Raw genomic sequence first — 60332 nt, forward strand, 5'->3', positions numbered from 1 at the left:
CCCAAGTGACCTGTTTACATGTGAAGATATGAGTGTGTTACCTTAAGCCACCCCAAGATTGGATTCTAATGAGTAAAACTGTAGACCTCGTGTTTTTGTTTTAAAAGCTCTCTGTTCCACAGACACAGTGCTCTCCCAGGCTCATCTCCAAGCTCTGGTTTGCATATTTCCTCCCTCAGTAGTTGGGATCCAGTTTACTGGTGCTGCTTTCTGTTAGAAAGGACTGTCCTCAGCACATGGAGGAGATGGGTGCTGTGTCTCCTGCAGCATGGGTGTGTGTGTGTTGTGGGAAAACTGAATCTCTGCTTTGTCTCATGCATAGCTTCATAATGGAACAAATATACTCTTAGTAACTTTTTTTGATCTTCGTTAAATTTGTTGGTCTTTTATTATGGTTTCCTTTCTTCCAGTGCTAGATTTTCAAAAAATTAAGTAGAAGGCATCCCCTGGAGTGTGGGAAAGATTCAATTAATATCCACTCTTTTCTGTGTAGAGTGAATCCCTGGATTTCATTGCTTTCTAACTGGATTTTTCCATTTCCAGATAATTCCTCCACCCCCTCCCATATCTCCAGGTTGTCTGGATGACACTGATGCTCTGGGCAGTATGCTAATCTCTTGGTACATGAGCGGTTATCATACTGGCTACTATATGGTAAGGATTCCCTGGGAATGTCCTGACATGTTCTGTGAAGGTGTACACTGCTGAGCTTTGCACCTAAAGCCAGCTCTTGAATGACTACAAATGTGGCTTGTTCTATGGAACCTAAAAATTTAAGGCAGCTTTTAAGACTACCTTAAAGTTTAAAAATTGACAGGTTTCATCAGCCCTCCTGAATATGATTGTAGTTAATTTCAAAGGTCTGGTTTTGTTGTTTGTTTGTTTGTTTGTGTTTTTCAAGACGTGGTTTATCTGTGGGTATTGGGATCACATCCTTGGCCTTGCGCATGCTTCCCAAGCTCTATCACTGAGCTGTACCTCAGCCTGGCCATTTTTTTGCAGTTCAGTGTTTAAATCTTGTGTGTAGGTGTAGCTCTTACCTTCCATTGTATATAAATACATAAGTGTTCTGTTCTCCATTCTACAACAACAACAGTTGTTTTGTCTTGGTTTTTGTTTTGTTTTTGAGACAGTTTCTCTTTCTAGCCTTGGCTGTCCTGGTCTTTGAAGACCTCAAACTCACAGTGATCCACCAGCCTCTGCCTCCCTGAGTAAAGACATGTGCCACCACACCTGGCTACTCTAGTCTACTATTAATGACTATCTTGTCAATTTGGGGCTGTAAAAATGTTTCTGGGATAGAGAAATGTCATTGCAATCAAGAGCATTGGCTGCTTTTCTAGAAGACCCAATTTCGATTCCTGGTACCCACATGGCTGCTCCTAATGTGTATAACTCAAGTTTTGCTAGATCTCATGTCCTCTTCTAGCCTGTACAGGTACTCTGTGTATGCAAGCAAAATACCCATACATATAAAATAAAAATTTTTTAAATTTAAAAAATATGTTGCTATGAATATGCTATTTCTAGCACTAAACTGTTCCCAGTCTCCTGGGTTTTTGTTGTTGTTTGTTTGTCTTTGCATAGCGTCTTTCTGTATATTGCAGCTTTTGTACTAGCCTAGACTGGCTTTCATATCACAGTCCTCTTGCTTTGTCTACTAAGCAATCACTAAGTTGAGCTTAAGGGTTATTTTTTTGCTTCATTCTGTTCTTTTTTTTTTTTTTTTTTTTTTTTTTTAACGAGAGACCAGGCTAGTCTTGGACTTACAGAGATCTGCCTGCTTCTATCTCCTGGTGCCGGAATTAAAGGCATGGGCTACCACTCCCTACATGAGGCAGGGTTTACTGTAGCCCAGGCTGTCTTTGGACTCACTGTGTAGCTGAAGATGACTTTGAACTCCCAGTCCTACTTCCTCAGCCTCCTGATGCTGGCTCACAAAGCTGCATCACCAGGCTGGGCATCAAACTTGGCTTGAAATGTTTATGCACACTTTTATCTAGTGTGTTCCTTGTTCTTTTAACTTTTTATTTGCATTCTTTACAGGGTTTCAGACAAAATAAAAAGGAAGGATAGAGCTCACCCACAAATTAAGCAGTAAGTCTGTTATTTTCTTGTATAACTCTTAAAGTTTGTGGGAAATGAGTGTTTTGAACATTTACAAATTAATGTTTATGTAAACTATAGGAAAAGTTTTTGTTTTTTGTTTTCTTGGGTTTTTTGGATTTTCACATGTGCGTGTGTCCCTGTGTGTTGGGGTGGGGTTGGTTCATGCCGACATAAGTGGGTGTTGAATCCCCTGGAACTTGAGTTACATGTGGTTGTCAGCTGCTTGTCATGGTGCTGGAATGGAACTCATAGTCTAGAGGAACAGTGAGTGCTCTTAACTGCTGTGTCCTCTCCATCCCCACAAAAGTCTGCCAAAAGTTAGATTAAATATTGAATTATCCCCACATGATCAAATTCTCATGGTGTCAAAGTGTCATCTTCCAAATACTTGCTGGATGGTTTGGTTATGTTGACAAAACAAAGAGTCTTAGGCTGTCCTTGAACTCCAAGCTGCCTGCTTCAGTATCCATAGTGCAAGGATTATACTTTGCACCACTGTACTTGGCTTACCATCTGGTGTAGAGTGTGAAGATAATTGCAGTATCATTGCCCAGTCAGGCTTGGGTGCTTGTGTGTGGGTGTTGGGTGAGGGGTGTGATAGGGATTAAAATGAGGTCCTCACATAAAAGTAGTAAGCAAATATTCTGCCACCAGATCCACATGTACTTTTTAGGTTAAACTTTTTGTGTGTGTGGTGGTTTTGTGTACATGAATGTTTATGTTCCATGTGCATGGCTGGTGCCCTTGAGGCTAGAAGAGGGCATTGGATCCTATGAAACTTGTTCTAAATGGGTGGTTATAACTGCCTGGATCTTCCAAGAATAAGAGTAAATGCTGTTAACCACTGAGCCATCTCTCCAGACCCACATGCTCTTTTGATAAGTAATGCAGTGTGCAGTAGACTGTATTATCTGTTGTCTTAGTTACTGTTCTATTGCTGGGAAGACACACCATGACCAAGGCAACTCATAAAAGAAACCATTTAATTGGGGGCTTGCTTACCATTTTAGAGGATTAGTCCATGATCATCATGGCAGAAAGAAGACAGGTAGGTTTTGTTTTTTTTCTTGTTTTTTGTTTCGGTTTGTTTGTCCTTCTTTGTTTTTGTTTTTTGTTCTTTGAGACAGTGTTTCTCTGTGTGTAGCTGTGGTTGTCCTGGAACTCGATTTGTAGACCTTGAACTCCCAGAGATTTGCCTGCCTCTACCTCCCAACAGGTGTTTTTAACAAAATCTCCATCGTTTGGTTTTACCAATGAAGGCTTGGGAGCCAGATGTTGTGGTGAAAGCCTGCTAGATCAGAAAGAGAAAACACCCAGCTGATTTTCCTTCTCAGCAGACATCACTCAAGGGTCTCAAACAACCTCCTTTAAACTAAATGTCCTTCCATTCTACTTCCTGTGCATCTCTATCCATCCACCTGACTACCTCTTACTTTCTGGGATTTTTTCTTAATAATCCTATGATCACTTCCTATCAACTGGTTGCTTGCTCCACCTCTTTACTGTGGTTGACCTTATTTAATTCTATTCACAGTGTTCAAGCAGAAAGCTCTTGGATTAAAGTTGTGTGGCAAGGCTAAGCCACACCACACCACTAGAAACAGGTTTTTCTAGTAAATAACAGAATTTCGGGGTTCACAGTGTAAGCAATTATCCTGCAACAAACAGGCATGGCCCTGGAATGGTAGCTGTTTATATATATATATAATTCTTGTAACTTTCTGGAGGCCCTAAACATTTTAATTCATTTTTAACTTTAGAGACACTTAACATTATAATCCAAGTAACTAATTTCTAGCTTTACTACATGGAAATACATAGTCATAAAAAAGTATTCACCAAAAAATCTGAGCACAGGAGTCTTTCCTGAGACTGATACTCCAACCAAGAACCATGCATGGAGATAAGCTAGAACCCCTGCACAGATGTAGCCCCTGACAGTTCAGTATCCAAGTGGGTTCCATAGTAATAGGAACAGGGACTGTCTCTGACATGAACTGATTGGCCTGCTCTTTAATTACCTCTCCCTGAGGGGGGAGTAACCTTACCACGCCACAGAAGAAGACAGTGCGGCCACTCCTGATGAGACTTAATTGACTCGGACCAGAAGGAAGGAGAGGAAGACCTCCCCTATCAGTGGATTTGGGAAAGGGCATGCGTGCAGAGGGGGGAACAAAGGAGGGATTGGTATGGGAGGGAACCACAGGGGGGATACAAAGTAAATAAAGTATAATTAATGAAGAATTAAATAATATATATATATATCAAATTAGAAGTAACTTAAATTACAAAATTCATCATTTTCCTGTACTTTCATTTACTCTGACAGCAACATGGTTTGGAAAATTAAAAAACAAAACAAACAAACAAACAAAAAACCAGTTATATAAGTATTACCTAAAGCTTTTATGTTATTTTTAACATCACTGGGAATTGTTATTCATTGATCTCACACTTCAAGAAACCTGCCAAGATTAACCACAAAATGTGTCAGTTGAAGCTGATATTAAAAGAAGAAAAAATACTCATTATGCTGTTGCAGTCACTGTTTTTAGTTTGTTTGCTTGTTTTTTTTTTTTTTTTGTTTTTTTCCTGGTTTTATGACACAGGGTTTCTCTGTGTAGTCTTGGCTGTCCTGGAACTCACTTTGTTGGCCAGGCTAGCCTCAAACTCACAGAGATCTGCCTGCCTCTGTCTCCCAAGTGCTGGGAGTAAAGGCCTGTGCCATCATGCCTGGCTCAGTCACTACTTTTTAATGAGGAAAAATAAAAAAGATTTGATAATTTGTAGTATGTTTAAATTCTAGTAGTAAAGATCAAATATAGTACTTCTTAATTTTTAAATCAATATTATGTTTATATTAGCATATTTTATTCTTTGCCTTCTTTTTAAAAATATGATCTGGGACTGACAAGATTGTTTTGGAGGGCAAAGGCCTGATGGTCTGAATTCAGTCCCCAGGGTGGAAGAAAAGAACCAGCTCTTACTGGTTGTCTCTGACTTCCACACTTGTATACATAAGTGCCCATGCAGTTTCTTTTTCTGTATTTTATAACTGATTAGACTTTTCTTTCAAATTCAGGTTCAGCTCTCTCCCTAGGAGATGGTACGTTGGTGTCCCTGGTCCATAAGAACAGAAGTGTCACTGTCATCTTTGTGGACTCTTGTTTGAGTGACGTCATCAGCATTTTCCATTCTGGGGTCCATGCCTGAATCACCAGTGGAGCGTGTTTAGAGCATAAGTGGATTGAGGATCAAACGGGGAGATGTAATGCACGGAAGCCAGTCTGCCGAAACTGTCTGAGCACAGCTGTAGACTGTAACTTTCCTAGTGTGTCAATATTTTTATTAATGCCTTTAAAAACAAATAAAAGTCCTTTTTAAAAAAGTCTTGACTTTATAACTATTTTCCTTTGGGATATATACAGTGAAATTGAGTCTATTTAAAGATACAGAAAGAAAACTATCCAGACTTATTATTTGGGTAAAAGGTAATTGCAGAAAGTAGAACAAATTGGTATTCCAAGATAAGGGGACAAAAGCTAACTCAAGTCGCAGGGGCTATCCTGACCAGGCAGGAACAAGGGTGTGTTTTGGTTGTGTGTGTGTGTGTTTGTGTGTGTTTTCTGTGGCCCAAATATAAGGTCAGAGAACTACTTGTGAAGTCTTCTCTTTTTCTATGTAGGTGCTAGGGATTAAACTGAGGTCATCTGGTGCCTGGTGTGTTGGAGGTTGGTCTGATGCTTGTGTTTTGATGCTAATTACTGGCCCTCAAGATTTGGATAAACCTATCCTTGTTGTGTAAAGCTGCCTAAGACATTATACCTGATTGGTTGACTAAAGGCCTAAAACCTGGACAGGGCAGAATGGGGTAGCTATGGCTAAGGTTCCCAGGCTTTGGGAAGAGGAAAATCATGGGAAGAACACAGAAAGACAGGAAGAGAGGAGGAAGGAGGATACCAGTATGGGTTAGGGTGGAGAAGGAACCATGTCGGCCAGGAGGAAGGACTCCGGATGATCGGATGGAGAAAACACCAAGATCAAAAATATAAGCCATGTATTTATAAGATTATGGGTGGAAGGTAGCTCAGATAGAAATGGTTAAGGCAGATGGCATTTGATGGGGGCTGGGAAGTGGATTGTGAGGATATTGAGACAGCGTAGGTGAAATATCTGCCTGGCCCAATGTGAGGAAATTATAAAATCTGACAGGTGCCTGTGTCTTATTAATTGTGGTAATGGGTTAAATAATACTGCCTCGATAAATATAGGGCTAATAATAAACATCATGTGGCCCAAACCCTATTTTAGTTACTACAACACAGGCGCCCTTACCTGCTGAGCCACCTTGCCAGCTCTGTTCTTCATTGAAACAGTCTTGTTTTCAGCCTGGCTTGCTTGTGATTCACAAGCCTCCCAAACGCTGGCTTCCCAGGCAGGTGTTACCACACCCTAACTGAGTTCTGTCTTGTAGAAGCCATGCTGTTCTCTCTGCACCTCCCTTTCTCTGTCTGTCCTTCTAGTGTCCCTCTCTCTCCATGATGTTCCTTAATCATGTCTACTTCCTGACCCAGTTGCCCATGCCATTCTCTTCCCATCATGGCCTTGCTGTTCCAGGTACCACCTCCATTATATTCTTATGGTAAGGATTAATGTTTAAGCACTCAGGCTTCTCCCTGGTTTACTCACTTTTGGAGGTTAAATATGATGAGCATTTTATGCTGAAGATGGAGCCCATTGGTAGAGCACACATGCAAGGCACTGCATGTGATCTCCACTACTTTAAAAACAGAATATGGCAAATGCTATCCTTTGCTAAGTCTTGGCTAGGTACACTAAATTAACTAAGCTCCCTCTGTGCCTAGCATGTTAGCTGTCAAGTCAGCATGATTAACTTAATGAATTGTCAATACCTAGTAAGTAGCTTTGCAAAATATGTTCTGTGACTTGAGGTTGTAGAAGAGAACATTACCTTTCTTAACTACTAGCTATTATAGATTCAGCATAACTTAGTTAATTGGGAGTTTAAATTTAATTATTAACATTTCCATTAAACCTAACCAGACGTTGGATATTAACACTAATTTTAACTCCCTTTAGCACCTAATACATTTATTTGAACTGAGGTCATTCATTCAAGCAAATACTCAACATTGTTTAAATGCTGGGAGTTGCTCTTGGTGAAGGATGCATTGAATGTTGGTGTAATGTAGTTCCAGCTACTTGGAAAGCTGAGGTAGAATTTGTCATTTGGGACCAGCCTGGCCAACATAGCGAGATCACATCTCATACAGTAAAGCAGAGAGAGCAAGGCAGTGGAGATGCTCAGGTGAGTAAAAGCATGGATAATGGTTAGGTAATGGCAGGAGGATCACCAGTGTACTGGCCATCAGCCTAACTCCACACCCAGGCTCTTGAGCGAGTAATACAGGACAAAGACAAAGGGCACGTGGAAATGGCCATATGTGTGCCCATATGTACATGTGCGGTCTAGCCTCTCACAAAGTGGAAAGTAGCCTATTGAGGAGTAGTTAGATGTGTTTTGGCTCACAGTTCTGGAGCTTCAGGGGTGATGGTTTTGTCTAGTGTGCTGAGCTTGAATCAGGCATAATATTGCAGGAGGCAACAAGCATGATTAGTGCATACATTGTGTGTATGTGTTCATATTTGGATTCTCAGAAAACCACCAGGATTCAGCGGGAGCTTCATATGTTTTCATTTGTTTATATGTCATGTGCATCAGTGTTTTACCTGCATGTCTGCCTGTGTGAGGGTGTCAGGTTCCCTGGAACAGGAGTTACAGACAGTTACGAGCAACCAACTGGGAATGAACCCCAGTCCTCCGAAGGAGCAGCTAGTGCTCCCAACCGCTGGAGTGTCATCTTGATGACTTTATCCTAAATACCTTCAATACCTAAATACCTCCAGCTGCAAACACAGTAGGTTAAGTTCCCACTCCGAGTAGTTCACAGTGGGGGGTTGCATTTTAACACATGAACATTTGAGGAATACTCAAAACATTTCTAACCCATGGCATGAGAGAACATCCCAGGAAAAGAAAAAGACAACAAACGGCAAAGGCCCTTGTATAAAAAATGCACACACCTTGAGTCCCAGCACTGGGGAGGCAGAGGCAGACAGATCTCTGTGAGTTAGAGGCCAGCCTGGTCTATGGAGCAGGTTCCAGGCCAGCCAGGGCTACACAGAAAAACCCTGTCTCAAAAAAATAAGAATGTGTGTGGAATATTCAAGGACCAGTAAGGAGTGGAAGGAAGGCGAGATTAAGGAGATGGGAATAAGCAGGGCCCAAAGGTCAGGCTATTGTGAAGACAGTTCCACAGCATTTTCCTTGAACTGTGAGCCCCGTGGAGAAGAGTGAGTCAGAGGCAGTACATGATCTGACCTCCACGAGGAACCTCTGGCTGCATGATGATGCACCACAGACTTCACGGAAGTGGGCTACTCATGTGGAACCCACAGTATTTTGTAAGTGAATTGTCAGGATTTGTCAGATTATATGTGGCGTAAGAGAAGAGCTAAGGATAACTTCATGGGTTTCACAAAGCAACTGGAGAAATAAAGCGGGAGTTTTAAGAGATGAAAATGTGCAATAAGAGTACTTTGGTGAAGGGGAGTTAGCTTTGGAGATGTGATATTTCAATGCCTTTTGGAGTCATATCAATAGAGTCTCAGGCTAGAGGTGGAGATGGAGGAGACAGTGTAGACCTGGAACTCAAAGCCATTCAGCTGGATGAGGTGGTCCAGGAAGTGCACTTAACAGAGACAAAGTCAGAAGAACTCAGACCCCCACTTTCCCTGTGGTCAGAGAGGGGAAACAGCAGAGGGCTCAGCTGCAGCTCTCTGAGGAGGAAAGCAGGAGTGATGCCTCAGGGAAGGTGGAGCAGGTGCTTCCTGAGGTCAGTGAGGAACCCCAATAGTAGCTCAGCTGCTAGTAACAGGATAAGATTCGGACTGCAACGAATGTATCAGTGTGTAGGTCTGTGTGATGCTAAAACAGCTGTTGTGGTGGACTGGGAGTTAAAAGCTTGGGGGAGAGGACATAACTGTAGTGGAAGTTTTGGTTTCTTTCAAAACTCAGTTATATAAACATGATTTTGTTTTAACCCCAGGTGTGGGATACCGGGCTGCTTTAGTTTGTCCACAGCTGTTAACTATGATTGTCTCATGCTCTAAGAAGGGTGTCATCTTTGCCAGCTGCAGATAGTTTAATTCTGAGGACTCTGAGAGGGTATAAATGCCAGAGCCCAGAGAGGGATGGGGCTTTGAGAAAGAAGCGGGCAGCTGCTGCCCACTGATGCTCCTGGTTTGTCCTGCTGCTGCATTTGCTGCACTGCTGGATATTCTGACTACAGATATTGGACTTGCCCCAACAAGCTAAGTCTAAAGAGGTCTACCTCCTCTTTCCCCTCTAACATTTCTCTCTTACCTAGTGCTGGGGAGTTTGAAGGAAGGTAGAGGTATAAGAACCCAAATAAAGTAGATAGCATGAAAACAAAACAAAAACAAAAACAAAAACAACCCACCACTGCTTGTGAAGTACCCTTCCAGAGAAAGCTGTTTTCTAGACTTGTTTTCTTTGGTGCTTAATAAAATATTTAATATCTATTTTCATGACTTCACAGTTATTTCTTGTTACTTGTTTCACTTGCGCTCGATGTAAACTATGCTTTGATGTAAAATTGATTTTCTGGTTTTTTTTTATTAACTTAAAAATAAAGCAGATGTTCTAAGAAGATACAGTGTTCAGAAAGGCAGCCCATTGGATGGGTTCAGGGAGTTGGTATATGGAGTATGTGATCAGAAACACACATTTCAGTAGCTTTGTTCTTTCCTTGTAAGTGCTGAGGAATAAACCAGAACCATTGAATTCTTATTAGAAATCTTTCTTTAAAGGCCTTTGTTTTTGTTTTATGGCTATGGGTGTTTCTCTCTCTCTCTCTCTCTCTCTCTCTCTCTCTCTCTCTCTCTCTCTCTCTCTGTGTGTGTGTGTGTGTGTGTGTGTGTGTGTGTGTGTGTGTGTGTGTGTATACCATGTGCATATGTTTGCTTGGTATTCAGAGAGGCCAGAAAAGAACATTGGATGCCCTGGAACTGGAGTTACAGATGACTGTGAGCTGCCATGTGGGTGCTGGAAATTGAGCCTGGGTCCTCTGCAAGAACCATCTTCCTAGCCCCTGTTTCTTTTGACTTTGCAGTACTATGGGCCTTAGGAACGCCAGACCACAGAGCAGCATCCCTAGCACTTCCTCAATTTTGTTTTGAGACAGTGTCTCTCTAGATGGCCCAGGCTGGCCTGGAACCTCTGCCTCAGCCTACAGAGTAGCTGCGTTACACTCGTGTGCTACTGTACACAGCTTACCTAGGTTTTCCCCATCTGTGCTACTGCATATAATGAGTTCAAGCAGTTACCATGTCATTGCCTATTTCCCACTTCAGCATTCCTGCAGTACAGGCTTCCTGATCTGGACACTGGTCCTGTCAAAGCTGCATGCAGTGTTGTCAGCAGAGGGTGCTGCTGAGACACCGAGGGAGCCAGGGCTTCTGCTAGTTCTGGAGAGGTAGGGAGGACTTTCTTACACTAGTACATTCAGTGACTGCTTTGCAGTCCGCATCTTAAGCGTCCTGTTACCAGCAGCTGAGCTACTAACGGGGTTCCTCACTGGCCTCAGGAAACACCTGCTCTGTCTTCCCTGCGCCGGCTCCATCCTCAGACATCCGGGGCAGCACACATGGCTGGCTGTGCATTGTGAGGCCTCTTGCACCAAATACAGCCCAGCAGATCCCAGGCTGCAGCTCCAGGGTCCCAGTAAGTTCTGGTGTCATGGCTTTGTCCTACAAGGCATTGCTCTAAACACCAGGGTTTCTCACCCGACGGTGAAGAGCTTGAGTGTGGTCAGAGTTACTCCTTTCAAGCCAGTTTCTGTTCATCCCAGTCCTCAAAGCTCACGACTGCATCGCACTTTCCTCAGACTTCCCTATGGTAATGGCGTCATGATTTCGGTCTTCAGTGGACTCTGATATAACATGTAAAACCTTTCTGATTACAAAAGTCTTGACATATCAGATAAGCAGAGAGATCACATCCCCCAGAGGGAGGGTGTGCTATTGTTTTGATGACAAGATACTTTATTTAATTATAAAAATTATGTATGTGAATGGGTGTTTTGTCTGTATGTACATCAATGTGGAGCCTCCATGAGACTGCTGAGAATTGAACCTGAGTTTTCTGGGAGATCTGCCAGTGCTCCTAACTGCTGAGCCTCCAGCCCTAGCTTACTTAAGTTTTATAGTTATTTTCTTATGTTCTCTTTGGCAGTTCTGGAGATTGTGCTTAGGGTCTCAAACATACTCTGTAGGCACTTTGAACTACACCCCAACCCTAAAGTTTTACTTTAAGTATTAAAGTAACAAGCAATTATAAAACAAAAAAAATACAAAAAGGAGAAAAATAATAATCAAGAATGCCACCTTCCTCAGTCCTCAGAGATAACCAATGCTAATTATTTTTTATGTTCAACCTTTCCAAACCTTATTTCAGAACGCAAAAATAAAAAGCATATATATTTAAGGTGTTTAGGTGTTTTTATATACATTATGTGTTGGAATATGGTCTAAGGATGGGAGTCGTGTGAGAATTCTTGAGTGCTTATGAGAACACTCCAAGAAAACAAGTGTCTTGTGACGTCAGTGTCTTCAAAAGATGGAATTGTTCTTGGAATGTGTTTTTGTGCCCCTCCCAGATGTAGTGAATAGGAGCAGGTTTCCATCAGATTACGCATTGTTTGCTGCTATTCTATTACATGTTTTAAGTATCCTTTGTATGCCTCTCTACCAGCAGTTCTCAACCTTCCCAGTGCTGTGACCCTTCAGTACAGTTCCTCATGTTGTGGTGACCCCAACAATAAAATCATTTTTATTGCTACTTCATAACTGTAATTTTGTTACTGTTATGAATCATAAATATTTATGTTTTCTGATGGTCTTGAGTAACTTCTGTGAAGGGGTTGTTTGACCTCCAAGGGGTCAGTACCCACAGGCTGAGAACTGGTGTTCACAGAAAAATGTTTTTGCTACAATGCAGCTTGTCCTTATGATTATATATAGCTTAAACTCATGAGAACTTTACTCAGTACTTTTTTTTTCTTGTCTATCAGAGTATAAATTGTCTGATGCTCTGAGTAAAATTGGCCAGTGCATGAGACTTTAGTCTACCTTATTTATTGGTTCTCTTCTTCCAGGTTCACTGCCTCTAGAGAGGCGAAAGTTATGAAATGACAAATAATTATCACAATCAAGTTTAAAATACCCAGAAATTCAGGGTATAAGATTAAAACCTGAAGAGATTATACCCTGAACAGAGTGGATTTCCAGAAAAGTTATAAAGCTATCATAACATATGTAACTCCCCAGAGCCTCTAGAACAAAAGCATCTCTAAGCCCGTATTTTCCCTCATGTTGTCAAAGGAGAGATGGCATTAGCTAGCATGGCCACACCAAGGCTGGTGAACACATAAAAGCCATGCAAAGACCAGAGCATCTCCTGGAAAGAGGCAGCTGCATCCTGTGGTGAAGTTGACTCGTGCTTCATCATGTGTGGGACTAATTCAATACTAAAACTGTTTCTAACCTCCATCAAATACTCCTTCCATGCTGTGCTTTTTACATAGATCAGTGTTCTTTCCCCAGCCCCTCCCTTCTGGCTGACCTTGGAAATGGAGGGTTTTCTGTATGAACGTGACTGAAGCTCTAATCTTTAAACATGACTATGTAAGGACTGCCAAGGCACTGTTCATCATAGTTCCATGGAGGTATTCAGGCTTTCAAACAGTTACCAGCCTGGCCATTCTTGTATATGCAATAGTTATGAAACAGTTTGATTTTGATTTAGGTCTAAAGTAAGGACTAGTTATGTAACCCAGGGTGAATTCAACCTCTTGATCTCCCTGCCTCAGTCTCCTAAATGCTGGGATTATCCCATAGTCAGTTAATGTTAAATGTATTCGAATATTGGGTTTGTAGAACTGTCGGTAGCCTTCAGCTGCATCCTTCACTTCTGAATGACAGGAGAGAATGGCACTATCCATTTCCAGTGAATAATCAAGCATTTGCACTGAGGGTGTCTTTCTTTCATAGCATTCATCACTTTCATGTCCTCTTCATCCAGGAGCCAGCTGAGCATCCTGAGCCTGGTGAGTCTGGGCAGTCTCATCACACACTGACTCAGCGCCTTGACAGTGGTGGCCTGCACTTGGATTCGTTCTGGGATATGCCTGGAAATGTTCAGCTCTTGCAAGTTTGGCAGGTTGTTGAGGGCTTGAAAGAAGTGTCTATATCCTTCCTCTGTAATTTTGTGATTCATTGAAAGGTCTAAGTTCTCAAGGTTTTGGAAGCCTCTGCTGGTTGCTCCCTTGGCTGGAAAGAAAGCAGACAAAATATTCATGAAGACACAATGCTATGAAGACTTGAGTAAAGCTTACAAAGTTATTTGTAACTAACCTCACACCCACCACCAATGAAAATTGCTAATCATATTTTTTTCCAAGACCAGGTCCCACTACATAGCCCTGGGTGTCCTAGAACTCACTTATTTAGCTGAGACCGGTCTAGAACTCACATCTGCCTTCTTCTGCCTTTTGACAGCTGGGATTAAAGGAAATACCACAATGTTTGGCTTTAAATGTGTTTTAAAGATATTTCTTTGAAAGCCCTGAACAGCTGAGAAGTTGGTAGGGAACCACCTGGCCAAACTGCAAGGAAGAAGAAGAAGAAATCAGAAGTCAAGAATAGAGCATTTTAGCTGTCTGGGCAATGAGGACTTCTGTTCTGGTTTCAAAGGATGACATACACCAAGGCAGGGCACATAGGAAGAGGTTATAGTACAAGGGACTGAGAAATTGTGGCAACAGTGCCTCCCCTTTTGCAGAGAAGGGTAGGTGCTATTCCAAAAAGCTTGTCTTTTCCTTGTGTCTGTGCTCCAGTGTGCCCAAATGACTTCCTGGTTCCTTAGAGCTCTGGAGGAAATTGGGGCAGGCCAGAGTAAGTTCTCAACCCAAGTCTATGACTGGAAGTGGGGTTTTTGCTAGCAGTGTTTTTTGCTTCAGTTTTAATTGTCACAACCGTGTCCCCTAACTTGGGCAAGTGTTAGGTTTGATTTCACCAAGAATCATGCGATAGCTTGACTTTAAAGACAGAAGCCCTAATGTGTCAGCTGTGCCCTAAGTAGGGCTGTTCAGTGATAGTTGGGATATTTCTCATTGCTTTGAATGATGGGCTTTTCTCAAGAGGGAGAATGTCAGAGGTTATTGCTTCAAAATTTAAGATTCTGGGTCTGAGACCTAATGTAAGAGAAAGGAGTGAGGCAAAATATTGATTTATAATAAACAGAGATGAATGAGACTATACAAAGCTGGGCCCAGCAGCAAATGCCTGTATTCCCCATGCTCTGGAAGGCAGGGGCAGGCAGATCACTGTGAGTTCAAGACCTGCCTGGTCTACAAAGCAAGTCCAGGAGAGCCAAGGCTACACAGAGAAACCCTGTCTTGGAAAACACAAAAAACAAAACAAAACAAAACAAAACAAACAAACAAACAAAAAAAAAAAAAACAGAGAAAGAAAGAAGCCATCCAAGCTAATGTTGCCCAGATTTCCTCTGAAGGGGAGAGAAATGAAACTCTTAAGAAAATCATAAATTACTACCCTCCCTCCTTGTTTTTGAGACAAAGTCTTATGTGTACATGTAATATACACACTGTATAGGTGGGCATGATGCCTGGGAAAGCCAGAAGAAGGCATCGGTTGTCTTTATCATATTACATCATTTCCCTTGAGGCAGAGGTTTGTCCCTATACCTGAGCCTTGCATTTACTCAACTAGGCTAAAAGCCAGCAGTCTCCAGAGTCCTATATCTGGTTCTCATGGTTATAGAGCAATCACTCTTAATCTCGGAGCTATTTCTCCAGCCCAAACCTGATGTCTTAATTCTCCTCCTCAGCCTGTGAGTGCTGCAATTCTAAGGCTGTACTACCACCATGCCTGGCTAAATTACCTTTATTTTATTCTATTCTATTTATTCATTTTTTAGACAGCCTCTTACTATGTGGCTCTGGCTGGCCTGGAACTCACAGAGCAGACCAGGCTGGTCTTCATTTTACAGAGAGTGATCTGCCTTCCTTATGCCTTCGGGGAGAGCTGAGATTTCAGGCACATGCCAACACACCTGGTTAAATCACCACTTTAAATATTGGAAAAGTACTTTCTGGAAAAGACAGTCGCTGTGACAGTCCTAAGAGATACCTGTATGTAGACACCTAGATGTCTATATATGTATATAGATCCTTGTGTGTTTATGGAATAACAAACTATGAGTTTGCACACATATTTCCAATTTGTGGTTCTTTCTTTTTGACATTTGAAAAACAACTTAAATTACATTTGGCAGCGGCCAAGCCTCTTCTGGGAATGGTGCGTGAGTGTGATGCTGGCGGCTCCCCTTATTACAAGGCCTGAGGACTTGGGTCTCCACATGACAAGGACCTGTGAGGATATTAGTGCAGAATCTCCTGGCCTTTTCCGAGGGAATGCTTGGTTCACTTTTGCCTTGCATTTGCAAGGCTCAGATCAGGCTGTGATTGATTCTGGTTTGTCTCTGAGGATTGTGGGAGTTTGTTGATGATGATGTGGTTGAGCCAATGTGAGGGCCTGGTCTAGGTACATCAGCTATTGTCTGGATGTTCTCTCCACATAGAAACTTGGTTCTGACAACAATTTGCCTACCGACCTGTTCCAAACAATAGCTATGTGATTATCAAAAAGTTAGGAAGGTCTTGATGGATCTCTAGATCCAAGACGAAATAGGAACACTCAGAGGCAAGCCAAGCAAGGGTGAGGAATTGATTCAGGTTGCTGATTTGCAGAGAGCCCAAGTAAGGGTGGCCTGAGCTGTCTCAGTGTCAGAGTGTGTGAACTGCATCCCTTGATGCAAGTCTTCATTCACCGACTGCACACTTCCTCCTTCAGGTTCTGAACCCGCTGGCACTGCACTCCAGCATGTACCTATATGTATTTAGTGTGTGTGTGTGTACATACTTGAGAGTGCATATGTGCATGTACTTTGGCTTACATGTAGCATAGTATGGGTTTAGGGGTTTAGAGATCAGAGGACAGCTTTTGGAAGTAGGCTCTTTTCCTTTCCATCATTTGGGCCCCAGAGATCCAACTCAGGTCATCAGCCTTGGTGCCAGGCCTTTTACTTGCTGAGCCATCTCCAGCCTTTTTCCTGAAAAAGCTATAATTTTGGCTGACCTCTGTGAGGGAAATCCTGAAATTCACTTTGTGACTGTTTGTGTGTATGTGTGTGCACTCATCTTTAAAAAAGGAAATATAATCCACTCCATTAAGGCTTCATTAACAAGCTGGGCACAGGAATTCAAAGTGTTGCTTCCTTAGCCTGACCAGGATTCTGCTTTAATACTTGTAATTTTCTTTTCCAGCAGTGGGGAAACTTGATGCTCGCAGTGTGAGTTTTACACAGTCAACCTGAGACAGTAGCCTTGAGAGTGCCTGATGTTGTCCCTGCTGCTTTACCAGCACCTCCAAGGCCAAAGCAAACACATGAGGCAGCTGCCTCTGCAGAAGGGAAGAGAAAAGGGGGGTCACCTCTCCTACAAAAGTCTGGGAAGCACTGTGAAGACAGAGCTCTGCACCCCGTATCGCCATTGCCTCCATTTTCCCCATTAGTGCTTCCCATGAAACCATATTATTTTTCTAAACTTTCTTTTGTTTGTTTGTTTTTCAAGACAGGGCTTCCCTATGTAGCCCTGGCTGTCCAGGAACTCACTCTGTAGAATAGTTGACCTCTAACTCAGAAATCCACATGCCTCTGCCTCCCAAGTGGTGGAATTAAAGGGATGCATCACCACCACCTGGCCTTCTAACATTTTTTTAACTAAAAAAAAAAAGTATATAAATTGTCTATACTCATCATTGTGCTCAGTATGGTTTATCACAGATTAATTTTCTTAACATAAATAGAAGTTTTTGTGTAGATTCTGAAACCTTTGAAACAGAACAGGTAGAGCACATCTAGAATGGGTGTCCAACAATAGAGGTACACAGTGCCACCATGACCAACTTCTATCCTAAGGTGTCAGTGAGTCTGAGAGTATTGCATTTAATGAGTTTAAGCATGAGGATGCATGAGAGCAATAGTATCTGGCGGTGAGACTAAGTATCACCATGGTGTCCTCCAAAGGACCAACATGGCTGGTGCATGACCTATAAGCACATTCCACAAACCACAGGTTCATTTTTTTTTTTTAAAGTGTCTGAGCTAAACATATCCAGACGTTTCCCCCTCTTCCTTACTTTAAGAACAACACACTCTGAAAGGCTCTGCCCTGCAGACTATCAAAGCAGATGCTGAGACTTATGGCCAAACTTTGGGCAGAGTGCATGAAATCTTATGAAAGAAGTGGGAAAGAGTAAAATCTGGAGAGGACAGGAACTCCACAAGGAGAGCAACAGAACCAGAAAATCTGAACACAGATTTTCAAGTACCATGCATGGAGATAACCTAGAACCCCTGCACAGATGTAGCCCATGGCTGTTCAGTGTCAAAGTGGGTTCCATAGTAATGGGAACAGGGACTGCTTCTGACATGAACTGATTGGCCTGATCTTTGATCACCTCCCCCTGAGTGGGAAGCACCCTTACCAGGCCACAGAAGAAGACAATGCAGCCAGTCCTGATGAGACCTAACAGACTAGGATCAGAAGGAAGAAAAAGAAACCCTCCCCTACCAGTGAACTTGGGGAGGGGCATGCTTGGAGAAGGGGAAGTAAGGGAGGAATTGGGAGGGGAGGAGGGAGGGAAGTAGAGGGGGATACAAAGTAAATAAAGTGTAATTAAAAATAAAATTAAATTAAAATAAAAAAAAGGAAAACACAATGTAACATTTTTTTTAACATGGCATTAGGCATTGTAAGCAATGGAAAAGTTACTTAAAGTATATGAATGTGTGTGGGGTCATGGGAAAACACTGCACCATTTTGTATCATAGAGTAGAGGATGTTCTAGTGTTTACAGCAGCAGCACCTCCTGGACCTAACTGTCATGGAAGTAAAGGAACAACTGTACACACCTTGATTTGTTGTGAGTTCACTGCAGGAGGAGGAAGAGGAGGAGAAGGAAGAAGAGGGGGAGGAAAATAATAAATTAAGAAACGCTTCTATAAACTTACCAAACTTTTCTGATGTTTTCTTATCTGGAAATTTTTGGCAATTAAGATCTAATGTCTTCAGAGAAACAAAATTTGGCAATATGTTGACTATGAAAGGAAAAATAAAATTTATTTGGGTCAAACACATTACCTATGACTCAGAGCAGTACTGTTGAGATAAGGAGTATCTAAAAAGTGATGAAAGGTGATATAATATTCAGAATTACTATGACTAAATCCAAGCACCATCCTTACCTAGTCTGGAGAGATCAGACTCCATAGAAGTTTGGATGGATAACTTCTCCATGTGGTGGAGGTTTGGGAACTCTCCAGGAAGGACTGAAAGCACATCTGCTTTGCCATCTAGTCTCAACGACAGTTCTTTCAGGCCTGGGAACTTGTTCAAGTTAGCAAAGAGTTGATCTGGAACGCAACACATAGTTCTCATCACTCAAGGTCCCCAGTGGAAGTTCTCAAGTGTGCTGCGACCTTCAGCCATTTTCATGCTTTCAAGATGAAGTTTATTAGACTTCCTAACACCAGTCTAGGAAGCACATCCAGGAAGATACTGTCAGCTATAGTATCTGCTGATCATAAACTACAGGGAAAGCCCCATACTGGTCTCTAAACTTACGAAATAAATAAAGCTTCTCTCCATCCAACAGCATGGGAACGTCTGACTTTGCGCATGCGAAAAGGGTGCAGTTGGACTCTCACTTCCAATTCATGAAAGCTAACTCAAAGTGAACTAATGACAACTATAACAACTAACACTAGAACTCTTAGAAGAGAACAAGTAATTTTCACAACCTTGGGTTTCACCATGGATCCTTAAATATGACTTACTGACTTACTAGAATATATTTACGATGAAGCAGATGAAAGGGAAAAATAAGACTAAACGAGATTTGCACCTTGTGGGTGGGGAAGTATAATGAAGAAGCCACCATGAAACACAGCGGGGAATTTCCGCAGCAGGTTAAACACGAAGAAGGTGTGGTGGCTCACAGATGTGACCTCAGTGGCTGGGAGACTGAAAAAAGGGGGTTACCATAGCTCAAGGCTAGCCTGTGTTATATGGTAAGTCCCAGGGAAGCCTAGCCTGTAGAAGGGATCTGTCTCAGAACACTGAGCCTCTGTCTCAAATGCCATATGAGCAGGAAATTCCTAAACAAGAGGGGTGTATGGCACAGGAATACGGCTCAGTGAGAAAAAGGACTTGTACCAAGCCTGCCAACCTCATTTTGATCCCTAAGAGCCACAGGGTGGATGGAAGGGAAAAATGGCTTTCCTGAGGTTGTCTCTGCCCCCCTATATGCATGCTCTGACACGGTTCCGTGCCCATGCACACATCTGCAAACACACACACACACACAGTAAAAAACAAAAAAACATTCAGATATAGACAAGAAAAGCATTCCTAAGCATGTAACACACAGCTAAAGACAAGAACTAGACTAGTTATGATTATGAAATTAAAAAAAAAAACCGAACATTTACAGGACTATCAAAACTTCTAAGTAATGATAAACAAATTTAATGAAAGTCAGGTGAAGCCTGTACTGAAAATAACCAAGTATTACCTAATGTTAAACACAACTAATAGGAGATATTTTTCCTAGTTGGTTTCTGTCAACTTGAAACAGGCTAGAGTTATTAGGGTAGAGGATCCTAAATTTGGAAAAAAAAATCCCCTAAATTAATGATTGATGAGCAAGGGGCCAACTCAGGGGGGATGGTGGTGCTGCTCTGGGTAGGTGGTCAAGAGTTGAAGAAGAAGGCAGATATGTAAGCAGCCATGGAAAGGAAGCCAGAGTCCTTCCTGGTCTCACCTGTTCCTGCCTCCAGGTTCCTGCTTTCATTCCCTCTGCGACATCCTTCAGGGGTGAACTGTGCTAGCCAGGAGGTGTAAGATGTGATAAACCCTTTCTTCCCCCAAGTCACTTCTAGTCAGAATCTTTTATTACAGCAACGGAAACAGAAGTAAGACTATATTGTTCCTACTTTTTAATTCCTTTTCTGGAGAAGCTAACCCCCCTCCTCCTTCTCGCACCCAGAATGCAGATATCTCTTCAGCAACATCGCACACACAGTCCAACATTGACTAATAACAAGCAGTTCAAGTGCCCTTACAACCTCTCAAGCAATGAAACAGGGAAGCTATTCTTGAATTATGTGAAACGCATTCTGTCATTCAGGACCTTCCAATGATCTATGCACTGCCCCAAACAGTGAAAGCATTTAAACTTCTCCTATAAAGGAACATTCATGAAGAGATGAAACTGAAGTTTCATTCATCTAAAACTAAGGATGAGAAAATGGAGACATAAAGTTATTGTGTAATGTAAATGCTGATTTCTGTACACACACCCCCATATCTGGTTGCAACCCTTGTTCTGAGAATCTCCTGTTTCCATGTTGGGTAAACACTGCTTCCCAGTTATCCCCTAGTATGTCAATAAGGTAAATTACACAACAATACTGAGCAGTCATTACTCTATTCTTAACCCTCTAGGCTAGTCTGGCTTCTTCCCTGCGTAAATCATTGACATACTTGCACTTTATGGTATTCTCTGCTCCAGCTGCTCTCTCTTCATGTCTCTTGGACGTCTGCCCATGGCTGGAAATTCCCCACTTCATCCTCTAACTCTTCCCCTCCTGGAGAGCAAGAAGTCCAGCCTTATTCTCTCCTCCACTCAGCTCTTGGCTGTAAGCTGCTTGTAATTTCTCTTTTCTCATAGGCCATGGTTCTATTCGAATAGGTTGGTTAGTCAGCCTTAGCAGGAAGGCCATTGGTGTTGTGTCAGCAGGGTCTCCTCCATATGACCTTGGAGAATCAGCTTGTGCTGTGTTCTGTTTATGAACAACTTGGACAGTTTTACTACCTTTGTCAAGAACATCCCTGATTTTATGGCTTGTCCCTGCAGTTGGAGGAATGGCAATCCATGCTTCTTACTGTTGCTATAGATCCCTCCCCCATAAATTCATGGCTGCATCAGTCATATATGGCCTTAATTTTCCTGTTGGGATTTCTGGCCCTACACATTTAAGACATTTTAGGCTTTGTTTTACCTGCGACAGTGACACAATTCCCAGGAGCTGTGTAGATATTTTTAAGTGGCCAAATTGGATACCAGGAGTCTTAGAAAATTATTGTTACATATGCTCCAGGAGACACTAATCCTTCCATCTCAATGATATCTAACTGTAATTCTAATTTTGGCCTTTTATCATTTATAGCATTTGCCAAAATATCTGTATTTTCATCTTTAGTGCCTCTTGTTTTATCCCCTAGGAGCATCTTTATCTCCTTTAAATGGTTTATCTAAGTTTTTAGTAGCCCTGTTTGTCCTATCAGGCCTTGAATTTTCTATTTTTTTTTTTTTAGAATAATCCTCTTTTGGTGGGCAGGAAACTAATGGTTCATGTTGTTTTTTTCTGTCAGACCTTGAGTGAAGTCCCTTAGTCAGTTTTCTGAAATTAAGGAACTGCCTTGGATAACCTGCATTCATGAGCCATATAACCATTCCTTACCATCTTTGACAATATCAATTCCTCTAGTCCTATTTCATTAATGCATAAGTGAAGCCTCATCTTTCCACCATGCCAGCCATTGAAATTAAGAGCTAGGCTCTAGAATGGCTGTCATCAAATCTCTCCAGTCTTTTGGAGTTATGCAATTCCGTGTGGCCCAGTTATTAAGTATTTGTTCAACGCATGGTGAGTGTAAGCCACAACTTGTTTTTCCTCCTTAAGCCTTTTAAAATCTTGAGCCTCTATAGATTTCCATCTGAATTCTTCATCATGAGACATGAGGAGAGAGCAGCTGGAGCAGAGAATGCCATAAGTGCAAGTATCTTGGGGATTTACATGGGGAGGAAGCCAGACTAGCCTAGAGGATTAACAGTAGAGTAACTTCTCAGTACTGTGCTGTAAGCTGCTTTATTAGCCTATCAGGCAACAACTGGGGAGCAGTGTTTACACAATACTGAGGCGGGAGATTCTCAGAACAAAGACTGCAAACAGATGTGGGGAGTATAGAAATCAGAACTTGAATTACACATTAACCTTATGCCTACAAGGAAACAGAATTAGCCAGACTGCTTGTGAAAGCACACTCAGGGATACCTGGTAACTGGTTTGTCCCTGAGACCTCAAAAGACTGCAGGGCAGGCAGGGTGAGAAGCAGCTCCTGTTCTGCTGTGCTGAGCTCCAGCCTGCACACAGAGCACTTGGTGACAGAGGTCTTATTCAGCTCCAGAGCCGGGTGGATGCTTTCAAGAAAGCCATTGCTGTTGGACAAGCAGAGCTCAATATTCTGTGAAGCTGAGAAGACTTCCATTAGGACCCGGAGCAGTGCTTGGTCGGCTGGGCCCATGTCAGCCACTGCAACTTCCAACCTAGGGATCTTGTGTGGCTTGAGTGACAGTTTCCAATAGCCAGTACTGATATTTGGTGGGGCCTGGTGTCGGATATCCGCATAGTTCCTCACGATCTCTTCTTTTTCAGCCAAATCTTTCTTGCATTCATTCACGGGTTGAAAGGCAGATGCATAGTCTTGATCTACAGTTGGTGGCTGTAATGTTTCCAAACTTTTTTCTATTAATGACAAATATATTTGCTGTACCCACTTATTTCCATTTATTGAGACCTCAATACTCTTCAATAATAACAGGCTTTCTGGGTGCTCCCAAAAGTACTGTAAATTCAATACTTTTAAAGTCAGTGTTCTTCCCTGAAGAAATCGCAAAATCAATGGAGAACATGCAGAAACTGTGTTGCTTTCATAAGCAAAGTTTAAAGCAATGCTCACTAAATACACTGAAATTAATGAAGAGAAAAGTTTAGGAGATAACTGCCACAATCCTCTAACGGAGTCCATCCATAGTGAAGCTTCCGGGTGGAGCTTCATGTAGTCCTCATAGTCAGACATGTTCTCCAGCGACTCTTTCTCATCCACCAACTGAAGCAAATGAGACACAACTTCCTGCCCTGCCTTTGATGAAGGGTGGCTGGAGACATATTTCAAAAAGTTGTTGTAGGTGGTCAGAGCCTTCAAGGGCGAGTTAATTTGTCTCAAATAATGAATTCCCAGGTATTGGTCTCCCTGCCTGTCTGAACCCAGGAGTTCAGTGAGCCTCATGGCAGCAAGAAATTCTTGGAAGAGAGGACTTAAAACCCGGTAGACTGGTCTCAGTCTCTGGGCAGTGAATTTGCTCATCAAGCAGGTGGTCAGGTCTTCATCTTCATCCACTCCAGCCTCTGTGAGGTCATCATTGTTGTACTCAAAGCATGAAGAAAAATGCCCCCTTAAGGCCAGCTGCCCACATGAGGACACAGTGGCCTTGAGGGCCTCAGCTGCAGCTTTGTACTTTAAGGACAGATACTTCATATAGGACGTGAAAAAGGCCACATCATGAAAGGGCTGGTCAGAAGGATTTTGAAACCAGTCAGTACAGACTGCTGCCATGAAGAGAGGAGTTTTGTGAATTCCTCTCAGATGTTCATTCTTTCCAAAGTAATTGAAAAACCTTTGTACACGGATTATATTATGTGAAAAGAACTTCCGTAATACAGAGACAGTATTATAGAAAGGAAAATCTTTGATCTCTAGAATTGTATCCAGACATGGACGGATGGACCTGGCCCTGTTTGTATCGACAGCTATCAATAAGCAGGTTCGTGACAAGTAGTTTTTTGTAATCAGTGTCTCGAGGGCTTGGGGGAGCGATTCCACCCCATTATAGTCATCCAACAGGAACAGCGCCTGGTGTTTTAACTGCTGGATGATGCTGCTCAGGCACGCTTCACCAACACAGCCTCCTGCCTCTAGGAGTTGGGCACAGATGATGCTGGCCAGACCCTGGTCTGGTCTGGTGGAACTAAGGGAGAGGTAGAAGACTAGCTGGAACCTGTTCAACAGGGGACAGCACCCTGATGCCCAAAGAAAAGCTATTTTCTTCAGGAAGGTTGTCTTCCCACTGCCAGCTTCCCCCTCCACACACATGACAGAGCTGAGATTGGCGAAGACCTCGGAGATTGTCAGGGCCCCTTGCACTGGCCTGCTGATGTGCTTTGAAACGATGGACACATAACAGCCAAGCAAGTGGTCAGTTCCTTGGCTGGAGCACACCTCTGGCAAATTCATGTGGCAGAAAGTGGCTTTGGTTTAGGTGCCTCGCAGCTGCTCACTCAGACTCTTTGCCTTTTGAAACCACTGGGCTTCCCTCAGAGCCAAGCCTGTGGAGAGAAGGGAGGCAGAGGAAGGTGTATCTTTACATCTCTTTGATTGCTTTGTTTGTCTCCTAAGAGTGGATTAGGACTCTGTTCTCCTTCCCATGACCCCCCTCCATACCCTAAGACCCTCTCAGATCTTTCCATAGCATCAGAATGTGGGGTACTATGTCTAAGGCCTCTCATTTGACAGGGACTTGGATATCCTGGCACCCTAATTTCCCTTTAGGATCTCAGGAGACCAGCCTGCTGCATGATGCCTTAACACTGGCTGCTTTGGATCTGGCATGAGGACTGCTGTTGGTAGTCCTGCATTCACTCTCCAGATGCCATGGGAGCACTGACTTTCTCACCCACAACTCCCTTCACCTCAGTGCTCTCCTCTAGGCGCTCCTCAGACAATTAGAAATATGCTTTCCTGTCCAATTTACAAATACACAGAATCCCATGTGCTTTCGTGTTCCTACCAGCCTCGGTGGGATGAACTGGGTCCTCGTGATTGCTTTCACTTGTGATTTCCTTTGAAAGAGAAATTCTTTATTAAATCATAACTGGGTCTTGATTTAAGAGTGGGCATTGTATTATTACTGAGGATCTTCTAAACATCTTCTAAACCTAGCCTGCTCAATTCTGATAAAAGGAAGGCATAGTCCAGGTATGAAAGAATAAATTTCACATGTGTGCAGTAGTCATGTTCCTAGATGGTACATGCATTTTACACACATCTTCTGTATGGGTGAGGACTTTGTGCGTTATCAGAACTGTAATGTATGGTACATGCATTTTACACACATCTTCTGTATGGGTGAGGACTTTGTGAGTTATCAGAACTGTAATGTCTAGGACAAGAAGAGTCCTGCAAAGTTCATCTAGCATTCCTCCCTGCTTAGTCATTAGTAACTACATGTTTAATACCATACACAGGGATGGATGCAGACAGATTATTAAACACACACTTTTTTTTTTTGAGACAGTGTCAGGTAGTGTAGTTGGTCTGGAATTCCCTATGTAGCCAAGGGTAACGTTGAAGTATTTGTCTGCCTTTCTCCATTTCCCAACTGCTGGTATTATAGGCATGAGCCTACACACACCCTTGGCTTTGATACCATTTTTTTTTCCTTTTCTTGAACTCCAAACATCTTACTATACCTCATTTTATTCAGAGCTAAATACGTTTTTATGGAACGTCATATGGTTTTAGGGAACCATATGATATCTGAGTTACATCCTCTGCGCTTACAATGTCAGCCCCACATCTGACAAAGGGCTGATATCCAAAATTTATAAAGAAGTCAAGAAACTAAACATCAACAAAGCAAATAACACAATTAAAATATGGAGTATGGATCTAAACGAAGAAATCTTGACAGAGGAATCTCTAATGGCTGGGAAGCACTTAAAGTTCAACATCCTTAGCCATCAGGGAAATATAAATAAGAACGACTCTGAGATTTCATCTTACACCCTTGAGAATGGCTAAGATCAAAAACTCAAGGCACAGCTCATGCTGGTGAGGACGTGGAGCAAGGGAAACATTTCTCCACTGCTGGTGGGAATGCAAACTTATACAGTCACTTTGAAAATCAATTTAGCAGTTTCTCAGAAAACTGGGAATAGATCTACCACAAGACTCAGCTATACCACACCTGGACATATACCCAAGGATGCTTCATCCTACCACAAGGACACTTTCTCAAGCATGTTCATTGCCTCTTTATTCATAATAGCCAACTGGAAACAACCTAGATGCCTTTTAATGGAAGAATGGCTAAAGAAAATGTGGAATATTTGCATGATGGAGTATTATTAAAAACAATGACAGAATGACATTTGCAGGCAAATGAATGGAACTAGAAAAGACCATCCTGGTAAGATAACCCAGAACGATAAACACGGTATGTTCTCACTTATAAATGGATATTAGCTGTGATGTAAAGGATAACCATGATTCAATCCACAGACCCAAAGAAACTAAGTAACAAGGAGGGCTCAAGTGGGGTTGTGTGACTCTCACAGAGAAGGAGAAATAGAATAGGCATTGTGGGTGGATGGTAGGAGGAGACTGGGTCAGGGCAGAGGTAGGGATGGGGACAGGAAGGATCAGGTGTGGGGAGGATGGAGAGAGTACTGGGGGAGTCAACTGCAATAGGGGGTCTCTCTGGGACAAGCTAGAAACCTAAGACAATAGAACCTCCCAAGAATCTCTGAGGGTGACCGTAGCTAAGACTCCTAGCAATGGGGAACATGGAGCCTGAAGCAGCCATCTCCTGTAACCAGGCAAGACATCCAATGGAGAGATTGGGACACCAACCCAGCCACAAAATCTTCGACCTACAATTTGTCCGACTTACAAGGGGTAAAGATGGAGTAGAAATTGAGGGAGTACCCAACAATGACTGGTCCAGCTTAAGACCCATTCCATGAGAAGGAGCCTACCACTGTCATGATTAATAATATTCTGTTATACTTGCGGACAGGAGCCTAGTATAACTGTCATCAAAGAGGCTTCACCTAGCAACTGATGGAAACAGATGCAAGACCCACAGCCAAACACTGGGTGAAACCTGGGGAACCCTGCAAGAAGAAGGGGAGGAAGGATTGTGGGAACCAGAGGGGTCAAAGACACCACAAGGAAACCTACAGAATCAACTAAACTAGTCCCATGGGGGCTCACAGAGACTGAACCACCAACCAGGCAGCATGCATGGGACTGATCTAGGTCCACTACATGTACGTAACAGTTGTGTAGCTTAGTCTTCCTGTAGGATTCTTAACAGCAGGAGAAAGGGATGTCTCTGACTATGTTGCCTGCCTTTGGACTCCGTTCCCCTATTTGGGCTGCCTTGTCTAGCCTCAACAGAAGAAAATGTGCCTACTATACTTGATATGCCAAGGCGATTGATATCCACAGGAGGCCTCCCATTTTCTGAAGAAGAAAAGAAGAAGAGTGGATAGGGGTGTGGGGGAAGGGCTGGGAGAAGAAGAGGAATGAAAAACTGCAGTCAGGATCTAATTAATTATTTGAAATAAAAATTCCAAATACAAGAGATTTATCAAGGGAACCCAAAATTGCTCTGCTGTTTTGTTTTCCTTTATTTTTCTCTATTGTAATCAGATTAAGCTTTTTACATAACTATAGCTCCTCCGTTTAGACCTACTGTAGTTCTTAGCATAACTTTAGCTCTTCTGTTAACAAATGCTGTCTCCTTTAGCATATCAGAAGCCATTTTACTTCCAAGTATCCATTTTGATCATAAGGTAAAACTGAGTTCAAGTTCTCAGGCCTACCTGCCTGAGACCAGGGTCCACTGAGTCAGAGAAGGGGCGGGGCTCATTACCATGGCTTCCAGAAGTGCATGGTGGCTCTCAGGGGCTGGAATCACTTCTGCAGAGGACTTCAGGTTTTGAAGAAATACACAACTATGCAGAGAAGGTAAACGTCATAAAATAGTTCCATGAGATAAGGATTTGTATTTGCTTTTTTAAAAAAAACATGAAGATCAGGACCAGGTGTGAGGACTGGCTTTAGCTCCGAGGTTTCTTTGGCAAAGAGACGGTTCTATCAACCCACACTAGCCACTTATGTAAAGAGTGAGTGTCTAGTTCAAGACCCGCTGGCGCTTCCTAGTCCTTTATATCTGGAGCGCAAATGTGTTGCCAGTGGCGAGACAGGTGAGAGGCATTCCTGTGTGCCCAGACACTACCCGAAGAGCCCACCGAGTTTCACAGCACCAATGTTATAATAACAAATCCTCCCCAGCATGTTTCGTATAAGGAAGGAAGTCGGTCGTGGAAGGGGGAGGGTTAAGAAAGAATGGATGAGGGGTGCCCCAGAAAGAAACAGAGGAGGGAGAAAAAGCAAGAAAGTCAGTGGACTTGGGGAGGGACATGGGAGGAGATTAGGGAGGTAGGAAAGGATTGGGAGAGGAAGAGGGAAGGGGCTACAGCGGGCATACAAAGTGAATAAACTGTAATTTATAAAAATATAAATAAAAAAGAAAGCCAGGGAGAGAGAGAGAGAGAGCAGTAATGGGCAGGTCGTTTATATCTGGTGCATGCCTGGCTTGCACCTGTCAGAGGCAGGTGATGACATCAGAGGTTGCTAAGCAACCTAGTCTAACATTAAGCATGAAGCAGAAAGCAAAGATTTTCAGTGATTCTTTCAGTCTTGTATCCTGAATAACCTTCAGTCTCTGGGTTCCAATAAAAATGAATGTGGTTTGTAAAGTAATGGTGAGGGTATTCAGGGAATGTGTTGGGGTGAGAACAGAGTTAGTGCCTGTCCGTGAAACCAGCTGAAATAATCTTAAAGAATAGAAAATAGTGACACAGCACTGTGGGTGCAGAGGCAAGAGGATAACTAGGGCACACTGGATGCTAGCAGGTTCAGAGAGAGACCCTGCTTCAAGGGAACAAGAGGGTGACATAAAGGAGAGGAGACTCCCTGTCTCCCTTTGGCCCTATGTAGAACACACAGTGCACACACAAACACACATTACCTAAGTGAACAAGGTAAAAATGAATAAAAGTTTAAAGACTAACTAATGAGAAAACTCTAGAGTCATGGAAAAAGAACAACAAAGGACATTAAAAAATACTAAACAAAGTATACAATTAAGAATTTAGTTAACAGTAATTTTTAACCATATCAACTCTTGTCAAACTGTCAGAAACAAACCCACAAGATCCAAGTGTGCCAACTACATGAAATTCACATAAGATAAAAACATAGATAAACAATAAAATTTGTGTGATAGCCAGAGCTTGGAGATGGCACAGTTGGCAAATGCTTGCTGGGCAAACATGGAGACTGGGCTAAGATCTCCAGCACCTGTGTAACAGCGAGGCAATAGGGACAGTGTAATCTTAGTGCCTGAGAAGGAGAGACAGGAAGACCCTAGGGGCTCACTAGCCAGCCAATAAGTCTCATTGGCCAGCTCCAGGTTTAGTGAGAGACCTGTCTCACAAAATAAGTTGGACAGAACTACAGACCTATTTCTGAATACACAGAACATGTTGCTTTCAGGATAGAGAGGAATCAAGCTGGAACTGACTCAGAATTTCCTCCCTGCTGTCTCCCTGTCACAGTACTGGAAGAGGCTTTACAGTCTGCTGGGGGAGGAGGGCCACCTGCATTCTACAACATCACCATCATGCGCCAGACAAGATGAGGCCAACTGCTTTTGAATTAGGCTTGAGGCTGCTTCACAGATGCACTAAATGTGGTCAATCTTGGTGTGGTGGTGCAGGCCTGTAAATCTCAGCACTTGGGTGTCAAATACAGGTGGATTTCTGGGTCAAAGGCCAGACTGATCTACATAGCAAAGTCAGAACAGAAAGGTCAACATAGTGAGACCCTATTTCAAAAAGACAAAATGAAAGAAAACAAAAACCTAAACTAAACCTGGTCAAAAGCACAATGCCCAGAAAGTCTATAAAGGTCTTAGCAGAGCAGGGTCTACTAATGCAATCTGGCTTAATGGACATCCTGTCAAATTGTCTTCTAAATATTTATGTTCCTATAAAAAGAATGATGCTGCTTTGAACCTTGGCTAGATAAGCTTTTCACTGCAGCACAGAAAATAATTGATGATCGAGTTCTCAGCTCTTAATGAGGCATCTATATCAACCTCACACAGAGGCTCTGGGGACATCTGGGAAAGAGTGTTTGAACAGCTGTGAAATGCTGCCTGCTGAGCATTATTGACCATCACATTCATGAAACCTCATCTGTGGTTACCTGAATAAGACCACACAAGATCAAGCCAACTTTATCCCAGAATCAGGAGCCTGACTGGCACCTGTTGCCACCTGGGCCATTTTTTCCCTCTTACTGAGTTTGGTCATTTGCTTGCTCAGCTAAGGTTCTCCCTGTGTTGCTGTCATTCATCCATAAGCACTGATCAAAGTGCAGAGCTTTCTGAGCCATGGTTTGGAAGCCTGTTCTTTTTTAAAAAGTATTTTATTCTTTGGAAATCACAGAAATGTGTGCAATGTATGTGAATTATATCAACCCCCAGTGCCTTTCTTCAGTTTCCCCAGACTCCTCGTAAAGTCAGGTCTGCTCCCAGCTTTGTATCCGCTTTTAACTGAATTCAATTAGTGCTGATCATGTGTGAGTGGACACAGGGCCATCCAGCAGAGGTCGGGAAACCTCAAGGCCCACGGGCTGAAGAAGACTGACTCCAGCAGAAACAAGTGTCAACAGCTCCCCTCCTACAGGTGGGTCTTGGCTTGGCTGGATTTTGGGCAGGCTTGTATGGATAGGCAACCACAGGAACTGTGAGATCCTGAGGGAAGGACCCTGCTGTGCACAAAACAAGACAAACCCAAGACAAAGTCCTCTACAGCCTCCTCTTGGGCCCCTCTTCTGCAAAGGCCCTTGAGTTTGGGAGAAGGAAGTGTTCCCTCAGGAATGAGCACACCCTGTCATTTACTGTCTGCACTTTGATCTTGTTGTAAGTCTCTGGAATTCTGTTCTTGTTAAGGTCTGAATTTATGTTTATTCCAGACTCCCATTAGCAACTAAGAGCCCTGGGATGTCCTAGAGAGACACTTGGATGAAAGGATATGGTTGTGATTGCCAGTGATCATTTTATATCTTGTCATTGTCTATCTAAACAAGATCTGGGTGTGGTGGAGCATGCTTGTCATCCAGCACTTGGGATGTGGAGGCAGTAGGATGAGTTTAAGGCCATCCTCCCTAAACACTGAGTTGAAGGCCATCCCGGGTTATCTGACACTGTGCCACAAAGACCTCTCTCCAGCTGCCCTTCCCCAACACAAAGAGTCACTAAACCAGGTTATGATAGCACATGCCTGCTCTTCTGGTATTCATGAGATGGAGGCAAGAACATGGGAGTTCAAGGGAAATCTGAGCTATACTGAAAATCAAGATCCATTACACAGTGAAATCTTTTCTTAAATTGCCTTTTTTTTTTTTAAACAGAGGTTCTCTGTATAGCCATGACTGTGCTAGGACTCTCTCTGTAGACATAATAGAACATTGTGTCAAACAATATAAGGGTTGGAACTATAGCTCAGTAGCAATGTGCTTCTTGCTTTTTTGTTCATCTTAGGGGGAAATATGGGCAAACCAAGAGTTTCTGGAGTTTGTCACTGGTTTAGTGTATAGTTAGCAATCATGACACTCTGGATTCAATCTTTCTCTCTCCCTCTCCTTTTATGTCTGTCTGTCTGTCTGTCTCTCAAACAGACATACAGACACACACACAGCAAATATAGAGCTAAGACAAAAAAGAAACAAAAGACAACCAAAGAAGAGCAGGCAAAGCTGAAGGTTTATGTAGATGTGTGTGTGTGTGATTGTGCGTGTGTTTGGTAAAAGGACAATGAACTGAAAATCAGGACTGTTTGCCCCTGAATGAGGAGGACAGCATCAACCAGGACAAGGGACTGGTACGGTGGCCTCTAAGGCACTGAGAGACCTTGACTTCTTGACTTTAGCGCTCAGCTCCTAGGCTTTATTGTTGTCCTTTCAACCAGATATGTAATTACAGTAGATACGCATTACATATGCTAGTTTGTAATTATAACAAAACAAAACTTCATCGACACATTATAAAACAAGTTTTAAATATAACTAGATTTCCTCCCTACTTACCATCCCAGGGACTGAGAAGACAGCTCCTGCAGTCTCCACAATTTTCTGCATATTACTTCCAAATTAAAAAAAGAAAAAGTAGAACCTGAAAATGTCTCAGTGGGAGAACAGTCACTACTCCTGAAGAGGACTCAGGTTTGTTTCCCAACACCCATATCAGGCAGTTCACAGCCTCCTGTAACTCAATTCTAGGATATTTGATGCCCTCTTTCTGACCTCTGTGGGAATCAGGTATGCAAGTAGTACACAGATATACATACAGACAAAACACCCATGCACATAAAGTCAAATACTAAAAAAAATAAAAATAAAAATAAAAATAAAAAAATAAAGTCAAATACTTTAAAAAGTAAGAGAAAAAGAAAAAAGTGACCACTGTTGTCACTAGTCTTCTAACTTTAAAATTAAATGGAAATATTCTATGTATGTATGATTTATTTATTTATTTAAGTTGAATAAAAAGTTTTACTATGTAGCCCTGGGCTGCTCTAAAACATGATTTTAGAAGGAAGAGGATTAAGTGAAGACAGAGGGAGATAAGAGAAGGTAAATGGAAGGATGGCGGTGACATGATTGTCATACACTGTAATATATATATTTTTGTGTGTAAAGGTTATAAATGTACATATATTAAAATGTCATTATTTTATATAATTAACATACACTAACAAAACATTTTTAAAGAATAGTTTAAGGACTTGGGATGTTATTTCCATTTTATCTCAAGACCAGATAGTTATTTAAAACTTTACATTTTAAAGTTTAATAATTAGACTTAAATAAATCTAGAACACTTTGAGGTATGCATTGGCTGCACACCAAACACACCTGAGGAGCTGAACACAGACTGCAGAGCATTTCTAAGGCAGAATGAGCTACATAGAGAAATATGTGTGCATATTGACTCAACCTAAATTAAGATTTAACTATGATGTCTAGCTAGACAGAGAGACTCTCATGTGAGGAAAGAAATGAAGATACATGGATGTATTCTTCTCAGTGGGAACCAGAGAGTGAGCAGACACTACCCACAGATAACAAACATGGACAGTGAGGGAATAACAGATGAAGTGAATTCAAAGTGAAGAGAATTCACTTTGCTCACTTTGGGAAAAACTTGGTGTGGTCTGCTAATGGGTCGTCACCTTCCTCCCACTTCTCCATACATCCTCCACAGGAAAAACACCGGACAAGGTCCTTTTTTGCCTAGGAAAAGGATACGGGGTCAGCTCAACAGTATGTATACCTGTTAACTCACAAGAATTCGACTCCAGATTTCACTAGTTAAATCCTGCTTGCTCCTCCAGTTGGATTATGTGGCAATACCACACACAGGAGGCAAGAGTTCACACAGGACTCTTAGTCCTTCCGTCGGGTGGTCAGCAAGAGACGCTGAAGGTTCCTGTGCACCGTGTGCTTTGATGAAACCTGTCCCAAACCATCATCCTGAAAGATTTGCCATCAGGAACTGGAGTAGGAGCTCCGTGAGAGCAGAGATTTCTGTCTGTTCTGGACAATGATGACACATGGGACATTCACAGACAGGCAACCAACAAGCAATTGCTTACGGAGTAATTCGGGAGAATATACTTGTAGCTGGGGCAGGATGGAAGAGCAAACTTAGGAGCCTGTATGCAAGGCAGGTTATGAAGAATCCCTGTCTCTGCTCACATTATTGCCAGCTCTCCTCCCCTAGAAATAGGAGCACTTCATCGGTGAAACTCAGGCAAGGCTGGCAAGAGAAGACAATGCAGTAAGACTGGGTGGTGAGTTTTGTGCCAGTGGAATAGGCCTGTAGGATGAAGTGACCTCAGGATCCCCAAGCCCAGAGGCTGAACACCGAGGGAATTACGGAAAACTGAAGGTCTTATGAGGCCCCAAAGAGATCTATGACAAATGAAAATAAAGAAAAGTGCAAGTTCGGGATTAGACTACTTGTCAGACACAAAATTCTGACTTGGGTGCTAAAGAGATGCTTCATGAAGAGCACTGGCTGCTCTTGCAAAGGAGTCAGGCTTGTTTCCAGCACCACATGCTGGCTCTCAGCAACTATATCTCCAGTTCCAGGATCCAACACCCTGGCTAGCCTCTGAGGGCACCAGGCAGGCCTGTGACACCCATACTTACATTCAGACAACACTCACACCCAGAAATGTAAAAATAAAGGGGAAAAAGCCGACTGTGTAGAAAAGGCCTGCTTTGACGAGAGCTTCAACAGCCACAGGTGACTCGTGGGGCCAGTCCTTAAAAGTGTCCTTCCTCACTTCTTCATTAGCAAAGACGCTGTCATTGCAGTAAGCTTGGAGAAAAGATGTGGGCGAGAAGAGCAGGCTTTGATAACAAAGTTCAAGTGAGTTGTGTGTATAGGTGGGATGATCTTATGATGTGTGCTTGTGTCAGCATAATTAAGGGTGGTTAGAAGAGCAGGAAGAAATAAGAGATACATGAAAGACCATGTTAGAACTGCTGGGCAAAGACTGGGGTATTCCATTCATTCTATTCATTTCTGTGCATTGTCAGTGTGTTAAAATGTAACTTAAGACTGTCCCCTGGTCATCTAGCATTGGGATAGAGCAATATTGAGAGGAGATTCCTATTTCCAGAATCATTGTGAAGATTTGAGAAAGGTCATTTCCCCTGTGGCTCCCTTAAAAACATTTGTTATAACAGCTTGCTCTTTGAGATGACCACATGTATGGGTGGGGTCTCCATTAGACTTTTTACCTCACCCTGGTCTCTGGACACTGGTACATGTCTTCTCCATGCTGTGAGCATGTGAAAATTAAATTCCCATTACCTTGGTCTGACAAGTTTTTCAAGATGAAAGCCTGCCCGTGTTCACATTTCATCCTAGGATTAGGATTTTTTTCCCTTTGCTTTAAGAATTTCATTGGCACAAAGAATACTATACTTTAATTTAATTAAGAAAAAAACTTAGAGTTTAGAAACATTTTGTATTTTACTTTTGACTTCGTTAAGCCCTGAGATCATAGGGAATAGGTTATAGTGTTTTCCTCAGTGCTCACCAGTGTGCTTTCTGGTTGTGTACTCTGAAGAGCAGGTTGGCACTTCAGACTTTCCTTAGTTTCCTTCTTTATCTCATCATTTTCTTTCACTACATCAGGAAGCTGTCTCAAGACTTACAATTCAGAGTGTTTCATGTGTGTGCAAGTCCGTTTGCATATATGGACTCACATCTGTGGAAGTCTGAGGACAACCTTCCCTGTTTCTCTTTTAACCTGCTCATTTAACAATGACAAGAGTGCGCTGGGCAGCACTGTAGACTCTTCATTTTGCTAAGGCAGCATTCATGAGCAAGCCTTCTTCTGAGAAACCCATTTCCTATGTTCACAATGTCACCCTTCTTGTAGACTCTTGCTCATGTGGCCAAAGACACAGCTCTGCATTCCCAAGACCTAGAGAACACTGCTTCTCCTTTTCTCCATAGTGTTTGCTATTTTAACAACTTATTGAAAAATGGTGTTTTCAGTCAGAAGGATGCCGTGTGCGTGCTTGTAAGTATGTATGTATGTATGTGTAGCCAGACATTTGAGTACTTTATTGGGTTCTTTTATCTACCACCGTTCTGCCCCCTTCTTCCACCCTTCCAAACCCCCAACACTAAGTAAAAGAGAAAGAAGGTTACAGGGGAAAGGGGGCTTCAATACTGTTAGAATACTTCCTGCTGGTTAGGGGCATCGATTTCCTTGGAGCAATATTCAATTTCTTCCACTCATCTCTGCACACAACCGCGTGACAAAGAGCAACCAACTCCAAGAGCACCAGCCAGCAACTACCAGCAGCAGCTGCAGCAGCCAGCGCCTCTACCATAGTAGGAGGAGCAGCAGCCACAGCCCCGCTGACAGCTCTAGCATTTCTATACTCACTCAAGAGTCCCCAGAATTCCAAAAGTCTTACACATGCAGAAACTACCCGCAGTTGGCCAAATCACACCCAAGCCAAAGTAGGAGGCAAATCAGAGTCAGCTTCTGGGGACAATCTAAAGCAGCCCCAGATCTCACATCTGCGATTAAAATGAAAACATATTCCTATAACTGTCTGTGTTTTTAAAGAAACCAAAATCCTCACTACATGTATGTGTGAGTGTTTTGCCTACATGTTTGTATGTCTACCACATGTGTGCCTGGAGACCTCTCTGGTGGCCAGAGAGGAAGTCAGATTCCTGTGAGAGGGGGTTGCAGATTGTTGTAAACTGCTACCACTTTAAACTGAACCTGAGTCCTCGGCAAGAACAACAAATACTCTTAACATCTGAGACATCCCTTCACCTTCTGCTTATTTGGGGGGTGGGACACAATGCGTTGCCATGTAGGCTAAGCTAAGCCATCCTTAAACTCATCCTATTTCTGCCTCAGCTTTCTTAGTGCTGGGATCACAGGCATGGAGCTCTACACTTGGCACCAACCTCATGCAGCCCATACTGGCCTCTGACCTGTTACCATAGTCCTACCTGGGCAGAAGTGTCTCCTTCCACCTTCCAAGAGCAGAAATTCCAGGGATGAGCAGCCTCAGGCGACCATGGAATTCTTACTGTATTATGATTGTTTTCATCCTGTCTACTATCCCTTCTCCCCACGTACCTGACCTCTGCTGGGGCTGAACTCAGGGCCTATCCTACTTGCTATACAGATGTTCCCCAACTCAGCGAGATTCCTAAAACTCAGGTTTTGTTTTCCTGTGGGTGCTGGGATGGAACCTAAGGACTTGCTCATGCTAGGCAAGGGAGCAACACACTCAGGCCTCTCGTCTCATTCAAATGTGGATATTTCTTAACTTCTTAACAGCACACAGAGCCATTTAAGAAAGCAAAACAACCAAAGTCATTCTCTATTACAGAAATCACTTATGAAAATAATTTTTAAAGAAAGATGATGAGGGCTGGAGAGATGGCTCAGTTGTTAAGAGCACTTACTGCTGTTCCAATTGTTCTGAGTTCAACTCCTAAGACCCACAATCAGGCAGCTCACATCACAAATGCCTGTTACTCTGTCTCCAAGGGATCTGACACTCTTGTTTATCTTCCAAAAGCACTTGTATACATGTGGCACACACAACACACACACACACACACACACACACACACACACACACACACACACATTCGAGCATGAGAAAGAGAGAGAGAATGAGAACACAAAAAAAGAAACAAGCAAAGCCATTGGAATGTGCTTGAGGTTTTACCTGATATCATGGGTAATTCTCTTCTGACCCAGGAATTCATAAAATGTTCTCCCTGGGGAAAGAAATTCAAGTTACTGCCTGATTGGCTGACTTACAGGATATACCTCTATCTGTGGCCTACAACTTAAGGTCTTCCCAAACTGAAGTGAATTTTCATTCGAGCAGCAGAATTTGAGCAAAGCAGTCCTTTAATTTTGGTTTGATTTCTATTGATCTTGTAAACTTTGATGTAGTGCCAACATCAGTGAAATGGAAGCTTCTCAGGGTCACTCTTACCACAGACCCTGCTCAACCACAGAAATGTACTTACACACAGAGGTGAATTTTGACTCATGAGGAACTGAGACATGGGAAGGGAGCCTTGTTCAGAAGAACCTCTCCAATCATGCAGCTCTCCCTCAGAGAAAACTGCACCCCAACTGTCAGCCCATGCCCTCTGCAGGGGCTGCCTCTCAGTAAGTCAGACAATACAGTTTCCTTTGGCTTCAGTTTGAGGTGGGTTCCCACTGCTTGCTACTAGGAAGTCCTTACTAATTATAGAGTGTGAATAACCAGGTTCAGGAGCCAGCTTTGAGTGCCCAGCCTCTGCCATGTACTAGGTCAGAAGATTGAGTCAGACATCCAGATGGAGGAGGCAGGAGGTAGCTAGAGTAGTGGCCTCACTCAGAGGGAAGATGAAGGAGGCAGCGGAAGCAACCCAAAGCCAGACTGGAAACTGTCTAAGTGGTTCCAGCTTCACAAGACAAGAGTTTTGTTTCCTCTCTGCAGAGAGAGAGAGGACAATGAGAAGAGAAAAGAAGAAAAACAAAGAATATTTGGGAAAACAAACAAACAAACAACAACAACAAAACATCACCCTGACGTATCACATCTCAGAAAGAGTTGACATTGGAAATTACCGTTACATGAACAAATCCCTCGTAGCTCTGAATATACTGGGCAATTTCCTCTGACGATTTCTCGCTTTGAAGAAATTCACATCTAAAATTAAAAATATGGTTAAAAACACTCCCAGTATTGTGACGAAGACCGTCTATATCACAAGAAATATTTGCTAAAAACCCATCAAACTGTTGAATTTCATGCTTCAATAAAACTGTCCATTTTTTCCTGAAGTCTTACTCATGAGAATTAACATTGTGTTAGAAACATGTAAATCATATTAATGACAAAATACCATTATTTAAAATTCCAACCTTGTGCTGCTTTAGTTTTTCATCAACTTGACATATAAGCTAGAGTCATCCAGGAAGAGGGACCCTCCGCTGAGAAAACACCTCCATCACACTGGCTTGTCAACAAGTCTGTGGGGCGTTTTCTTGATTAATGATTGATGTTGGAGGGTCCAGTCTGCTGTGGGCAGAGCCACCCCAGGCAAGTGGTCCTGGGAGGCCTAAGAAAGGAAGCTGGATATGAACCTGGGGCCAAGGGGACAAGCAGTGTCCCTTCATAGTGTCTGTCTGTTCCTGCTTATGTTCCTGCTCTGACACCCCTCAGTGTGGGTTGTAATATGGACATGTAAGCCAAGTAAACCCTTTCCTCCCGGGGCTGCTTTTAGTCATGGTGTTTATCAAAGCAACAGAAAGCAGAGCAGGACAATCTTCATATTATTTTAACTTTTAGTTCAAGGCAGGGTCTCCCTGTGTTGCAATGGTGATGCCAAACTCTGACCTCAGGCCGTGCTCCCACCTCAGCCTCAACAGTAGCCTACGCTATAGGCACGCACTGCTATACCCCGCTGCTCTCTTCTTGAAACACATATGCGGTAAATCAAAGAGGTTGATTCATAGCAAGCAGAGAGTGGAACACACACTCATACTCTAAATCAATGTAAAAATTCACCAACGATGAAGGGAGCGGGCGTTTGAATACTAGCTAAGATATTTAATGTTATTCCACTTTATTGTTCATCTTTGTAAGAGACATAACAATTCTGTGGCTCTTTTTTTTTTAATCACTATTTAAAGTTATATGCTAAAGGAATAAGAAATGAAACCATGTGTTAGCTGGATTTTGCTTTGACATAACCCGATCATGACCATTCCATGGGGATGGCAGGAAAGAGGTAGATGAAATAGGATCAGGCCAGCTGCTGACAGGTGCTCATTTTATACACTTCTCTGATTTCTTTGAGACTTTCATAATGAAAATTTGAAAACTAGTTAGAAGAATACATCTGTATGTAACAGAAACAAAACATCAGATGCCAAAATCATACCACTAAACACATTATCACAAATAATTAAAGCACACGTCTTTCCTAAGCCCCATCCACTTCCCAGGGGCATATATTCTTTGTTCTCTGGAAGTTGAACTGCCCATCAGCTGTTCCCAGGGTATGTGATCCCTATATGGCTCTCGCTGGCCATTCCAGGCAGGCTTCTCGTCTCCTGCTCCTCCTGACTTCGTCAGCTGCTGGGAGGCAGCCCCCCAGGCAGGAGGAGAACCACAGTTATGAGATTACAGGTGTGTGATACCATATCCAGTGAGAGAGAATTTTCATTTGGTGCATATTTCTCTGAATATGGGAAACCACTTGTAATATTTTAAAGACTGTTCTCGTCTTTTCCATCAATACATCGTTTCCATTCCTGTGCAGATTGACTCATTTGGTAGTTAAGGGAAATCATGAAACTGCTCAACCTGACATATTGTAGTGTTGGGGACAATAAAACAACAGTAGTAACTGTTGAGAGGGCTGGAGAGCATGTGCTCAATGTACTTGCAGAAGACCTAGGCTCAGCACAGGCACCCACTTTGGGCAGCCACCTGTAACTGCAGCGGTACTGACCTCGAGGGTGCCTGCACTAATGCACATCCCCAATGTCCCAAATATTAAAACTGAAGTAAACAATTGGGTCTGGGGATTGTCTCAGCAGGTAAAGTACCTTAGCTTAGGCATGACGCCCTGAGTTAGAATCTGTGTTGCCCATATAAAAGCAGGGACCAGGCTACCATGTCACTAATCCTAACCCAGGAGAGATGGGGACAGATGGATCTCATGTGGCTTGTCTCAAAAGATAAGGTAAAGAATGATGAGAAGGTGGGCTAGGTTAGCATGTGACCTCCACAGGAATGCACAAGGGCACATATGTACACTACACACTAACACACCACACGTATTAACACAGTCTACATGCACCAACATACTACACAGGAAATATGAAAATGAAAAGATAAAAAGCAAAATAACACAAAAGAGAAAAGGGCCATTTAAGTTGATGTGATTCAAGCTTTTCACTATGTGACCAGATTTCCTTGCTTGAAAATTTCTAGGGTGACCCCATATTGAACAGGAGAAAGATCAGAACTCATGTGGTACTCCAACAAGGTTGCTCTTTTATCTCCAGTTTTATTTTGCTAAATATCAAGCAACAGAAACAGAAATAAAAACTGAAATCTTTAAGAAACAAGCGTTTGAAACTTACTTGGGGAACCACTTGGCATGCTCCTTCCAGGGATGGTCTCCTTCTTCCCAGTTTCCCAGACATCCACTGCAGGAGAAGCACTGCACAGTGTCCCTTTCACCTACAGATGCAGGGAAGCGATGGCACCAGGTGTGTCTTGGAGCTGATCATACTGAACCAGAGCAACACAGACCCCAGCATGCTTGCTCTTCCATGTCCCCTCTGGCTGAATCCCTGGCCACATCCCACTGCCCTAAATGACCCCCTTCTAAGCTCTGGACGTACATTTCCCAGCCATGGCCATCCTCCATAGACTTAGCCCTCAACATGCCAGTTTCTTACACATAGAGGCTGCTCTTTAGCTTTCAGGACCAAAGTGATGGAGAAGTAGGCAAAAGCTAGAACTACCTGGAATAATGCTGTCAGAAGGTCTAAACGTTAGCTTTGCCATGTCACCTCTATGGAAATAGAGGCACAGTTCTCTAATTCTCTGAGCCTCAGTGAACTCAATTATCAAACACGGGGAAAGGGCAAACTGAGTGAATTAGAATTAGTGTTCAATCCTTGTATAGCATAAGCAGGTACTCAGCACCCACAGATCCTGTTGTAATTGTCATCCACATCTGTCCTAACACCTGTGTGTGGCTGAGGCATTTCAAATTGTAGTCTTCTTGAGGATAGTTTGCCTCATGGATGAGAGTTAAATAAGTAAAAACAAACCCTTCCAAAACTATAGAAATTAAATTAATCAAGGAAACATATAAATAGTAATATTTGTGAAATGAGAAGAAAGTGGATTTAAGCTATCTCATAATCCATTTTCAGGTCCTTATGAATGGAGCTAGTGTTTTCTGGAGTCTTCTTATTCTGTTTTCCAGTGCTGGGACTAAACCAATGGCCTTTCACATCCTCAGTTAGGCCTCAAGTAATGAGCTACACCTCAACCTTCAGTTAATATATTTCTAGGCCCACATTTACAGAAATGTATCCATATTTACAGAAAACCTTTTATTTTATACATATTTGACAAGTTAATAATGCTACACTAAAGTAAATTATAGCGGAAGTAAAATTATTAAAGTTTAATGAACTAGATCTTTAATATAACAATTAACAAATAAGGAATGATTAACAAGAAGTAGTAAAAGAAGGAGGAGGAAGAAGAGAAGGAGGAGAAAGAAAGAGGAAGAAGAACAACAAGAATAAGAATGTGGATGAGGAGAAGAAAAGAAAACAGAAGGAGGAGAAAAGGGAGGAGGAGACAAAGAAGGAGGAGAACAAGGAGAAAAAAAGAGGAGGAAGAAGAGAAAAATAAAAACAACAAGAAGAACAAGAAGATGAAGAAGTTGAAGACCAAGAACAACAGGGATAAGAACAAGAAGAAAAAGGAGAACAATAAGAAGACCAAGTCCAAGAAGAACAAGAACAAGAACAGAAGAGAAAGAGTAAAAAGGAGGAAGAGAAGGAGGAAGAGAAAAGAAAGGTTGGAGAGATGGTTCAGAGTCCTTCCTCTTGATTAGTTTAGAAACTAAATTTTTACAGAAACACCTCACAAAATGAGACCCAGTTACCTGTAAAGACAAAGCCAGCTGCGGAGAGTACACGTGGCGAGGTCCCATGGGCATAAAAAGGCCACTTCTCAAAGGACTCCAGCCTGGCCTCCTCTTCTTGGTACTGTGCTTTGCCGCTTCTCAGTGTCTTCTCTGGACTCTTCACCCTTATGTCATACTTGCCAATGTTACCGACATCTTTGCCCAACAGGAACTCACATTCTGGATGTAATTTCTTGTGGATTTCTATAGGAAGGTTCTTGAGTCTGGTGCTAAAGAGGATTAAGCTACAGCAAAAGCACTGCACCCCAAGTTTCACCCCGGTATGGTAAAACCCAGCAGCTGCCATGTCCTGAGGCGTCCATGATTTGAATGACTCATAGGTCACAAAAGTCTTTAATCTTCTGGCTTCACTGCGCATCTGTGAGTTAAAACATTTCTTCATCTTCATTCGTTCTTTGTGGTCTTCTTCATGCTGTCTCTTTAAGATCTGAAGTGCGTCCACACCGAGAAGAGCAGAGAACTCAGAGGCCAAATCATCATCAAACTCATAAATTCTCTCCTCGCAGGCTTCTCCCTGGGATGCCATTTTCTAAATGAGACAGGAACGCAGATGATTTTGGTGTCTGCAATACCTTTATTATAAAGGGTTGTGTCTCTGAACCAGGAAGATGGCTCAGTGGGTAAAGAGGCTTGCCACAGGCCCAATGATTTCAGTTTGTTCCCCAGGACCCACATGGTAGGTAGAAGACCAGCAACTTTTGTATGTTGCCATCTGATCTCCACTTGTGAAAGACAGAAGTTGCTTGAGAAACTATGAAACATCAATATTCACTCACTCAATCAACAAATATTTGCTAAGCACCTACCTGTGTGTCAAGCAATGGGCTAGGCCTTGAGGACTGGCAGTGAACTAGACACAGAGAGCTGGCTCCATTCATGGAGCCTTGCAAGTGTCCTTCAGTTTGACTGTTTGCTTGTTTTTCTTAGACAGAATCTTGCACTTAAGGGTGAAGCCAACAAGCATAGTAGAGCATTTGGTCTGGGACCCTATTTGGTTTTGCAATAATGTGCTTGGTGTTCCTAAGTCCTTCACCTGTACACACTCTTTGCACACCCCTCCTTCAAGACACAGCTTGTAGCCTCATCTCTGGACAACAGTATAGATTTCCCTGTCCCTAACAGTAATCAACTTTAGTCAGTCTCTAGTCAAGTACATTCCCAATGTATTGGGATAGGAGGACTGGAAAGGCTGATCAAACTGACCTGGATTTGGGTGCAGATGCAGGCAGGCAAAACTGTGTCTTTAATGTTTAAGGAGAATCCTCTATTTTCTATCTTAGGCACATATATACTTAAAATCACACACATTCTATGACATACATGTGACATGCGCAATGACCAAAGACTTGGATAATTCAAATCCGCCAGTCAAAACAGAGGGCCCTTACTTAGCAACCAGCCTTTCCATCTCCTGAGCCCCATAAAAGAAATCCCTAAACAATGATGAGACTCCCTAAACACTCTCACTCACGTGATCAACTATCAGTCTTGAAGGTAAAAGTCTGTGCCACTGTGTCCTTCCAGCTAAGGTTATTTTGTTCTTGTGCAAATCCATGGGGCCCTTTATCTCTGAATCCTTCTATAGGAGGCCAAGAACTTGGAATGATAAACCCAGTGTCTCAGCCTCTTGGATGCTGAGATATGTGTCACCATGCTCAGCTCCACCTCTGAAGTATAAAGACAATGACATAGGTTTACCATGTATGTTAAAGAAAAAATATGCACAATTATGTAGCCTGAGAGTGACAATCTGATAATATCATTCAGTTAAAATTATTCTTGAAGATTTTATTTTTAAGTATGTGTGTATATATTTCAGAAAAGGTGTTGGGCCCCCATAAACTGCAGTTACTGGTAGTTATGAGTGGCTTGGCCTCGGGGTCGTGAGCCAAAATTGGCTCCATTGCAAGGGTAAATCCATTCAACTGTAAGGCCATCTCTCCAGCCTCCAAACACATTGTTTTTGTCATATTTGCTCTCCAGTCTTAGTGCTTCATGTGATCTCCAGATGCTCCCTGTTTCAGGCATGGATTTGAGTCTGGGAGGCAGCTGCTGGGGTTCATAGGTTCTTAAAACTCTTTACAATGGGTTGTAGAGAGCATGTGGATAGTGATAGGGTGAAGAGTCCTTATTAAAGGAGAGATACTGATGAGCTCAGAATCAAATAAGACCTGGTCTATGACCTGGCGCCAAGAGAGGATGGAAGTGGCTCAGCATGACATCTGATATGAAATTTGCATAGAACCTTACTGCCCTGATGATTTTACAAAGCTAGCTCTTCATGAACATGCTCCCTTTGTTAATGAAGCCCAGGTGGGGAAGGGCTTCCAGCCTTACACCTTTCTTGTTAATTTCTGGAACCTCTTTCTTCACCCAATTCCCTATTCTTCTGACTCACAATTATTGAAATGACTACAATAGACTATACAGACTATTTTACAGTGTAAAATTGACAAATATTTGCAATGTATTGAATTTTGGCTATGTGTGCTTGTAGGAACGAACCCAAGGCCTTGGCTCTGCTAATCAGTACCCACCACTGAGCAGCAGGCCCAGCCAGCACTGTCATCTGTTTTTGGTTTTGTTTTTGTTTGAGACAGAGTATCACAGTATAGTCTTCACCATCCTGGAACTCACTCTGTAGACCAAGCTGGCCTCAAACTTACAGAGATCTGCCTGCCTCTGCTTCCTGAATGTTAGGATTATAGGCATGTGCCACCACCATCCTGCTGGTTTTGTTTACATTTTTTGAGACAGGGGCTCACTGTATATCCCAAACTCATCTGGAACACAATATAGAGACCAGGTTAGCATCAAATGTGTGGCTATCTTCCTTTTTCTCCATCTGTAGTGCTGAGCTAACAGGCCTGCATCACCATACCTGTTCTTCCATCATACTTCTCATGAGACCAGAGGATACAAGCTACTCAGGCAGTCTGAGCTCAAGTAACTGGAAAACAAGAAGTTTCCTTGACTGGAAGCCAGAAGTAGCAAGACTGACTTGACACAAAATGTGAAACGATTCCAGGGTCTCAACACTTGAGATGCCAATGCTAGGTAGCCAAATAGAGACTAGCAGCCTTTGATGGAACTGATGGAGCCCTCCCTTACAGCTGGATTTGGACACCACTTTCCATCGCAAAGCTGTTTCCTCTTGGATAAAGGAATGAAATCTGAGTTCTACTTCTGGCCCCAGTTAGAGACGCGACATTCTCCACTGTTCCAAAGATTGCAATGTCGCTTATTACTGTGTTCTCCTTTAAGAGTAAATCTAGCTAAGCCTATGAATCACCTGGCTGGGAGTCCACACCAGAGTCACTGGAAGACAAGGTAAAGAAATGGGAGGAATACTTATCTCCTCAGAAAGAAGATACACTTCTCAGAAGCCCTCACCCCTATGTAGTGGCTTCCACAGCTAAGCCTCTCCACTTTTCTGAATTCTAAGTTAAAAGTATTAACTTTTCCTCTGCTTTCTATCTCTTTTTCACATACTGATCCAAACTCTATGCATGCTTTTCTTGACACTCTGGACTCCCTTACTCTGCAGACTCCCTACACACTCTCTGTCCAGGTGGTTACTGACCTTGATTGTCAAACCTGCCTGTTTTCTTGGATCAATCTCCAAAGGTATGGCCTTCCCCCCCATCTCTTTCCTCCTGGCAGTTACCAAGATTTACAGCTTGTCCTTCTTGTTGTTTTTGATCAGACACTAATAAAATGGTCCTCAAGTTTCCTTCTGAGTCCTTTTAATTTGTTGTTGTTACAAGACTCAGAATCCTTAAAACGAATTCTCGTTTCCTTGGCAACACTTCATGTATGAGTATGTGTGTGTGAATGTGAATGTGTATGAGTGTATGAGAAGTGTGAGTGTATATGTGTGTGTGGTGTAAGTGCACACATGCCTCAGAGCTCTTTGGAAGTCAGAGGACTTTTAGAGGTTGTTTCAATTCCTTTCATCTTCCCTCTCTAGTGGAATGCAGGGATCAACACAAGCCATTAGGCTCGTAAGATATGTACTTTTACTCACTGAGCCATCCATCTTGCTCCCCAACTCTTCCATTTTTAAAAATCTGTTCATACATAATTGTTTAATTACTCCCCAAATGTGGATCATTTAAGTCATTGTCCTTCTTCATACATAAAGATGAATTCAATATTCAATATTCTTGTAATGATATTAATAAATATTTCCAGCATTTAAAAAATTTTCCCAGAGTAAATTCCTGAAATAAGAATAGCTGGGTAAACCACATGCATCCTCTTAAGGATTTTGGTGTTTGTCAGGCACTGGCCTTGCTAATGGTCTTCAGAGTTCCTTTTACCTTCAATATGGTCAGGGTCCTGCTTCTTTTCAGGTGGTTTCTTGCAATGGGATTTCACATATCAGAACTCCATGTCTCTCTGTAATAGGAATTAAAATATGCTTATGAACTGAGAACTGATTTCCCAATAGAAAAGAGTGGTCAGGAGTCTTCATGGATTCCTAGCCCAGCATCCTAGTGGCCATGTGGGTGACCATCAAGAGGCTGTCCTAGGCACAAATAAGTATCTGACACTTCTTTAAACATGAGTTCTGAGATTCCACCACAACCTTTTGGACAATGACTATTTGAAGTTCCCAAAGAATCTGCTTTCATTCAAACCACACATCTAACTCCTCCCCAACATCCACTCCATTCAAGGAGGAAGTTACAAAATTCTCAAACATATGTGATTTCTCAAGGAGCTCAGCCAATATTTGTGCCCCCCCTTCTTTATCTTGTATCTAGAAAATTAACTTAGTAGGTTGGGTTTTTTAAGAGAAATGTAAGTAAATCCTAGGAATTTATGTTAGATCTTGTTTTTCTCAGTTTAACCAGCTAGGCTGGTTAACTGGCACTATCAGTTCATCTTCAGATTGTTGGAATCATATGTACAATGAAACATGGCTGCTCAGCTAAATTAAATTGGAGCCTTGCCAATAGAATGTATCAAAGAGAAGAGAGAATATTAGGACTATTCTTATATTGGATATTAGAATATTAGATAAAGTAGAGGAACTGGACCACTCAAGGAAAGAATGCGTAAACTCTCTAAAACTACATGAAAGGAACATGCAGGAACTTTGGAACATCGTGAAAAGACCAAAATCTTCTAATTATAGACACAGAAGAAGGAGAAGAATCCAAGGCCAGCGGCTGTGCCAACTAGTTTTACGACAACTTGACACAATCTATAGGCATCTGGGAAGAGAGAACCTCAACTGATAAATTGCCTGCATAAAATCAGGCTGTAAGACGTTTTCTTAATTATTGATGGACAGGACCAGCCTATTTTGGGTGGTGCCATCCCTAGGATGGGAGTTCTGTAAAAAAACATGCTGAGCAAGCTGTGTGGAGCAAGCCTGTAAGTAGTACCCATCCATGGCTTTTGTATCAACTTCTGCCTCCGGGTTCCTGTCTTGTTTGGGTTCCTGTCCTGACTTCATTCAATGGTGGAATAAAATGAGAAAATGTAATCCAAATAAACCCTTTTCTTCCCAACTTGCTTTTTAGTCATGATGCTTCATCGCAATAATAGAGAGCCTAAGTAAGACACTATTTTAAACTACTGTATGCAGCATAACGATCTCTCATAGCTGAAGGACAAAGAAAAACTTTTCAAAGTATAAACAGGATAAAAGAATTCTTTTCCAGTAAACCAGACCAACAGAGGAGCAATTCTTTGGACTGAAAATTAGCATAGCCAAGCAATTGAAGAAAGTAAACTTTTATAATAATTGAAATAATAATTAAAAAAAGGATTAACACCGTAAACAGCAAAATGACAGCAATGAACATACACTTTCAATAACAACTTTAATATTAATGGCCCTAACTCACTGGTTAGTATTTTTGTCAACTTAATACAAGCTACAGTCATGTGGGCAAAATGAGCCTCAATTGATAAAATGCCTTCACCAGAGAACATTATAGAGAACATCAGCCAATCGAAACCGAGAGAGCACGTGATCTTGGGTGCACAAGCACAACTGATACATCTACAACATGACTTGTGCCCTTAAAGCTCAGGAAATATCTTGGAAGAGGAGGTCAAGAGATTTTAAGATACAAAGAACCAGGAAGTCTGCTGTGAGACTGTGTCTCCTAAAAATGACAGGGAAGCTTCACTCACGATACCTCAACAATCTGGCTGCCTAAACAAGGCCCGGCCAATGACAACACCAGTATATATGCTGGCCTGAAAGGAAGGACTCTCACAGGGTCTTACCCCAGATAAAAAACCTTGGATAACTAAGAAACACTGAGAACACGACAAATAGTATTCCCTGAGATGAGCCCCCAGTTGGTTATCCAATACCAAGTAGTAGGCCCTCAAATCCTGTGCAAACAAGTAACACCAAAAGAACTAGAGAGGTTGCATTTTTATGTTTAGGTACGTACATGCACACACACATATAATACTGCGACAATAACCATTAAGATAAAGAGACCATGGTTTCAAGAGGGAGCCAAGAGAAGTAAGTGTATGATTAGTAGAAGAGGGTGTGCGTGTGTAATTTTAATTAAAAAAATAAAAAATAGGTGACAAGATGGTGGCGCCATCTTGTCTGAAGAGCAGGACAACATTTTCTGTACAGCGACCAAGAGACTGAACTCTGGGCCCTAAAACAACAGTGATTGTGTTTCCCAGGTGAGAGGAAACCCCCACAGCATGGGAATCAGTCGGGTCCACGCTCAGGCCACCCAGTCAGAACTTGGAAGAGATCCCAGGTCGGGTGAGCACTAGGTCGCCAGACCAGAGCCACACGCCTGCATGTCCTGATCACCTTCCCAGGATTGGTGGGCACAAAAACACCAGAGACTGGGAGTCCCAGTCACGAGAAAACCCCACAGGGAAAGAAGAAAACGGGACTGACTTGGGTCACCCAGTCTTTCCCTGGAAAAAGTCTCGCATACCAGTGGGTACAAGCCGCCATAACTGAACTGGGCTCTAGCCGCGAGCACAGACAGTTGCTGCATGCCCAGCTCTCCAGCACAGACAGAGCTGTGAGCCCCAGGGCAACAGAGACTGGGAGTCACTGTCAGGAGAAATCCTCACAGGCAACAGAGAAAAGGGGATGGACTTAGGCCACCCAGTATATCCCTGGAAAAGGTCCTGCCGACCAGCCCAACCTAGGGACCTGCTGTGCACCAGATAGTCTGCTGTTACCAGGAGAGCGGTACCCACCTGCCACAGATTACAGCTTGGATATTGGGGCACAGAGCCCCAACCTCAGACCAACAGAAGTGCAGAATCCCCGAGATCAACCCCCAGATACTGCTCCAAGGGGCAACCAGTTATCCCTAACAAAACTGACCAAACCACGGGACACACAGGTTACAGCAGCAGAAACCCAGAAGCAGGGCAGCTGTCTTCAGGACTTCTCTGGGTGAGAAGAGAGTCCTCTCGACTAAAAAGGACCACAGTTACCACTCAGGTCTCTATGCCTGAGGTGAGCAGTGGCAACTCCTGAAAAACACTGACCATCCAGTGACTATACCCAAAAAGCTGAGAAGGCTTCCTTCAGGAAAAACCAGCTTCCTGCCAAGGTGATTCTTTCCACCACAGGATCCAAGGAACCACCAGAAACTAATTCCAAACACCTAAGATAGCCCATTGGGTAGAGGCCAGCATAAAAACTCAACCAACAAAAGACAGAGCAATATGGCATCTCCACAACCCAGTTATCCAGGGGCAAGTAGCTCTGGACACCCCAGCATAATTGAAATTCAAGAAGATGACCTAACATGTATGCTCATGAAGAGTATAACAGAGGAAAAAAATAAAATGCAAAAAGACCTAGAGGAAGATAAACTCAAACAGATTATGGCCATCTGTAAAGAAACAGAGGAAGATAAAAACAAACAGATTATGGCCATCTGTAAAGAAATACAGGAAGTGGCAGCCAAACAGTTTGTGGCCTTTAGAGAGGAAATGCTTAAATCACTGAAAGAAATAAAAGAAACAGAGGATTGTTCAAACAAACAGCTGAAGGAATTGAAGGAAAAACAGGAAAATACAGTCAGACGGATGAAGGAAATCAACAAAATGGCTCAAGATCTGAAGATGGAATTGGAAAAATTAAAGAAACACCAATGGAGGAAAGTGTGGAGAGAAAGAACTTGGGACGAATACAGGAACTACAGAGGTTAACATAACCAATAGACTACAAGAGATGGAAGAAAGAATTTCAGGTGTGTAAGATACAATGGAAGAAATAGATGTATCTGTCAAAGAAAATCTTAAATCTAAAAAATTCCTGACACAGACCATCCAAGAAATTCAAGACAACATAAAATGACAAAACATAAGAATAATAGGAATAGAGGAAAAAGAAGATTCCCTGCTCCAAGGCCCAGAAAATATTTTCAACAAAATCATTGAAGAGAATTTCCCCAACTTAAAGGAGAGGCCAATAAGAATATAAGAGGCCTACAGAATACCCAATAAATTAGACCAGAAAAGAAATAATTGAAATTCAAGAAGATGACCTAACATGTATGCTCATGAAGAGTATAACAAAGGAAACAAATAAAATTCAAAAAGACCTAGAGGAAGATAAACTCAAACAGATTATGGTCATCTGTAAAGAAATACAGGAAGTTGCAGCCAAACAGTTTGTGGCCTTTAGAGAGGAAATGCTTAAATCACTGAAATAAATAAAAGAAACAGAGCATTGTTTCCCCAACTTAAAGGAGAGGCCAATAAGAATACAAGAGGCCTACAGAATACCCAATAAATTAGACCAGAAAAGAAAATCCTCCCGCCACATAACAATCAAAACAGTAAATATACAGAACAAAGAAAAAATACTAAAAGCTGCAAGGAAAAAAGGCCAAGTAACATATAATGGCAAACCCATTAGAATCACACCTGCCTTTTAAACAGAGACTATGAAAGCCAGAAGGGCCTGGACGGATATCATGCAGACCCTAAGAGAACACAGATTTCAGCCCAGGCTAATATACCCAGCAATACTCTCAGTCCTCATAGATGGAGAAAACAAGATATTCAATGACAAAAACAAATTTCAACAATACTTACACACAAATCCAGTGTCACAGAAGACACTAGAAGGGAAAATACAGCCTAAGAAAACTAGCTACTTTCAAGAAAACACAAGAAATAATTAACCTCACTACAGTAAAACAAAAAGCAACCAAGCACACAACCTTATGACCACAGCCAGCATCAATATCAAAGGATCTAACAGCCACTGGTCATTAATCTCTCTCAATATCAATGGAATCAATTCTCCAATAAAAAGACACAGACTAACAGAATGGATGCATAAAGAAAACCCAGCAATCTGTTGCATACAAGAAACACACCTAAGGCACAAAGATAGACATTACCTGAGGGTAAAGGGTTGGAAGACGGCTTTCCAAGCAAATGGACCCAAGAAGCAAGCAGGAGTAGCCATTCTAATATCTGATAAAATAGGCTTTCAACCAAAATTAATAAAAAGAGATGGGGAAAGACACTTCATACTCATAAAGGGAAAATTCCACCAGGAAGACATCACAATCCTGAACATCTATGCCCCAAATACAAGAGCACCCACACTTGTAAAAGAAACATTGATAAAATTTAAAGCACATATAGATCCCCACACATTAATAGTGGGAGACTTCAACACCCCAGTCTCAACAAAGGACAGATCAACAAAACAGAAATTAAACAAAGAAACAATGTCTCTAACAGAGGTCATGAATCAAATGGACCTAACAGACATTTACAGAACCTTATACCCAAACACAAAAGAATTTACCTTCTTCTCAGCACCTCATGGAACCTTCTCCAAAATGGACCATATAGTTGGTCACAAAGTGAGCCTCACCAGATACAAGAAGATTGAAATAATCCCTTGTATCCTGTCTGGTCACCATGGAATAAAGCTGGACCTCAATAACAACAGAAATAGCAAAAAGCCTACACACACATGGAAACTGAACAACTTGCTACTAAATGACAGTTGGGTCAGGGAATAAAGAAAGAAATTAAAGTCTTCTTAGAACTCAATGAAAATGAAGACACAACATACCCAAACTTGTGGGACACAATGAAAGCAGTGTTAAGAAATTAAAGTCTTCCTAGGACTCAATGAAAATGAAGACACAACTCACCCAAACTTGTGGGACACAATGAAAGCAGTGCTAAGAGGAAAGCTCACAGCACTAAGTGCCTTCAAGAAGAAATTCGAGAGAGCTCATTCAAGCAGCTTAATGGCTCACTTAAAACCCCTAGAAAAAGAAGAAGCAGACACACCAAGAAGGAGCAGATGGCTGGAAATAATCAAACTCAGGGCTGAAATCAATCAATTAGAAACAAATAAAACAATTGAAAGAATCAATGAAACGAAGAGCTGGTTCTTTGAGAAAATCAACAAGATAGACAAACCCTTAGCCAAGCTAACTAAAAGGTAGAGAGACACCACCCAAATCAACAAAATCAGAAATGAAAAGGGGGACATAACTACAGACACTGAGGAAATCCAAACAATCATTAGGACTTACTTCAAAAGTCTATATGCCACAAAATTTGAAAATCTAAATGAAATGGACAATTTTCTTGATAAATTTGACTTACCAAAGCTGAATCAGGACCAGGTAAATCAATTAAATAGTCCTATATCCCCCAAAGAAAGAGAAGCGGTCATCAAAAGTCTCCCAACCAAAAAAAGCCCAGGACCAGATGACTTCAGCACAGAATTTTACCAGACCTTCAAAGAAGAGCTAACACCAATTCTCTTTAAACTATTCCACAAAAGAGGAACAGAAGAAACATTACCAAACTCATTCTATGAAGCCACAGTCACCTTGGTACCTAAACCTCACAAAGACTCAACAAAGAAAGAGAACTTCAGGCCAATCTCCCTTATGAACATTGATGCAAAAATACTTAATAAAATACTTGCAAACCGAATCCAAGAACACATCAAAGATATTATCCACTATGACCAAGTAGGCTTCATCCTAGGTATGCAGGGGTGGTTCAATATACAGAAAACTATCAATGTGATTCACTATATTAACAAACTGAAAAAAAAAAACACATAATAATCTCCCTAGATGCTGAAAAAGCATTTGACAAAATCCAACATCCATTCATGTTTAAAGTATTGGAGAGATCAGGGATACAAAGCACATATCTAAACATAGTAAAGGCAATATACAACAAGCCTATAGCCAACATCAAACTAAACAGAGAGAAAGTTAAAGCAATCCCACTGAAATCAGGGACAAGACAAGGCTGCCCACTATCTCCATACCTCTTCAACATAGTGCTGGAAGTCCTTGCTAGAGCAATAAGACAGTTGAAGGAGATCAAGGGGATACAGATTGGAAAGGAAGAAGTCAAATTATCACTATTTGCAGATGATATGATAGTATACGTGAGTGACCCCAAAAACTCTACCAGGAAACCCCTACAGCTGATAAACACCTCCAGCAAAGTGGCCAGATACAAAATTAACTCAAAAAAATCAGTAGCACTCCTGTATACAAAAGACAAAAGGGCTGAGAAAGAAATTAGGGAAACAACACTCTTCACAATAGCCACAATTGCCTTAAAGTACCTTGGTGTAACCCTAACCAAGCAAGTCAAAGACTTGTATGAAAAAAAATTCAAGTCTCTGAAGAAAGAATTAGAAGAAGATATGAGAAGATGGAAAGATCTCCCATGCTCATGGCTTGGCAGGATTAACATAGTACAAATGGCCATCTTACCAAAAGCAATGTAGGCAGGATTAACATAGTAAAAATGGCCATCTTACCAAAAGCAATCTACAGATTCAATGCAATTCCCATCTAATTACCAACAAAATTCTTTACAGACCTGGAAAGAAAAATGCTCAACTTCATATGGAATAACAAGAAACCCAGAATTGCTAAAACAATACGCTACAATAAAAGATCTTCTGGAGGTATCTCCATCCCTGATCCTAAGTTGTACTATAGAGCAACAGTTTTAAAAACTGCATGGTACTGGCATAGAAACAGAATGGTGGATCGATGGAACCGAAGAGAGGACCCAGAAATAAACCGACACACTTATGGAAACCTGATCTTTGACAAAGATGTCAAAACCATACAATGGAAAAAAGATAGCATCTTCAACAAATGGTGCTGGTCCAACTGGATGTCTACATGTAGAAAAATGAAAATAGATCCATACTTATCACCCTGCACAAAACTGAAGTCCAAGTGTATCAAAGACCTCAACATAAAATCAGACACATTAAATTGGCTAGAAAAAAAAAGTGGGAAATACCCTAGAACTCATTGGTACAGGAGAGAACTTCCTGAACAGAACACCAACAATCAATAAATGGGACCTCCTGAAACTGAAAAGCTTCTGTAAAGCAAAGGACACTGTCATCAAAACAAAGTGACTGCCTACAGATTGGGAAAGAATCTTCACCAACCCTTTATCTGACAGAGGACTCATATCCAGTATATATAACGAACTAAAGAATCTGAAAAACAGCAAACCAAGTAATCCACTTAAAAAGTGGGGAACAGAGCTAAACAGAGAACTCACTGCAGAGGAATATCGAATGGCAGAGAAGCATTTAAAGAAATGCTCAACCTCATTAGCCATTAGGGAAATGCAACTCAAATCAATCTTGAGATTTCACCTTACACCCATCAGAATGGCCAAGATCAAAAACTCAAGTGATAACACATGTTGGAGAGGTTGTGGAGAAAGGGGAACCCTCCTCCACTGCTGGTGGGAATATAAACTTGTACAACCACTCTGGAAATCAATCTGGCGCTTTCTCAGACAACTAGGAATAGCACTTCCTCAAGATCCAGCCATACCACTCCTAGGCATATATCCAAAAGAGGCTCAAGTACACAAAAAGGACATTTGCTCTACCATGTTTGTAGCAGCTTTATTTGTAATAGCCAGAAGCTGGAAACAGCCCAGATGCCCCTCAACTGAAGAATGGATGCAGAAATTGTGGTACATCTATACAATGGAGTATTACTCAGCAATGAAAAATAAGGAAATTATGAAATTTGCAGGTAAATGGTGGGATCTGGAAAGGATCATCCTGAGTGAGTTGTCCCAGAAGCAAAACGACACACACTGTGGAGAGCAGAGACTCAGATGCCACTAGGTGGCGCTGACATCTCGCCCTCAAAACTATAAACCTCCAGGGCGCATGCGTAGATTGGGTAAACACGCTAAAGATTGCGTAAGCATGCTAAGAATTGCGTAGGCACGCCGGTAAGAGTGAGCAGCCAATCAGGGTATTGACACGTCACAAGCCCGCTAAGCATAATGGGCCTAAGTCATCAGGCGGGGTAAAAGTAAGCAGCCAGTCAGGGTATTCACACGTCACTCAGGTGCGACCCCGGCTTATATAAACAGCGCCACATCAGGGGCTCTCTCTCTCCTCTCTTTTCATCGCGTGACTAATAAAGGTTTTTGCTGCGGAAGGATTCCTGTGGTCGCGTGCGTTTCTGCCGGCGTAACGCTCACGCGGCTCCCAACAACACACGGCATATACTCACTTGTATAAACATACAACATAGGATAAACTCACTAAAATCAGTACATCTAAACAAACGAAGCAAAAGAGAGGACCCTAACTAAAATGCTCAATCCCCATCCTGAAAGGCAAAGAGGATGGACATCAGAAGAAGAAGAAAACAGGAACCAACCTAGGAACCTGCTACAGAGAGCCTCTGAAAGCCAGAAGAAGAAAACAGGAAACAACCTAGGAACCTACCACAGAGGGCCTCTGAAAGTCTCTGCCCTGAAGACTAGCAAAGCAGATGCCGGCCAACTGTCGGCAGAGTCAATGGAATTTTATGTAAGAAGTGGGAAATAGCAAGAGCTGGAGAGGACAGGAACTCCACAAGGAGAGCAACAGAACAAGAAAATTTGAACACAGGGAACTTCCTAGAGACTCATACTCTAACCAAGGACTATTCATGGAGATATCCTAGAACCCCTGCACAGATGTAGCCCATGGCAGTTCAGTGTCCAAGTGGGTTACATAGTAATGGGAAGAGGGACTGCCTCTGACATAATCTGATTGGCCTGCTCTTTGATCACCTCCCCCTGATGGGAGAGCAGCCTTACCAGGCCACAGAAGATGACAATGCAGCCACTTCTGATGAGAACTGATAGTCTAAGATCAGAAAGAAGGAGAGAAAGACCTCCCCTATCAGTGGACTTGGGGAGGGGCATGCATGCAGAAAGGGGAGGAAGGATGGTATCAGGAGGGGAGGAGGGAGGGGCTTATGGGGGGATACAAAATGAATAAAGTGTAATTAATAATAATAATTAAAAAATTTAGGAAAAAAATAAATAACAATTAAATTCTTAAAAATAACACACTTTCATCATATTAGCCAATAGACAACACTGTGGAGAATTTTCTTTCATTTTAAAGCTTTAGTTAATAAAAAGTTACATCATTCCCCCAGCTCCCTTTTTTCCTTCTAGTTCCTCCTTAATCTCTCCACCTTTAATCCTTCCCAAACTAATGACTGTTTTTTCTTTGACTGTTGTCATTTCACACACACACAAATACTTAAATACAACATATCTTGTCCATTTATTAATTCTTCAAAAAATGAAGAATCAGGAAAACAAATAACCCAATCAAGAAATGAGCTATAAATCAATAAAGAAGAAGTAAAAATAGTCACAAAATATCTTTAAAGTATTCAGCATTCTTAACAGTTAGGAAAATGTAATTCAAAATTGCTTTGGGATTTCATCTTACCCCTGCCAGAATGGGAAAGATCAAAAACATCATTTGCTGGAGAAAATGTTGGGGAAAGGGAGCCATCAGTCAGGACTTCAAACTGGTGCAGCCACTCTGGGAACCAGCGTGGAGAATCCTCAAAAGGCTAAAAATCAACCTACAATTTGACCCAGTTATGCCCCTCCTTAGCATATGTGCCCAAAGGACTCAGCAAGCCACTCCACAGAGACTTGTTCAGCCCCGTTCATGGTTTCTCTAGTTACGATAGCTAGGGAGCAGAAACAGCCTAAATCTTTGTTGGCTGATGGGTGAATAAGGAAAGTGTGGTACACACAGGCAGTGGAACTCTATTCAGCTCTAAAGATGCAAAACAATGAAACCATGAAATCTGCAGATAAACAGTGAAAGCAAAAAATATACTGAATGAGCAGAGTCAAACCCAGAAGGATAAATGCTGCAAGTTCTCTCTTATTTGTGGTCCCCAGTTCTGAACCTTAGATGTGAATCTATAACCTGGAGTAAGTGCAAAACCCAGGCAGGTAGGAAGAGGCCATGGGCAGGGGGAGAGGGGGCTCTAGAGAGGAGGATAGGACACAGATGCTATGAAGAGGGGAAAGGGGAAAATGGAGGGGGGAGAGAGAGAGAGAGAGAGGAAAGGGAGGGAAAAGGAGGGATGGTGGATAAGTAACTCTAGGGATGTTTGAAAAAGCCATAAGGAAGCATTATTTTATGTTTTTAAAACTGCATATATATGTATGTATGTGTATATAATTTAAATTAAGTTATAAAACATGAGGTGATGCTGTTCCAAAGAGTTATAGACTATCTAATAAAAATCCCAGTGCCAGACATGTATAACCTCCCTTTGAGTCTCCCACAAGAATCCCAAAAGCAGGTTATTGCCTTTGTCCTTGGTTTCCTTCTAGAACTTGTAAAAGACCCTACTGCTAAAGATGTCACACACTTTGGACATAATTCTTGGAGGGATCAGCCTCAAAGAGGTCTGGAAACCTCTTCCTTGACGATTAGCTCTCACGGTATCTGAAGGTGTTATGCAGGCTGCCACGGGAGAAAAGCAATCAGCACTCCTACCCCTCAGAAAAGCCGGGAGCCTCTACAGTGAGGGGCTCATTTACCTCTGTGGCAGGGAAGCTGCCCCTGGGAAATATCAACAATACGCCCACCTAAACAAGACCTGCAGAATGACACAAGCTCGACATGCCAGTGTGGATGGGGGAATGTCACAAGGCCTCCCCACTGTAAGAAGTCTGGGCAGTGAACAGCTGCTGAAAGAGGGACAAGCCCCTGATAGGATATCCAGTCCCAACTGGTCAGCCCCAAACACATATACATATGAGGAACACTAAATGGACTCAGTAAGGATGTGTGTGTGTATGTGTGTGTGTCATAATTAAAGAAGGAGTCAGGAATTTGGTGGGATCATAGAGGGGTGGGTAGAAATAATGTAAATATAGTTCTCAGATATGAAACTATCAAAAAGTTTTTAAATAGGGCAAAACGAGGAACACCTTTGTGCAAGCATATGACCAATTTACACATTTCAGTGCTCTCAAAGGAATATCAAATCTATTTTTGGGTAGAGGTAGCGCTGTCACATGATGCTTTATCTACCTCATTCAATTTGGAATTTGCCTACCTAGCTACACTTTTGCAAAAGCTGCTGCAACCTGAAGGTTTTCACTTGTTTGTGGGACAGGGTTTTGCTCTATAGCCCATGCTAGCCTCAAGGCTGACACCATCTTGCTTAGCCTATTGAGTGGTTCGACTAGAAGTATGTGCCACCATACCTGGCCAAGTTGAAAACAAGCAAACTCTTTCACCGGGCAATTTTTATGATGAGTTTGCCCAGCGTAGCAGATAACCACGTTTGACTATCCCTAATAAGATAAAAAGAACTCCTCGTCACTAGCATGTGAAGTGCCCAGCAATGGTCCTTCTGGACTTCTATCAACCCTCAGGCTATTCAACATCTTGTCTAGTTCATTTTGAACTCGTCCCTTGATACACCACACCTTACAGTCTCGTTAGCAATTATGAGACAAAGGTCGTGTTCTTATCTATAGACACAATTACCCTACTCTAGCTTCCTGTTCCTTCCCTTTACAGAAGGAACTGGCCAGGACTTGCCAGCCTAAGGCTGTGCTTGGTGAATTTCCATTTTCACTAGTGCAGCCTGTCATTACTTTTCTGTTGCTGGGATAAAAGCCCTTGACAAAAGCAGCTCACAGAGAATAAGGCTTTTTCTGGCTTACAGTTTGAAGATCGCTATTTCATCGTGGCACAGAAGACCGGCCAGTTGGTCACAGTGCATCAGCAGCGAAGAGGCGGAGAAAATGAACAGGAAGTGGCACCAGGTTCTAAAGTCTCAAAGCCATGTCCCCCATGACCCACTTCCTCCACCAGGCTCTGCCTCTTAAAGGTTCCAAAATATATCACCAGCTGGAAACCAAATGTTCAAACACATGAGCTGCGCATGAGGACATTTCACATTCTGACCACATTATAAATCCAGAGACAGTGTCCTCCAGTAACTTCTGTATGTGAATCTCCCTCCCACTCTCCTCCCTGTCATAGTCTTCACTTTTAATTTTCTAAAATTATTCTACCTACCATGTGTCTGTGCACATGGACCATTTTTTGGTCTATCTTAGGAAGTTACCAGGATCCAATGGGAGCTTCACCTTAATGACCTTCTATAGATCCCACCTCGAAACACAATAAAGTTCCCACTCCTAGACTCTTACAATGAGGATTCCAGTTCAAAACATGACCCCTTACAGAACTATCAAACCATCATGGCACAGCTAATCTTGGTTGTCAGCTTGACTACATCTGGAATCAAATAAAATGCAAGCTCTGGACATTCCCATGAGGGGTTTTCTTAATCAGGTTACTTGAAGGAGGAAGACTTATCCTAATGACAAGGAGCACTCTTTGCTGGCAGCCCAGATAAAGAGATATGGAAGAAGGGAAGTGCTTTGTTCTTGTGCTCATTCTCACAGGCAAGTTCATCTATCTTGCTTCTGTGGCATTCCTTCACTGGTATTAGAACCAACTTATTCATGAGTAAAATGTAGACTGAAGACCAACCAGCCCTCTCCAGGAATCCCCTAGGACTCCAGTGCCAGACTGGGAC

General features: G+C 42.2%; 1 pseudogene; it reads right to left on the reverse strand.

Annotated features, from left to right (window-relative positions):
- Positions 1 to 12332: 12332 nt before the first annotated feature.
- Positions 12333 to 59510, reverse strand: LOC132654712 (baculoviral IAP repeat-containing protein 1b-like; annotated as a pseudogene).
- Positions 59511 to 60332: the final 822 nt, after the last annotated feature.

This window comes from Meriones unguiculatus, chromosome 6 (assembly GCF_030254825.1).
Source record: "Meriones unguiculatus strain TT.TT164.6M chromosome 6, Bangor_MerUng_6.1, whole genome shotgun sequence".
NCBI lineage: Eukaryota > Metazoa > Chordata > Mammalia > Rodentia > Muridae > Meriones > Meriones unguiculatus.